Below are 72,089 nucleotides of genomic sequence, written 5' to 3' on the forward strand. Positions count from 1 at the left end.
GTGCTCGTGGTTTGTTCAGTATTCATTAATTCTTGAGATATTTTGAGCACCTGTAAAGAGGGACCATGGGGACAAAAACCCCACAGCAAATTTGGCAGAAGAGGAAGACAGGAAGAGACTTGTTCCATGAGGAGCTGTGCCCGACCTGGACTGCCTAACCCAGAACTGTAACTCTATTGTTTAAAACATTAGGCCGGGCACCGTGGCTCACGCCTGTAACCACAGCACTTTAGGAGGCTGAGATAGGTGGATCACTTGAAGTCAGGAGTTTGAAACCAGCCTCGCCAAAATGGCGAAACCCGGTCTCTAATAAAAATACAAAAAAAAAAAAAAAAAATTGGCTGGGCTTGGTGGTGGGCACCTGTAATCAGCTACTCGGGAGAGTGACGGAGGAGAATCGCTTGAACTCAGGAGGCAGAGGTTTCAGTGAGCCAAGATCGCACCATTGCCCTCCAGCCTGGGCGACAGAGCGAGACTCCATCTCAATAAATAAATAAATAAATAAATAAATAAATAAATAAATAGGCCAGCTTTTCTTTTTCCTTTTCCTTTTCCTTTTTCTTTTCTTTTTTTTTTTTTTTTTTTTTTTTTTTTTGAGACGGAGTCTCGCTCTGTCGCCCAGGCCAGAGCGCAGTGACGCGATCTCGGCTCACCGCAAGCTCCGCCTCCTGCGTTCAGGCCATTCTCCTGCCTCAGGCTCCCAAGTAGCTGGGATTACAGGAGCCTGCCACCACTCCTGGCTATTTTTTTCTATTTTTTGAAGTAGTGGGCAGAAGGGGAGGCTGAGGCAGGAGAATGGCGTGAACCCGGGAGGCGGAGGTTGCAGTGAGCCGAGATCGCACCACTGCACTCCAACCTGGCGACAGAGCGAGACTGCGTCTCAACAACAACAACAAAAATTACCCCTACTTCCTGACAGTATCCAAAGCACGGCAAAGCCCTACTTTCTTAAAGCCTGTCTCAAATCACCCCGCCAAAGTCTAAATTTTATAATTTTTTTTCTAACACCCTATTAGTGAGACACCCGTGGTTTCCACTGTGTGTGTTCTCCCTCACTGCAACATGTAATAAACCCAACTCCAGGTGTGTCCCTGGCGGCCTTTGGTGAGAGTGCGTTGGCACCCATCAGTTTTATGTATTTGTCTGTCTCCCTGCACTGCTCCACTTCTGTATCTTTGGTACCAATTACAGAATCAGAACTTGGCTGTGCATTCAACAAATATTTGTGAAATGAATGAATGAATGAACAAATCAATAAAGTCAGCTTTGCCCACAAGAAAGCAAAAGGCTACATTCCTGAGCAGGGCAGGCCAAGAAAGCAACAAATCTTGCCATATGCCTGGCTTCCAGAAAGGTTGGATTAGCATAGCTGGAATAAAGCAGGCTATTTTCTTTCAGGGCAACATGCTGCCTTTCTTGGCAGGCTCATAAGCCGATCCACTTGGTGTATACTCTCTTCTTCCACCCTCTCCTTATATTACCAAGCAAAACCTGGCATGAGTGGGAGTTTTAAAATTAGGTCAGCCACATTTCATCTGGGAAGCACTCTTAATCTGTTAGGATTCATGCTGGATTCTTCTACCACCTTCATCAACAATAAGAGTTTCCTGATTTATACTCAGGGCAACAGTGAATAATGAATCAGTAAATTCTTTCATGTCTTCTTTTTTGGTCAAGTCACATTTTCTTCTACCGTGTGACCATATCTCTCAGTATTTCCCACTTTGAAAGCCAAAAAAATAGTAAAATATGTTTGGTCTACTTAACTGAGAAAATCCCATTGGTGTTCAACATTGAAGCTTTTGCTCACACCCTCTCACAGGTCACTTCATTGGCTGCATTTGAGATCTAATCCAATCACTTCTGATCTTCATGTGAGTGTCATCAAGTCGTTATAGATTAGAGGCATTCTCACTTAAAGAAAAAAATAGGTCACTTTTCTAAATGGAACAATTTCCTTTAGATGAAGATTCTATAAATAATAAACTTTCTTTTTTTTTGAGACAGAGTCTCGCTCTGTCGCCCAGGCTGGAGTGTAGTGGCGCGACCTCAGTTCACTGCAAGCTCCACCTGGGTTCATGCCATTCTCCTGCTTCAGCCTCCAGAGTAGCTGGGACTACAGGCGCCCGCCACCAAGCCCGACTAACTTTTTGTAGTTTGTTTAGTAGAGACGGGGTTTCACCGTGTTAGCTAGGACGGTCTTGATCTCCTGATCTTGTGATCCACCCGCCTTGGCCTCCCAAAGTGCTGGGATTACAAGCATGAGCCACCGCGCCCAGCCAATAATAAACTTTTTGATAGTCCTGCTCAAAACTATTCTGGATGTTTCACTACCTTCCATCATTTAGATATTATAGATCTGCCAAAGCCTGCCTCCAGTTGTGTTGGTTCCGGAAAAAAAAAAAAAAAAAAAAAAGCCCTTCTTTAAGCATTTAAAACGTTCTTTCACTGGTGAGAATTTCTACTTTGATTTAGTTCTCTAGTCTGTTAATTTTGGCTTGTGATATTGTGAGCACGGGCTGACAAATTGTGATGATGGCCTTGTAGGGGGTAGAACCTAGTCTATTGATTGTTAAATAGGCTTCTTGCCCATGGTTCACATCCTTTTACTCTTCCCTATGGATAAAGCCATTGGCTCTTATTCCTCATGTGGTGCATCTGACGCCCACCATCATCTAGTCCAAACCATCATCACCTTTTTCTGGACCACTGCAAGGTTCTCATAAGGGTGGAGCCTGAATTCAATCCCACTGATATCTGACTCAAGGTTTTCATTCTTTCCACATCTCTAAATGTTGTTAAAATATTTTACATGCTACAGCTAGATCAAGAAATTATTAATACAAGTCCTAGCTACTTGGAAGGCTGAGGCAGGAGGATTGCTTGAGACCAGCAGTTCCAGGCTGCGGTACACTATGATCACACCTGTAAATAGCCACTGCATTCCAGGCTGGGTAACCAAAGAGTACCCTGTTTTTGTTGTTGCTGTTGTTGTTTTAAAATGACAGACAAGTAAACAACAACAAGACCAACTTCTCTTTGGCCATTGTCCATTCACAAAATAGCCTGCAACTCTCTGATAACTGATTTACAATGTGTCTGTAATGCTGGAAGCCCTTCGCTACAAAATAAAAGCAGGGATAGCTGTGAGCCTCTCACCTTCATCACTGAAATGAGGGAGAAGGGAAGGCAGATACAGTTTATTGCTTGGTAATAGCCATTAACCCTTTTTACTCGTACCTCTATTAGCACATATCGAACCATATATCACATCCCTTCACTTTCGTATCCCCTTTACCCAGGCTATCAGGAAAAAAATGAATGAGAGGAAAAAATGAGAGAGATAAAAGCCAGTGGGTGAAGAAAGTGCTGGAACAAGTGTGGGATTTGGGGAGAAACACAGGAAGAGTGTGCAATATGCCACCACCTAAACTTAGAAGGACGATTTGGATGCTGGAAGACAGGTTTAAAGGGGGGTGTTCAAGCCTTTCTCACTGGCTCCCTCCTTACCTATGTTACTTTTCAATTTAATTGTGAGAAGAGAGTGTAAGCATCAAAACAAGCTAGCAGAAAAGGTCTCCACAGCCATCACTAACAAGATCTACAGATATGTGAAATTCCCGCACCGTGGGGACTGACTTGGATTGTGGGGCTGGTGGGTGAGTGGGAGGAGGGAATCTTGGTGGGCAACGAATTAAGGGGAGGTGTGGGCGGGAGCGGGGTCTCAATACACCCGGCTCCTTGGCTCTGGGGCTGCCTTAACTGTGTGCCATAGTGATAGTCTCTACTTCCATCAAAACTCAGCTTTACTCCTCTTCTGTTTTGCAATTAGTTTAGTTTTCACTGTACAACTGAACACAGTCTCTGGAACAGATTGACTATTGATTACAGTAAGTAGATGATTGAACCACCCACTCCATGCAGGTGTCAGGATGGCCGAGTGGTCTAAGGCACCAGACTCAAGCTTAGGCTTCCCCCTCTGGGGGTTCGGATCTCCAAATGGAGGCATGGGTTTGAATTCCACTTCTGACATACCTATTTTGCATACACCACAGATTCAAGATCTGCAACTTCTCATGTTAACTGTTTTACTACCCTACTCTTTTTAAAAAATTCTTTGGCAGGCGCACCAAATGTTGCTCTTCCTCACTTTCTTCATTAGAACATTGCCCTTCTTTCAGCTCTTTTTGGACTAGTGTGGTTTAGAAATCCTTTCCCTCTTTCTTCTTTCCTCTGTCCTTTCAATAAAAATTACATATTTACAAATTTCTACATGGAATAATAGTAATAGCTCAGTCCTAAAATCCAGGCCTTAAAATATAGATAAGGAGAGGGCTATTTGTTCCTATTTTCAGACCTTTAACTTCTCTGTGAGAGTAAGTGGCAGGCATTTTGAGCATTCTTCCATATTTCTGCATGTCGTTCCTTCTCCATTGTTCTCACCAGAGCTGCTTCTTTTTCTTCACCTGCTGGCCTTCTTCTTTCATTCCTCATATACCTTCTCCCCATCACTTTACTCACTGGCTTTTATCTCTCTCATTTTTTCCTCTCATTCATTTCTTCTTGATAGCCTAATTGTATAGTGGGTGAAGTAAAGAGATGGGATGTGATACATTCTATGGCTTAAGATAAGAGAGATGTGAGAGTCAGAAGAACAAGAACAGTGGTTCTCAACTAGGAGTGATTTTGCCAAAGTCTAGAGATATTTCTGGTTGTCACACTGGGGAAGGGTGCTACTTGCATCTAGTGATTAGTTATCAGTGATGCTGCTAAACATTCTACAGTGCATGGGACAGCATCTGCAACCAACTAAGAATTCTCTAGCCTAAAATATCAATAGTGCTGAGATTGAGAAACCCTGGATTAGGAAGAACCTCTCCCTTTGTTTTGTAATCACTATTGAGTAATAAGTCATGTGTTAGTTTCCTTTTGCTATTGCAACAAATTACCACAAACTTGGTGACTTAACACAAATTTATTCTCATACAGTCAGAAGTCTAAGATCAAGCAGGACTTTGTTCCTCCTGAGGCTTCAAAAGAGAATCTGTTTCCTTGCCTTTTCCAGCTCTTAGCAGCCACCTGTATCCCTTGATTCAAGGGATACAGTCCTCCATTTTCTTTTTCCTTTCTTTTCTTTCTTTTCTTTTCTTTTCTTTTCTTTTCTTTTCTTTTTTTTTTTGAGACAGAGTCTCGCACTGCTGCCCACGCTGGATTGCAATGGTATGATCTTGGCTCACTGCAACCTCTGTCTCCAAGGTTCAAGTGATTCTCCTTGCCTCAGCCTCCCAAGTAGCTGGGATTACAGGTGTCTGCCACCACGCCCAGCTAAATTTTTTGTATTTTTAGTAGAGATGGGATTTCTCCATGTTGGCCAGGCTGGTCTCAAACTCCTGACCTCGTAATCTGCCCACCATGGCTTCCTAAAGTGCTGGGATTACAGATGTGAGCCACTGCACCTGGCTAGTCCTCCATTTTCAAAGCACATACATCACTCTATCCTCTGGTTGCATCATCACATATTCTTTTTCTGTCTCTTTCACTCTTGACTTCCCTTTTATAATATTGGGCCCAACTGGATCATCTGGGATACTTTTCTCATCTCAAAACTTAATTACTTTGCAAAATCTCTTTTGCCATGTAAGGTAACGTATTCATAGGTTTCTGGGATTAGCATGTGGACATCTGTGAGGGGCCACTATTCAGTCTATCACAAGTGGTTTCCTGACTTGATTAAGGTGAAAGATGTTCATGCACTGGTCAGTTTTCATACTTGTATTTATTAGCCCTCTAATTAGTAGCTTTCAGAGGCTTTCATTTCCCATGAAAGATAATACAAACATTACAAGCAACAATTGGCAATCGGGTATCTAATTTTCCCCATTTTGTGTGTGGTTGGGGATCTGGTGGTGTTTTGTTTGCTTGGTTTTGCCTACTTAATTATATTTGTTTGTTTCTCAGATAGAATACCCAGAATATTACTTTGAAACTTTGCCTACTTAATTAAATTTGTTTGTTTCTCAGATAGAATACCCAGAATATTACTTTGAAACAATGTAAAGAAGTAATACCATGAGAACTTTGAGTCAAATATTAGGAGTTTGAATTCAAGTCCCCCAAATGAACTCCTCTAAAAGGTAAAATTTTCTTGTTCCTAGAAATGTCATCAAATTCCAGTAGCTGACAATTTCAAGTATTCCTGCCCTACTTCATATTACCCTAGTCCAACATGATCTATGTTGTTATGAGTCAGCCAATGTTTTCTGTAAAAAGACCAGATGGGTCAAGAGGAAAACTCAAGGATATTCTGTAAGTTTTAAATTGTAGGAGAAAAAACAACATTTGTTTGTTTGTTTGTTTGTTTTGAGATGGAGTCTCACTCTGTAGGCCAGGCTGGAGTGCAATAGTGCAATCTCAGCTCACTGCAACCTCTGCCTCCCAGGTTCAAGTGATTCTCCTACCTCAGCCTCCTGAGTAGCTGAGGTTACAGGCACCCGCCATCAAGCCGGGTTAATTTTTTTATTTTTTAAAGACAGGGTTTCACCATGTTGGCCAGGTTGGTCTTGAACTCATGACCTCAGGTGATCCACCTGCCTTGCCCTCCGGAATTGCTAGGATTACAGGCGTGAGCCACCACACTCAGCTGAGAAAAACAACATTTTTAACAAAATTCAAAATATAACTATAGAATTGAGCAAATTTTTTTCTAGTATAGGCCCACTAATGAAAAGAATGAAATTTTTTGGAGGGAATAATGTTTCAGTTACTTGAAATTCTAAGTCAGCATTCCCTATTATCAAGTAAACTAAGCAGTATTGGTAATATCTATCCACACATCAAGAGCCAGGGGAAGTCATTCAAAGGCATTTGCCTTTGTTGTAATTGACTACTAACATTACTCACAATGTTTTCAGCTCTTAGCAGAGTTCTGTTCTGAAGGTTGGCTGTTCAGACTTCTTTTGGAACTAACTCACAGAATAGAGTTGCTTTCTCTTCTCTCCTTTCCATCTTATTTCCAACCAAATTTTAGTTTCTCACTGTTTGCTTTGGTTCAGTTAAATAATCATAGGCACAGAATGTTTGTCATTCTTAAATAAGACTTTTTATCTTAGTTATTAGAGATTGTACAGTGAACCTAAATTCTCCAGTATTGCTCCGTACTCCTTCAAATTTTTAGTTATATCATCTCAATATTGTCAGAGCATATACCATTTCCATTTTCTTCAGTTACTCTTATCTTTCTCACTGTTTTGGTGATCTGCAGTTTAATACATTCAGTGCCCCATGTTAATTGTTTTGCTCCAATTTCCCCAGTCATTTTAATTGTTTGTTTGTTTGCCTAGAATAATACTTTGTGTAGGTGTTTATTGAAGGAAAGTCTATGTGATCAATATATCCTGACTTCTTGCATTTTTAAGTGGTTTATCCAGAATATTTGACTTAAAAATGCAGCTTTCTGAATATATACAACCCCTTATTCACCCTATATTTCCTTGAGTGTATGGTAGGTGTTACTCTACTGTCTTCAGGCATTTGATGCTGTTGTAGAGAAATCAGATGCCAACATGATTTTCTTTCCCCTAGCGTTGACTTGACCTTTGTAGCTGCTACCCAAATATTTTTTTTATTTTCAAAGTCAAATAACAGTACTAGAAATTATCCTATTTGAGATCAATTTTCTCTGGTATGCTTTGTGATCTTTCAGTAGATATATTCAAATTTTCTTTTAGATTATAAATATTTTCTCATGTAATGCAAATTCTGCACTGTTTCAATAATTCTTATTTTGGAGGGGGAAATTCCACTTATGTGGGTTTGTTGTTGTTGTTGTTTCGAGACAGAGTCTCACTCTGTCGCCCAGGCTGGAGTGCAGTGGCAAGATCTTGGCTCATGCAACCTCCACCTCCCGGGTTCAAGCAATGCTCCTGCCTCAGCCTCCCAAGCAGCTGGGATTACAGGCGTACACCATCATGCTCAGCCAATTTTTGTATTTCTAGTAGAGACGGAGTTTCACCATTATGGCCAGGCTGGTCTCAAACTCCCGGCCTCATGTGATTTGCCGGCCTTGGCCTCTCAAAGTGCTAGGATTACAGATGTGAGCCACCATGTCCCTCCACACATCTGTGTATTTTTAAAATCTCCCTTGCCTATATTCTGCATTAGCAGTTGGCAAAATTTTTCTGTAAAAGATCAGATAGTAAATATTTTAGGCTTTGCAGGCCATATGGTCTGCAGCTACTCAACTCTGGCACTGAGAAGGGTAGTATGAAAGCAGCAACATATAATATAATGGTACATGAATGAGTATGACTGTGCTCCAAAAACCTTTATTCAAATAAAGCCTAATTTGAATTTTAAACTGAAAATAAATTTCATATCATTGTTTATATGTTATAAAGTTGTTTTCATTTTTTGAGCCATTTAAAAATAGAAAAAACATTCTTAGTTCAAGGCCACACAAGAATAGGTGGTAGGCTTGATTTGGTCCATAGCTGTAGAGCATCAACACCTGCTCTATATCTATAATTATTTTTATAATTAGTTTGATTATATTTTTGTTGTTCTTCTATTTTTCATGTCTATTCTCACTATCCACTTATATGCTATCAGTGGTACCCGCTTTGTGCTTTTTGTAATTTTAGTCTTCAATCTTGAATATTTTTTTCTTTTGTCTCTATGAGTTCTGTATTTTTCTGTTTCACAGTCTTTATTTTTCTTGTCATGAAATATTTATTTCTGGCAATGTATTTCCTGAATTCTTGTGTTTCTGCTTTGTGTTTTTTTCTTTATAGCCATTATTGTTTCTGTTTAACCCAAAAGTATCTGAGACAGGTCTCAATCAATTTACAAAGTTTATTTTGCCAAGATTAAGGACACACCCGTGACACAGCCTCAGGAGGTCCTGAGGACATGTGCCCAAAGTAGTCGGAGTACAGCTTGCTTATTTATTGATTGATGGATTGATTGAGAAGGAGTTTTTGCTCTTGTTGCCCAGGCTGGAGTGCAATGGCGCGATCTCGGCTCACCACAACCTCTGCCTCCCTGATTCAAGAGATTATCCTGCCTCAGCCTCCCAAGTAGCTGAGATGACAGGCATATGCCACCATGCCTGGCTAATTGTTTTTTTTTTTTTTTTTTTTTTGTATTTTTTAATAGAGACAGAATTTCTCCATATTCATCAGGCTGGTCTCGAACTCCTGATCTCAGGTGATCTGCCCACCTCAGCCTCCCAAAGTGCTGGGATTATAGGCGTGAGCCATTGCGCCCGGCCGTACAGCTTGCTTTTATACGTTTTAGGGAGACATAATGTTACCGGAAAGGAGTTCCAATCCAGACCCAAGAGAGGATTCTTGGATCTCGTGTAGTAAGGAATTCTGGGAGAGTCCGTAGAGTAAAAAGCAAGTTTTTTAAGAAAGTAAAGGAATAAAGAATGGCTACTCTATAGGCAGAGCAGCAGCATAGGCTGCTCTGCAGCTTATTCTTATAGTAATTTCTTGATCATATGCTAAACAAGGGGTGGATTATTCCATGAATTTTCCTGGAAATGGGTGGGCAATTACCGGAACTGAGGGTTCCTCAGATCATACAGACCGTATAGGATAACTTCCAGAGGTTGCCATGGCATTTGTAAACTCATGGTGCTGGTGGGAGTATCTTTTTGCATGCTAATAAGTTATAATTAGCCTATAATGAGCAGTGAGAACGACCAGAGGTCACTCTGGTCACCATCTTGGTTTTGGCAGGTGTTGGCCAGCTTCTTTATCACATCCTTTTATCAGTGAGGTCTTTGTGACCTGTACCGTGTCATGACCTCCTCTCTCATCCTGTGACTAAGAATGCCTGAACCTCCTGGAAATGCAGCCCAGTAGGTCTCAGCCTTATTTCACCCAGCCCTTTCAAGGTGGAGTCGCCGTTGTTCCAGTGCCTCTGACAATGAGCCATCAATCAGTATGTGTAAGATGTACATTGGTTCGGTGTGATAAGGCAGGACAACTCAAAGTAGGGGCTTCAAGGTTAGAAGTCCATAAGAGACAAAGGTTGCATTCTTTTGAGACCTTGATAAGCCTTCCACTGAAAACACAATTTAGTCTGGCTCCTTGAATCTGCATTTTTACGTAAACAATAGGGCAGAGGAAGCAATCTGATACACATGTGTCTCAGGTGAGCCTCAGAGGGATGACTTTGAGTTCTCTCTGTTCTTTGTCCACAAGGAATTTCCTTGTGGGCAAATTGTGAGGGAGGTATGTAACTTCTTATTTTCATACCTATCTTATTCAGGAATAAAATGGGAGGCAGGTTTGCTTGACATAGTTCCCAGCTTGACTTTTCCCTCGGTTTTGTGATTTTTGGGATCCTGGTATTTATTTTCCTTTCATACCTCCTTATAATATTTTTAATAAATTAATCATGAATTATGTTATTTTATATTCTTCTTTGTAGCCATATTTTTGGGCAAACTTGTATGTAGAAAGATTAGATTGCAAGTTTTATATTTATTTTTATTGCAGCTATCTGTGGATACCAGCATACTTATTTTGTGTGTGTGTGATGCAGTCTCACTCTGTCACCCATGCTGGAGTGCAATGGTGCCATCTTGGCTCACGGCCACCCCCACCTCCTGGGTTCAAGTGATTCTCTTGCCTCAGCCTCCCAGTAGCTGGGATTACAGATGTGCACCACCACACCTGGCTAATTTTTGTGTTTTTAGTAGAAATCAGGTTTCACCATGTTGGCCAGGCTGGTCTTGAACTCCTGACCTCAGGTGATCCTCTGGCCTCAACCTCCCAGAGTTGAGATTACAGGTGTGAGCCACCGTGCCTGGCCCAGCATACTTCATTTTCTCTTCAGATATAAGTGAGACAGATTTTCCTGAACTAGTAGCATAGGCCCCTGTGAGAGCAGAGAAGGCAGGGTAACTTTGTAGACTTCAGATGTCAAAGATTCTCTATTTTTTTTTTTCAATAAAAGCCTGAGGTTGGCACCTCTGCAATCATGCTTCTCTTGGCTTTCAAAACCTAGCCCAGGTCTGGAGGGTTTTTGCCCATAGCTCTGAAATACTTAGACTTCTTTTCATGGACAAAAGTAATGAATGGTATTGCCTTGATGTTTCAAGACGAAGCACCAATTCAAACACAAGCCTTTTTTTTTTTTTTTTTTTTTTTTTAGATAGAGTGGAGTCTGGCTCTGTTGACCAGGCTGGAGTGCAGTGGCATGATCTTGGTTCACTGCAACCTCCGCCTCCTGGGTTCAAGCAATTCCCCTGCCTCGGGCTCCCAAATAGCTGGGATTACAGGTGCGTACCACCACGCCCAGCTAATTTTTGTGTTTTTAGTAGAAACGGGGTTTCACCATGTTAGCTAGGGTGGTCTCGAACTCCTGACCTCAGGTGATCCACCCGCCTCGGCCTCCCAAAGTGCTGGGATTACAGGTGTGAGCCACTGCGCCCGGTTACACAAGCACTTTCTAAACTTTCCTACCCTCCTTCAGCCGTGACATTGTCTGGTATCATCTCAGTTCTATTTGCAGAAATTTCAGCTCAGGATTGGTTCTCTCCTTATAGCAGAGAGAGGCAGCTCAATACTTCTGAAGCCTGCTCCCTATCAGATTCCTCTGCGTTTCCTCTTCTCTGGGAAATAACTCGATTTGACTGCTATTTGGTTTCCTAGGCATGCATGGTGAAATTATCAGGCGTTTAAGGTGTTGTAAATTCTCTATTTTGTTCCTATGTAAAAGTTGTTTGTGCTCTTTATGATATTCCGCTGGGGTATCTGAAAGATTTCAAACTAAGCGGCTGCCACGCCCCTCCCAGCTACTGTCCTTGGACCGGGGCTAGCCGGGCTTCTGCTCTTGCCACTCGCCGCAGCGAGCGCAGCGTTTTGGAACACTTTCCTCGAAATTCCAAGTCTGAGACTCTAGTCTTTAGCACAGCCCTGGCATGGGGGTGGCGACCCGATCCGAGAAAGAGGCCCAGCGCGTGGGTCGCTCCTGTTGACGGGTGTGGCATTTCTTACATGGGATCGTGAGAAATTCGGCCGTCAAAACGGAACTGACGCACTGATCTGGGGTGATCTTCACTCAAATCAGACACGATTTGGGTCTCTGGCTACCGATGGGCCACCGCCAATTCTCAACCTTCATCCACAGTGTGGATTCATGCGGCGGCTCTCACCACCGGTGTCACCTCGAGGCTACCTCGGGTCTGCACCAGACAGCAAAGGGGGAGCAGTAGCAGGAGTCCTTTACCGTGTGCTCTATCCCTACTTCCGCTGCTGGCCCCACAGCCGTCGCCCATCCTCGCGGCTGGCTCCACACCTAGTGTCCGGTTGTCCTCAGGGAGGGGCAACACCTCTCTCTCGAGGACTCTTGAGACCGTTGCCTCACAACGCCAACAGGCCCATATGACTGATGTCCCCTCTTGACTCTAATCAATGTGATGACATCATTCTAGACAAGGGCAGACTTTCCTTGCTTGAATAGAACCACTCTACTAACTCCACCTATAAGACCTTTGCCCTCTAATGGCCGTGTATGGAATGCAGCGTGTAATGCAATCAACAACGGAAAGAAATCACATTTTAAGAATGTAAAACTTTGTTCTTCTTTTTCGCATTAAAATTCTGACAAGAGATAAATGTAACCCGACCAGAAAAATCAATTGTTGTTCACATTATCCTGCATATTCTGGGTAAGACTTGCCTTAGTGGTCGTTAACAAAGCACAGTAACAACCTTTCCGAGAGTCACTGTAAACTGGTATTTATTGGTAACCGATGGGCACACTCCTGCACTGGAGGTCACATTTCCTTTTAAGGCAGCCCTCGAGACTCTATACTTCTAGGTTCAAGTAATTAAACTATCCTCATGCCTTTTCTTATACAGGGGCGATATCCCTACTATTACTTGTCTTGGAGAACTATTCCTGAGGGTTTTTTCCTACCTTATAACATCTTTGTAAGTATTCCCAACATTAAAAATAAAAACTAATGCATTCTGTATGTCCCACTAGAAGTTCCTCTAGTATCCTTGTAGTAGTTCAAAATGTACAGTATTACTAGAAGGTTTGCTGGGAAATATATAAGCCGCACTGTCCCCTGATTTCTCAAGTCACCCTAGGTAGATGCCAACAAAATTAACATTTGTTTTTCTTACTGGATTTACAGACTTGTAATTTCATAAATAATATGCATAACTGATATTATTGATTAATTGATTTAGACAATTAATTAATTTAGATAATTTAGGCCAAACTGGCAGAGATCTGAGAGAGGATGAGGGAAAAGTGCTAATCTCATCCAGGAATGGCCTCACAGACATACCCAGAAATAATGCTTAATCTGGGTACCCTGTGGTTCATGCAAGGTGTCTCATAAAATTAACAATCACAGATACATACTATGAGGTACTGATTTTGGCATTTAAATGTTATATAAATAAAGTAATCATTGTGGAAAAAGTCAGAAATTGAATGATATGTACATAAAATATAATTTATAGAATATAAAAAGACATGTACCAAATATCATTACATACTCTTCTAGAAAACATTGTCATAAATTGTAAACATTTAATTCATTAGACTAGTTTCCTATGAAAAAGAATGACATAGGGAATCGGCTATGTAGATAAAAAGAAATTAATCAATTGATTAAGATGGTCTTAGATTAAGTAATCAAAAAATTAACAAAATACTATGAGATATTCAAAATAATTGATGATCTCTGTGGTGCTTCTTTTTTTCTTTTAAACAATCTTGCTTTGTTGCCTAGTCTTGAGTGGTGCAGTGGCACAATCTCGGCTCACTGCAACCTCTGCCTCCCAGATTCAAGCAATTCTTATGCCTCCCAAGTACCTGGGATTATAAGCATGTGCCATCACGACCAACTAATTTTTGTATTTTTAGTGGAGACATTGTTTCACCATGGTGCCCAAGCAGGTCTCCTGAGCTCAAGCAATCCAATAGCCTCAGCCTCCCAAAGTGCTGGGATTACAAGCGTGAGCCACCTCACCCGGCCCGTGGTGCATTTTTTGAAAATGAAAATTCTGCTTCCACTCATGAAAAATGAATTGCTTGGCCGGGCGCGGTGGCTCAAGCCTGTAATCCCAGCACTTTGGGAGGCCGAGACGGGCGAATCACGAGGTCAGAAGATCGAGACCATCCTGGCTGACACGGTGAAACCCCGTCTCTACTAAAACATACAAAAAACTAGCCGGGCGAGGTGGCGGCGCCTGTAGTCCCAGCTACTCGGGAGGCTGAGGCAGGAGAATGGCGAGAACCCGGGAGGCGGAGCTTGCAGTGAGCTGAGATCCGGCCACTGCACTTCAGCCTGGGCGGCAGAGCGAGACTCCGTCTCAAAAAAAAAAAAAAAAAAAAAAAAAAGGAAAATGAATTGCTAGGAGAATTGTCCTCTGGCTATAAAAAACTAGAAAAATAGAAAAAATATCTAATACAGTCTTAGATAACAGTGTTTTGGAAACAGGCAATGCCAGCTTGTAACACTTGAGAGACGAGAAACAGAAAATGTGAACCTGGTGATTACATCAGTCAAGAGAATTTTGAAGAAGGAAAAGATAGTGGCATTTACCACACTAAGTATCATGTCTTACTAGAAGTCTTAATACATTCAGAGCATGCATTGTTGGTGCAAGGATAAACAAAATGTCATATAATAGAGAGCTCAGAAATCATCTGCACATATGTGTAAATTTAATACATGATAAAGGTGGCATTGCAGCTAGAGTAAGGGAGTATCATTTACTGAGAAATGTATACAGGAATAAATAGGGGTAAGAAGCTGTGAATCTATCACACCCTGTTTCATTGCCTGACCTGACTAGAGGTAATTTATGTCATAAGAAAAGGAGTATGTACTGGATAATAAATATTCTACATATGGTCAATCATGACATTAACTGATCCTAGTGAAAGGGTACGTCATTGCCAAATTGTTGTGCAAAGTAAGGGGAAAATTCACCATGTCAAATGGCATGTTTATTTTTATTTATTTATTTATTTATTTATTTATTTATTTATTTAGAGACGGAGTCTCGCTCTGTCGTCCAGGCTGAAGTGTAGTGGCGCGATCTCGGCTCAATGCAAGCTCCACCTCCCAGATTCATGCCATTCTCCTGCCTCAGCCTCTCCAGTAGCTGGGACTACAGGCGCCCGCCACTTTTTGTATTTTTAGTAGAGACAGGGTTTCACCGTGTTAGCCAGGATGGGCTCGATCTCCTGACCTCGTCATCCACCCGCCTTGGCCTCTCAAAATGCTGGGATTACAGGCGTGAGCCACCGCGCCCGGCTAGGCATGGTTTTTAAAAAGGGCTTTATTGAGGGATTTATTTTGCTAAGCAAGCAAAGGCAGAGGTTGATCAATTCTCTCTTTATTTCACATGGAAGCATGCCAGGCACAGGCATTACTGGAAATACAGCAGGTCTGTAGTCGACAAGAAGGTATCTTCCCTCTATTTCTCACCCTCCACAAACAGAAGAGCCTTTTCCCAGACCTTCAGTGAGAGTGGGCCAGACCGCCTGATGGCAGGCAATCTGGATTTAAGGTGTGATATGTTTGTAATATAATGGTACAATCCATGCTGTGGAATATTATGTAATTTATATAAAGAATTATATAACACTACGTATATTAAATGATATCACTACAAAGATGAGTGGAGATATACATCTATATGTATATATATAATGTGTGTATACATATATGCATATATATGCATCTTCCCAGAAATATATTACGTATTATTAATGTTAACATACATATAGAATTTCTGGGAAGACACACAGGATACTTGAGACTAGGCACCAATGGAGGGAATTAAGAAAGTAGTGTTCTAGGATGAAAAGGAGACATTTTCCAGCTCTATTTGTACAATTGAGTGGGGGGAGGACTTTTACCGATCTTTGTTTTGGATCAAAATCAGTGCTAGACATCCTCATCCATAATATTTCATTTAAAAGCGAATTTAATTTTAATTAATTTCTTAGAGCTGAAATATTTGCACTACCAACGATCACTTATTGAGGTTGACGATGAGATGAAGAGCAGACTTGAGGCTTGAGTTTTCACCAGCTAGAAAACTGGCGTGTTTCCAAATGGACAGAATTCTTACAGGCACAGTTTAGAACATCTGCCAGTAATTCTCAAGCAGAGGCTGGGAAAACAATAAGTTTATCTGCCCCAGAAAGTTGTTTTTCATAAGGAAGAAACAGTTACTAGTATTCATTTTAATATCCAACTTGTTTTATTTTCCCTTTGATTTGGTCATCTAGCGACTGTAGACGTCTATACATGGCAATGTTTCTGAAGAAGCTCCTCAGATGTTAACACTAAAAGCAGAAAATGAATTACAGGAAAATGGGATTCGCTGATTGGAGAAAACGTCCAATTAATTAATATGAGGAGAAATTACTTGCGCAAGTATCCACTCAAATCACAAAACGCAAGATCCGACTCTGGCGGGACTCGAACCCGCAACCTTTGAATCTCTCGAGTCAGGCTAGAAGTCCAATGCGCTATCCATTGCGCCACAGAGCCTGATTGCGCACTACCTTTCGCCCTAAGGTTACTAACTAATTTGACTACTCAAGTAATACGTTTCCTGAAAACATTCTGCTCCAGTTACCGTGAGAGTTCAATAAACACAAAAATGAGACAACACAAGGGGTACACACAATCCCTGACACGGAGGAGTTACTAAGCCTTTCAACAACTATTTTCACTTGTGCCATGAGATAACGAATAATTTAGCGAGACTACGTCTCAAAAAAAAAAAAAAAAAAAAAAAAGCGAGACTCCGTCTCAAGAATAATTGGAGAGCTTTCGGACAGCTGAACACGTGGAGGTTTCTGGAGGGTGGCAGACCCAGAGAGTGCTTGGAAGCTCGGCGCCCCTTCTCCCATACCTTGCCCTGCGTGCCTCTTCATTTGAATCCTTTGCGATATCCTTTATAATAAACCAGTAAACCCTATAGCCTGAAGCCCGCAACATGGGAGGTGCAGGTGGCTTGCTCTGAGGATGTGGACCTGCCCTGCACGGTCCCCTGGGAACCGCAGATGCCCTACATGGTCTCCTGGATCAAGCTATTGGAAGGCGGTGAAGAGAGGGTGGAGGCACCCCAGAAAGATCTGCGCCTCAGAGGACAGAAGGGCCAAAATGGCTCTTCCGGGGTCCAGTGAAAGATCCTATTCCCTGAAGATCAGAAGCACTACTAGCTGCAACCCGTGAACATACAAGTGCACTCTGCAGGCACCGGAAGGGCAGAGAAACCTAAGTGGAGAGGCGATCCTGAGAGTGACAGGATGTCCTAAACGCCGAAGATAATTTTAAGAAATACAAAGCTGAAGCCGGGCACGGTGGCTCACGCCTGTAATCCCAGCACTTTGGGAGGCCGAGGCGGGAGGATCACGAGGTCAGGAGTTTGAGACCAGCCTGGCCAACATGGTGAAACCCCATCTTTACTGCAAATACAAAAGTTAGCCAGGCATGGTGGTGCGCCCCTGTAGATCCAGCTACTCGGGAGGCTGAGACAGGAGATTCGCTTGAACCAGGGAGGCAGAGGTTGCAGTGAGCCAAGACTGCACCACTGCACTCCAGCCTAGGTGACAGAGCAAGACTATGTCTCAAAAAAAAAAAAAAAAAAAAAAAAAAAAAGAAAAAAGAAAAGAAAAAAGAAATGCAGAGTTGGGATTTTGCTGTTATTGTCTCTGGTCGTTTTCTACTCATTCTCACTTGTAAGTTTACATGACTACAGAGTATTTACCCAGAGTTTTCTAAACCCATCATGGAATAAGCTTTTCTCCCAGTTACCTCCCTAAATAAGCATTTGGGGCCAGTAACTCTTTGCAAGACAGAACTGGTATGAGCAGGATTTCTACAAATTGTTTCTCCTAAAGCTGAGGACTCAGTGGTGTGTCTGTCACACTGGAGGAGAGAATGAGTCCTACACTGAAGAAGTGTGAAGTCCTTCATCTGAGTGAAAACACCGGAAGTGGATCATCCCACCCCATTTTCTATGAGCAGGCCTATGAAAACCATCACATGACCACATAGCATGGAGTCACCACGACTTCTCCATGGCTATCTTTTTAGCGATTTATGCAGCTATCTGGTCATATAAAAGCTATGGTGAGATGCAGCTGGAAAAGGGTCTTGGGAAATACGAATGCCCCCAGCTGACCCCGTGACAGACTCCTGAGGACAGCTGTCATCTTCTACATCTGGGGAACATCTTTTTTAGTTTACTGTGTTTTATTGTACCAGCCCAGATACTTTATGTCTGGGAAAAATTGACAGATCAAGCTGGAAGACAGTGGGAAATATTTAGCAAATAATTTTCTGGTGTGAGGGTCATGCTATTACTAAGGAATATTCTGTTTCTGTGCACAAAGAAATAACAGTTCAATGGATTATTCCCCAGCAGGACTGGGGAATTATTCCAGCAAGATTATTCTCCAGCAGTGTGTTTTCATCTGGGAAAGATATCCATAAACAAGCAATAAATAAGAGTGCCACAATTATTTTTGTATCTTTATGTACTTGTCAAAAAAGGGTTTGTATTTTTCTCCTTTTGAAAACTATATCTATAGTTAGTTTGCATTGTGAACTGACAAGTAGCCTGGATATGGAGAGTGAGAAGTCCGAGAAGGTGACAATAGGATTAAATACCTGATTAAAATACCATACACAAGGCCGGGCGCTGTGGCTCATGCCTGTAATCCCAGCAATTTGGGAGGCCGAGGTGAGCAGATCACTCGAGGTCGGGAGTTCGAGACCAGCCTGGCCAACATGGTGAAACCCCATCTCTACTTAAAAATACAAAAATTAGCTGGGCATGGTGGTGCACGCCTATAGCTCCAGCTACTTGGGAGGCTGAGGCAGGAGGATCGCTTGAACCTGGGAGGCAGAGGTTGCAGTGAGCAGAGATGGCACCACTGCACTCCAGCCTGGGCGACAGAGCCAGACACCATCTCAAACAAATAAAATAAAATAAAATAGCATGAAAATGCTTTGAAAAAGTATAAAGCGCTATGCAAATTTGAAACTTCCATTTTAGGGTTTTTAGAAAAAAAATGTATATGTTAAGGTTATTAGAAAAACATAAAAATATAATTAAAAAAAGAAACTCCATTGAGTCATTATCCTCACTATGATGGTGGTGTTCTGGGGATGAGAGGATGCCTTTCATTTCTCATGTTTTCCATCATTCCAAACAAAGAAGATCACAAAGAAGCCTTTCCCATAGTCTTCTGCAGGAATTCCTTTGGGGAAGTTAGGAGGCCAGGTCCATGGTCTGTTCTTGAAGCACCAGCCAAAAGAATTCCAAGATATGGACATACGGGAGCCACTGGCAGAAGGGACTTCACTAAATGCTGCACTGATATTTTAGCGATTGTTGGGTTTCTCTGATCAAGCTTGGGCCCTTCCCTTCTTGTTTTCCAATGACATTTTATTGCTTTAGTTGTGTGTTCATTGCCTCCACTAATATTAGGGTGTAAAAGGGATACTAAGTTCATTTTGTGTTTTTGCATGTTTCATAGCTTTCATGTTATTAAAAATGTACAAGTGGGGGAAAAAAGAATAGTTTGACCAAGGATCAAAATCCATATCTCATTTAATCTGGCCTCTCCAATTCCATGCTTGGGACAGTTGATTTCACAGAATGGAATTTGAGGAACTTCCAACATTTGACGTTGGATGGTATTTTTAATACATATCCGAGTCCCGTAAGTCCCTTTCCTCTAGCTCCAGTCTAGAGTTTTCTCTCGAAAGATAAGCCCTTCTTGTTCGTTCTTTTTAATGTCTGTCTTTCTCGTTTGTGTTTAAGAACGAGTTTCGTGTGTTTTGTCAACAAGCTTACAGAGCAAACGATGACCTTGTGGCACAAATTTACTGCGTCCAGGTGGCTTTAGAACGCTCCCAGGTTTTCTAACTTGGGAATTTTCTTTTAGCAGCTGTTTGGGCTGAGATGCAAAAACACCATTTTCTTTGCTTTTCCGCCTTTCGTTGAGACAGTGTGGCCCAGCGGTACTTGCTCCGTTAGGGGAGGTCAATTAAGTTTCTTCTTGTCGTCCTGGACAGAAAGGAATGAAGTCGTTGAAGGTGACGCTCAAGCGCGGGAGAATCCAAGTTTGGCATTGTGGAACGGGCGAGCGTTTGTGGTCTGAGAAACGGGAGGAGAAATGTGGAGGGAAGAGAAGAAGTCTCAGGTGATCCGCGACCCAAAGATGGCTTGGTGCAACGTGACAGAAACAAATACGACCGTCACTGGAGGGTTAGATTCCATGCCTCCAGGGCGAGATCGAATCCTAGGGTTAAGACCTTAAGGTCATTCATTCGTCCCCATACGCTACTTAACAATAGACAGTGAGGAACTTCTCTGGCCCGATGACCTCCCAACTTTATGTCGCATCCAGAAAAGAAAATACTGTAATTAATTCTGAAACCTGCAGAACGCAAAACAAAGCAAAATACGAACTCTGAACTGTTTGCAAAAACGCAAGGCAGACTTCCTCTCAAGCTTGGCGTTTGTTTGGTGGGGTCCCACGCGGGTTCAACATGCATATCGAGAAGTGTTATTTCTGTTCAGGGCCCATCTAGCCTGGATACGGCATGATGTTCGTCCGCAACGATTGCAAGGTGTTCAGATTTTGCAAATCTAAATGTCATAAAAACTTTAAAAAGAAGCACAATCCTCGTGGACCAAAGCATTCCGGAAAGCAGCTGGTAAATAACTTACAGTGGATAATTCATTTGAATTTGAAAAACGTAGAAATGAACCTATCAAATGCCAGCGAGAGCTATGGAATAAAACTATTGATGCAATGAAGAGAGTTGAAGAGATCAAACAGAAACGCCAAGCTAAATTTAAAATGAACAGATTGAAGAAAAATAAAGAGCTACAGAAAGTTCAGGAAATCAAAGAAGTCAAGCAAAACATCCATGTTATCCCAGCCCCTCTTGCAGGCAAAGGGAAGCAGTTGGAAGAGAAAATGGTACAGCAGTTACAAGAGGATATGGACATGGAAGATGCTCCTTAAAAATTTCTGTAACCATTTCTTTTGTGTACATTTGAAAATGCCCTTTGGATACTTGGAACTGCTAAATTATTTTATTTTTTACATAAGGTCACTTAAATGAAAAGCGATTAAAATATATCTTTCCTACATTGCCATCTACATAACATCAGATATTACAGATGTTAGATTGCATCTCAGTGTTAAATCTTCACTGATAGATGTACTTAAGTAAATCATGAAAATTCTACTTGTAACTATAGAAGTGAATTGTGGATGTAAAATGGTTGTGGCATTTGGATAATGGCACTAGGCAGCATTTGTATAGTAACTAATGGCAAAAATTTATGGCTAGTGATGTATAAAATAAAATATTATTTGCAGTAAAGTATTCCCTTTGTTAATGTTATAGAAGGGGGAGATACAAAAAGGAACTAACAATTTGTATGGCAGTGTCAGATATTATTTTTATTTTAGTATTTCTTGTTTTGGTTTGTTTGCATCTTAGAAGAGCATAATGACATTGTTTGATGAAGCCTGAATTATGCTGGACTGTTTTGACCTGGTTTAACCCTTCTGATAGGTAGTTGTGGATGTTGGGGATGAGAACTGAATAATATTTGCCTGGAGTGACACTACACTCTAGAGTTTCCACTTTGGAGAATATTCAGTTCTCACTTGTGATTCCTGGTAGAACAAACTTTATTTTTCTAGCCCAGCAACGATCTAGAAGCAGAGGAATCCCAGTGCCTTTTAAAAGTTATTATGTGGTTTTCTTTTAAAAAGCTCCTGTTTTTGGAAAGTAGAATTTATGGATACAATGTATGTTCATTATTTGTACATAAAATAAAACCATTTAAAAAGTAAAAAAAAAAAAAAAAAAAAAAAAACGCAATGCAGAAAGGAGTTTTAAACCGGAAATGAAGATTGAGCTGAGGGGAAAAGTTCTTGCATCCCTAGAGCCTCGAAGCCCAGGTTACTTATCGCAGGGTTCGGGGCACACTCGCTTCCCATTCCCCTCTCTCCTCCCGGCCGGCATCGCTTTCTCAGAACTCGGTTTTTTCCACGGACCACACTGCCCATGGAGCCCTCAATTCCTTGGAGAGACTTCAGGGAACCTAAGGAATGAGAAGATGGGAGGTAAATCTACCAGCAGCACCAGGCTGCTGAAATGTTTTCCAGCCAATTTACCGCGGTGCTGACTTGTTTCTCTTACAAATTAATTTTCAAATGAAGATAAATGAAGAGGGTGTCCTTGAGAAATGCTTAAGGTCCCTTGTACAGTCCTCTCTCAGTATTTTAACTGCCCCCCATGACAGGTATACTGAGCATTAATCCACACTCCTTTTGAATGCTGCTGCCTCCTCGCGTCCCCAGAAGACGTCTTCCTTCAGTTTTCTTCACAATCTAGACTTCCTCTTCCCTCCCTCTCATAATTTATTCCCTTTATTTTTTTCTTCTGGACGAAGGAAAAGCATTGGAAGTAAATGTAAAGTGATATATATTATATGACATAGAATATGAGGTATATATAAGACTAAGAATTAGGAGAAATCTCTTTGCCTTGGTAACCACTTGGTAAACACTTCTGAGTTATAAGTGATTTCTTTTTTACTTTTTACAAGGTACTAAACCTTGGCGACGGTAAACAATTTTCATTCACTGTTCATTCTCCATTCTGTAACACAGTAGTTCTCTCTACTTAATAGCTTCAAGATGTTTGTTTTTTTTACGGGAGAGAATCCAAACACTCCAAATACTAATTGTAAATCTTTTAGTACAGACGATTTTCTGTGTGGGCAAACTCTCAAAAGGTGGAGATTTTTTCTTGTTTTATTTGTCTATAATATTTGATTTGGCAGTAAACTACTATAGCTAGTATAAAATATGCATAAAATACTATTAAAGGCAGAGTAGAATCATGGTGATTGGGGTGGGGGCATTGGCTGCCGGATATAGATAGGTACAATTCAGACTCGTTCCCTACCAGTTGCTTGATGTTCAAGTTTATTTCGTTTCCTTAGGCCTCATTATCCTCATCCCTTCCTCATACTGTTGTTTAGTCAAATTGTTTCTTGTCCCCACGATCCTCTCCGACAACGGCTTACTTTCTGAGCCCCCCAACCCCCACACCAAAAGACTGTATCTACATCATTCTGGAGAGTGTTTTATCAGACCCTTCTCTTTCCCTCCAAGGGCACTGGTTTTCCTGAAAAGAATAGACTTGGAAGCACTACTTTGCCAAGATACGTAAAACACCAATAAAAAAGAACTTAATTCATTATCTTAGATCACCAATTTCTTTTAACTGAACATATGAGGTATGGTTCTTGCTCCTGCCACTTTAGTTATAATCAGCAATAATACAAATGTTAATATATCATGGCCAGTCTGAAAGGCTAGTTTGGTTATGTAATATTCCATCTACTTCCCAAAATTAATAAACACAATTTTGTAGAATCATCTAGATTGGGTGATCATCTCACGGAAGGATATCCTAATATATTCTCATAAACTAACATCTCATAAACTTCTAATGAAGATGCTCTTGACTGACAATAGGAAAGAGGGAGAGGGAGAGGAAAAGAGAGAGAGGGGCGCGCACACACACACACACACAGAGAGAGAGAGAGAGAGAGCAAGAGAGAGAGAGAGAGAGAGAGAGAGAGAGAGATTGATTTTCAAGGGACTCTGGCTGAGCCAGAGCAGTTGGCTGGCACTGGGAGCTTCTGTGACTAGGCATGTTCCATCTCTTTCCTCTCACCAGGAACGTTTCTCCCACCCTTCCTTCTTCAGAATTGAAAACCAGACAATAAGCCTCCAAATCTACTTTTGCTTTTTACTGAGTATTTTATGAAGCCCACAGAAAGGCTCTCATTCTCTAAAGTGATGGACGAGGTAGGGAGGGTACAGATTACATCAAAGAATTTCCCTCTGTGGTCTCTAGGCTGCAGAAGGGAGGCATTTGACATAATTCTTACTAACATGAAATTTGAGGCTGGGCGTGGTGGCTCACACCTGTAATCCCAGCACTTTGGGAGGCCCAGGTGGGTGGATCACAAGGTCAGGAGATAGAGACCGTCCTGGCCAACATAGTGAAACCCCGTCTCTACTAAAACTACAAAAATTAGCTGGGCGTGGTGGCGGGCGCTACTCGGGAGGCTGAGGCACAAGAATCGCTTGAACCCAGGAGATGGAGGTTCAGTGAGCCGAGATCGCCACTGCACTCCAGTCTGGCAACAGAGCAAGACTCCGCCTCAAAAAAAGAAAAGAAAAGAAATTTGAGCTATCTAATTTTTAGTGGATTCAGTTTTGCTTGTAGATTTTTAAAAATCCAATTTCTTTCCAATTAAGTGTGGTTTGACTCTCATTTTCTCATCATCTGGGACTGTGACTCTGATGGCATTAACTTGGGCTGCTTCTTCCCTAGCTCAAAGGATTACTATGTATTCAAAAGTGCAGTTGAGGCTGGGCCTGGTGGCTCATGCCTGTAATCAAAGCACTTTGAGAGGCCGAGGGGGGGCGCATCACTTGAGGTCAGGGGTTTGAGACCAGCCTGGCCAACATGGTGAAACCCCATCTGTACTAAAAATACAAAAACATTAGGGCCCAGCTGAAAATAAAGATTTGAAATACATTAAACAATATTTTAAAGCAAATGACTGGACATTTTCCAAAGATGGCCAGTAGAAAAACACATAAGTAATGCTCTGGTTCTGTATAAAGATCTATATATAGAAAGTAAGTGTGATGCATTCTTACTTTCCATGACCACATTTATTCTGTTTATCAGTCATGACATAGTTAAACTTCTCTGGGTACATATAAAAGGAAATTATTTGATCTCGAAAAAGATTTAGTTTTCTGGAAAAAAAACCTTTCTCAGTGATACATGAATTAAATAGAATGCTATGTAAAAGGCACTTTGTTACTTCTGGTTAAATATAATATATTAAAACCAAACAATTAGCTTTCTCAAGATGCATCAAATTCATTTTGCCCATTAACATTTTTCTGACCATGAAATGAGACCTGCACATCTACGCATCTTGGATCTGGCATCCACATTTATCGTTTTTTGTTTGTTTTTGTTTTTTTCATTTCATTTCATTTCATTTCTATAGAGCATCTGGACATTCTGCTAAAGGAACTGGTGAGTTGCAAATGTAAAAAGGAGAACTGGAAATGTGCTTTATTGGTTAAATTTGGTTTGATCAACCATTGCATTGTTCACAAAATTAAACCAAGAAGTCAATTTTTTAGAAAGTAAACTAGGATCTATTAGGATCTAGGATTTCACAGGAAAAGAACTCATGGGCCAGCTTTACTTGCAAATTTCTTCTTAACCCGTCTGGAAAGTGAAAGCGCATTGTCATTTGCAAAACAATTTCCCAAACATAATGAAATAAATATTTTAGGTTTACATTTTGGGGCTTAGGGACACCAAGTGATAAGATCCAGAGGTTTTCTGTATCGTTTTTTTCTCCCTCAGCTTAGCTGAGGGTGAAGGGGTGGCCAGCCCCTCCACACCTGTGGGCGTTTCTCGTCAGGTGGGACGAGCGACTTGAGAAAAAAAAGAGACACAGAGACAAAGTATGGAGAAAGAAAAGTGGGCCCAGGGGACCGGCGCTCAGCATACGGAGGACCCGCGCCGGCACTGGTCTCTGAGTTCCCTCAGTATTTATTGATCTTAGCATCTCGGAGAGGGGGATGTGGCAGGACAATAGGGTAATAGTGGGGAAAGGGTCAGCAGGAAAACGTGTGAACAAAGGTCTCTGCGTCATAAATAAGTTTAAGGAAAGGTGCTGTGCCTTGATAAGTACGTATACAAACAACTCGGTGCAATAAAGAGCAGTATTGCCGCTAGCACGTCTTACCTCTAGTTCTAGGGCGGTGTTCTCCTATCTCAGTAAATAGAACATAGAATCGGGTTTTACACTGAGACATTCCATTCCCAGGGATGAGCAGGAGACAGATGCCTTCCTCTTACCTCAACTGCAAAGAGGCCTTCCTCTTTTACTAATCCTCCTCAGCACAGACTTTACGGATGTCGGGCTGGGGAACGGTCAGGTCTTTCCCTTCCCAAGAGGCCATATCTCAGGCTATCACAAGGGGAAAAATCTTGGACAATACCTGGCTTTCCTAGGCAGAGGTCCCTGCGGCCTTCCGCAGTGTATTGTGTCCCTAGGTACTTGAGATTAGAGAATGGTGATGACTTTTTAACATGTATACTGCCTTCAAGCACTTTTTTTAACGAAACACATCCTGCATAGCCCTAAATCCATTAAACCTGGAGTCAACACAGCGCATGTCTCTGCTAGCACAGGATTGGGGCTAGGGTTACAGATTAGCAGCATCTCAAGGCAGAAAAATTTTTCTTAATACGGAACAAAATGGAGTCTCTTATATCTACTTTCTGCATAGACACAGTAACAGTCTGATCTCTGCTTCTTTTCCCCACACGAGGGAGCATTTCCTTCTCTGAAATCCATTAAGCAACAGTGTCATTCAGCCAGGAGGCTGGTCTCCTGGGGGTTCTAGCAGAAGGTCCCATAGTCTAGCAGAAGGTCCCAGGTTTAAAAGTAGGATTAAGGCCTGGCTCCACCTCCTTGGTGAGTAAATTTGTTTTCAGTTTCGAGGACTCCAGCAAGGAGGCAAATTTGTCCCCAGGGGAGCTGGTTGTTGAATTGATCCGGTTTGTTCGAAATAAAGATGCTTGTGTGGTGGATATGGTCATCTTAGTTCTTCCAAAGTTCTGTCATGTCTGTAGTCTGGTTGCCATCTCTGTAGTCGTGGCCGAGTGGTTAAGGCGATGGACTAGAAATCCATTGGGGTCTCCCCGCGCAGGTTCGAATCCTGCCGACTACGTTTGAAATTTTACCCTAAAATGGGGTCAGGTTAATGTAATACGAAAAGTACAGGAGCACTTGTATCATCTTTCTCCCCTCTGGTTAATGTAAGACGGAACGTACAGGAGTACTTATATCATCGTTCGCCCCTCTCTAATTCTACCCTGGCGGTGTATGTGTTTGCTGTCAAAATGTCGCTAGTTCGTTTACTTAATGAACTAGTAACCTCAGTAATCCTCCTTCACTGGCAATGTGCAGTGCTCCAGGGTCTCACCGGGTTTTCTTTCCTCCAAACCCTGCTCAAAGTAAGCTCTTTCAAGAGCTTGGTGAAAGTGTTTCTCAGAGAAACCATGGAGTGTATATAGTCTATGCCACAAATGGGAGCTATCTGTATTTTAAAAAATTATTAAGTAAAATTGACTTTTAAAAAGCACTTATATGTATATACACATAGTCATTACCATATCAGGATACACATCAGTTCTATCAATCCATAAGCCTCCCTAGCACTGTTCCTTTATAGTCTCATCCAAATCCCAGACATAGCAGCTGACAATCGTAAATACGTTTTCCATTTGTACATTTTGGCCTTTTGGAAAATGTCGTAGAAATGGAATCATACAGTATGCAACTTTTTGAGATTAGCTTCCTTTACTTAGCATAATGCCTTGAGATTTACCCAAGTCGGCCGGAAGCAGTGGCTCACGCCTGTAATCCCAGCCCTTTGGGAGGCCGAGGCGGGCGGATCACGAGGTCAGGAGATCAAGACCATCCTGGCTAACACGGTGAAACCCCGTATCTACTAAAGATACAAAAAATTAGCCGGGCGTGGTGGCTGGCGCCTGTAGTCCCAGCTACTCGGGAGGCTGAGGCAGGAGAATGGCGGGAACCCGGGAGGCGGAGCTTGCAGTGAGCCGAGATCGCGCCACTGCACTCCAGCCTGGGCGACAGAGCGAGACTCCGTCACACACACAAAAAATAATAGTAATAGTAATAATAATAAAAGATTTTTCCTAGTTGTTACAAATATCAAAATTTCATTCCTTTTTCCTCTTGAATAGAATTCCATTGCACGAATGTACCACAGTTTATGCACTCATGGAAGGACATTTGTGTTGTGTGACATTTGTTTCCAGTTTGGGGCAATTGTGAAAAAAAAAACAAGTTGTATTTCATAATGGCTAATGATGTCAAATATCTTTTTGTGTGCTTATTTGCCATCCTTATACTCTCTTTGGTAAAGTATTTATGCCTTTACCCAATTTTTATTGCGTTGTTTTCTTATTGTTGAGTTTTAAGGATTGTTTTTATATTCTATATACAATTCCTCTATCAGATACACGACTTACAAATATTTTCTGCCAGTCTTTATTTTTTTCAGTGTCTTAACGGTTTCTTTTGCAGAGCAAATGTGTTAAAAATTGATTAAGTCCAATGTATTTCTTTTTTCTCTTTTGGAAAGTGCCATATCTAAGAACTCATCACCCAACTCAAGGTCATGTGGATATTGTTATGTTTTCTTTTAACAATTTTATAGTTTTATGTTTACATTTGCATGTATGATCAATTTTTAGTTAATTTTTGTATAAATTGTGAGATTTATGTTAGGATTGCTTTTCTTTCTTCCTTCCACTTTTCCTTCCACTTCTTCCTTCCAGGCCTTCCTTACGTTTTTTTTCCTTCATTTCTTTCTCTCCTTTTCTCAGCTTTCCTTCTTTCCTTTGCATATGGATAGCCTATTGTCCCAATATTATTTGTTGAACAATTTTAATTTCTTCATTTATTTTATTTGCACCTTTGTCAAAAACCAATTAGCCATATTTGTGTAAGTTTATTTCTGGAATCTCTGTCCTGATCAGTAGATATACATGTTTATATTTCTGCCAATACCTTACTATCTTGATTACTGAAGTTTGTATGAAATCTTAAAACCAGGTAATGTGATTTTTCACTGCATTTTTTCAAAATTGATTTAGCTATTCTAATTCTTTTGTCTATCCATAGAAATTTTAGAATCAGCTTTTCTCTGTCTCCAAGAAATTCTACTGGAATTTTGATAGCAATTGCATTACATCTATAATCAATTTGGGGAGAATACACAGGGTAATTCTGGTTATTTTTCCATCCTTACACTCTTTTATTTACTCTTTTATTGTCAGAGTCTTCAAATAGTTATCTCATGCATTCTGCCCATAACTTATAGCATTATTTGATAGGAGAAAAATGGTAAAACACACTTCATCTCACCTGGAAATAGGAACTTGAGATACTTTTTTTATGATAATAAAACAAGATCTCCTAGAAATAAAGTAGCGAGGAAAGGAAAAACATTTAATGAAAAATTTGGAAGTTAGTTTAGAATTACTTCAAAAACAGTAGGAAAACATCAAAGATGGAAAACAGTAGTGGAAAGAAAATTGAACAACCCATTCCAGAGATTCAGTATCATCTGATTACTGGGAGTTCCAGCAAGACAAAGGAAAAATGGAGGATAATTTTATCAAGAAATATAAGAAAAATTCTCAAAACTGAAGGACTTGAAGATCTACATGGGAAGGATTGCCCTTTATGACTAACACTTTTAGCATCAAGTCTAGAAAATATTTCCTTGGGTCAAAGTCTAAAGATGTTTCCCGATGTTGTATTCTACAAGCTTTGTTTGCTTACTTTCATATTCAGATCTACAGTCAATCTGGAATTGGCTTAGTGGATAATGCGAAAAAGGTAAATTTAATTTTTTTGCTTGTAGATAATCGTCTGATCACTTTTTTTTCTTCTACATATTTATCATCTATTCAAAGACTGTATTCTGTGTAGTGATTGTCTATCTTTGGGCAATGTCATGTTTTTAAAAATTACGTTACCTTTCAATCTTTCTGTTTGGTAAAGTAAGTCTTCTGATTTTGCTTTCCTTTTTCAAGATGAGTTAGGCTACTTTGGTCCTTTTCACTTTCATATTATTTTTTACTGAATTTATCAATCTCTTTCCAAAAACCTGATATTATTGTTACTAAAAATGCAGGAGAAATGGGGACTTACTGGTTAACAGGTATAGGGAAGATATAAAAAGTTCTGGAGATAGATGGTGGGGATAGTTGCACAATAATGCAACATACTTAATGCCACTTAACTGTACAAATGGTTGAAGTTGTAACTTTTATGTTTTGTATATTTTATCACAATAAAAATAAAAAAATAAAAAGATGGCCACTTTATTGACTTTGCTGATCATCTCTATTTCGTATTAATGTCTGCTCTTTGCATTAATAATGCATTAATATCTGCTCTTTGCCTCATTATTTCTTTCTCTATAATTCTCTTGGGAGTAAATTACTGATTGGTCACTAATTTCATGTAATACATGCTTAGATCACTAATCTTATTTTATTTATATACTATAGTATTTAAGGATTTCTTAATGCATTTCTAGCTACATACTACGTATTTTGATATGTACTATTTTTATTATCATTTATTTCAAAATAGGTCCTAATTTTGATGGATATTTTTTAAGTCATGAATTATTTAGAAGTGTTTTATCATTTTGCAAATAAATATGATTTTTAATTTTCCTGTTTTGATTTCTGGCACAATTTTATTGCTGTGAAATAATAGCATGTATCTAACCCTGTTATGTTTCTGGAGCATTGCTTCGTGGTCTGGTAAAATGTCAAATTTGAGAAAATTTGATGTGTGTCTGAAAAAAGTTTGAATCCTGAAGTCGATATGTGCACTGTTCTCTATATGGGTATGTTATATGAACTGCATTACTTTTCTTTGCAGTTATTTTTCCATTTACGTTTTTATTAGTTTTTCAGAGAGATATATTACACTGAAGTATTACACTATAATTGTGGTTTTTGTCTGCTCCTTTTACTTCCACGAACTCCGGGATTTTTTTTTTTTTTTCTCCATGTCTTTTTTTTTTTTTTTTTTTTTTGAGGTGGAGTCTCGCTCTGTTGCCCAGGCTGGAGTGCAGTGGCACTATCTCACCCAGGTTGGAGTGCAGTGGAATGATCTCGGCTCACTGCAACCTCCGCCTCCCGGGTCCAAGCAATTCTGCCTCAGCCTCCTGAGTAGCTGGGATTACAGGCGTGCGCCACCACGCCCAGCTAATTTTTGTGTTTTTAGTAGAGACGGGGTTTCATCATGTTGGTCAGGCTGGTCTCGAACTCCTGACCTCTGGAACCGCCTGCCTTGGCCTCCCAAAGTGTTGGGATTACAGGCATGAGCCACCGTGCGTGGCCTCTTTATCTCTTTATGTCCTAGAAGCCAGAAATTCTGGATAGAGCATGACTTATGTAACAGCTATAATTTGGAAATACCAGACACTACCTCTAAGCGAACAACTGCAATAAGAAAAGCCTAGGAGAAAAAAATCTGAGTTCAATTTATACAGGCTTTAGAATATCCATTGGGACTTCAAATAAATACTTTCATTTAGACATACTTTTACATGTTTCCTTCCTCAAAATAAATGATGAAAATATAATTCAAGTACAATTTATCTTATGAGAAACTCCGGATGATGCTGAGTAGAAGCTGCAGTAAAGGTTCCAATCAATCTCTGCTTTAAAATGAGCCTAGTTCCTAACCTAGCTGACTCCACCTGTCCTACAAATGGCTGTGTCTATAGTCTCCCAAAACTGTATCATCATAACCTCTCCGAGACCCGAGAGACACAGGGAACTGGTTTGACTAGAATTATAGCTTCATGCGTAGGTGCAGATTTGCCTCCAATTTACAATATTGAGGTTAGTGAATCACGTAGCCTCAATTTGAAGAGATGTTTGTTTAGCAGCTTTATGCTTAATTTCACTTGAGTAATTTTTTTTTCTTAATTGTTACAACTAGTTTACATGATAGAGAGAAGGCCAAATTTAAATAATTCTCAGTCGATCGCACGGAACCTTCAATAATTTTGTGAATTTCCTGGAATCAAGATATTAAAAGTTGTTTTCCTAGAGGCAGTAAACCTGATAACTCACCTATGTGGAGAAAAATATCCCGTGTCTGAAACTGAGCAGAGTTGCAGACAAGACACGAGTTCTCCAAGACTTAATTTCCCAAGACATGAGTTCTCCAAGACTTAATTTCCCCGTTTTTATGGGGGACTATAAGAGCCCACTTAACCTAGCTTTTAAGCATTAAATTGCAGAAACAATAGAAGAAGTTCAGTCCAGTTCCGATACGTATAAAAGTCGCTCAATTTTTCTTAATGAAGAAAGCAAGGCTCAGGACCACCAAGTTTCTGAGTTAATTGGGGGTTGGGGGAAGGGAGACTTCGTGGATCAATTTAATAGGCAAAAATAAATAAATAGATCCCCCAGGGTTTTCTTTGAAAGGGTGTTGTGAGTGGGCATAAACTAAAGATTTTTGCTTTGATACATTAAATGCGTGCAGTAGAAAGCCTGTAACCCAGCATGAGCAATTGTTGGGTAAACAGTACCAAGAGGGGTTCCATGGTGTAATGGTTAGCACTCTGGACTCTGAATCCAACTATCCGAGATCAAGTCTCGGTGGAACCTACTCAAGGATATATGTATAAATTTTCTCTACCTTTCGTTTCCCCAGGGAAAACGTTCTCTATGTAAATTACCAAAATCAATTTTCGGCCTGATATATTCCATGAATTCCTGCAACTCCCGATATTACACTCGATCTTGGTCAAAAGGCCAAGAAGCCAGGCAAGTCCCAATATACCTGCCTCTGGGTGAGGAGGTGGAATAGAATCCACTTTCCGGGATCACAGCTCACTACAGCCTCGACCTCCCCAGGCTCAGGTGATCCCAGGTAGCTGGGACTTCAGGTGCGCACCACCACAGCCGGCTAAATTTTTGTTTGTTTGTTTTTGTTTGTTTTTTGGAGGGAGACAGAGTTTTCGCTATTTTGCCCAGGGTGGTCTCGAAGACCTCCTGGGCTCAGGCTATCCTTCCGCCTCCATCTCCCAAAGTACTGGGATTACAGGCGTGAGCCATCGCACCTGTCCTGAACGGATTGTTTCTTTCAATAATTTGTGAAGTCCACGGAAACATTTTTGTCCTCTGAAGTGGGAAGTGCTGATAAAAATAATCTGCTCTTGGGTCTTTATGCAGGAGAGCTGAGATTTTAATTACTACGAATGCAAAATTTGGGCAACTTTGTATTTCTTTGCTTTGTAGTGTTGCTTTTCTTTTCTTTCTTTTTTTTTTTTTTTGTCGTTGTTTTTACCTCACTTACTTCTAATATATGTAGCATAACTACAATTTCTTTCCATCTCTCCGGCCAAGATAGTCTTTAACTTTCTCTCAAACCAGCCTTGTACTGTGCATTCAAATCCTGTTGGTTGAAAAAGTATTCTTTGCTATCAAGCTCCAGTGTTCAGTAGCTTAAATGGTCTAATGTGTTGGCAAGCTCTTTATAAACTGTTAAGAAACACCCTGCTCAAAAACAGACAAACTCCCGTGGACTGATGAGCGGTATGCCCTACATCAAAGATAACTCAAGCGTCAAACACCCCATGGGCAGCAATATCCCACCCCAGGCTAAACCCAACGGCTAAAATCATACCACTTTGTGGCCTCATTACCAACAGAAATAGAATGATGTCAGAACAGTGAACTAACTCTGAATGTTAGAGATAGGTGGTGGTGGTGGTGGTGGTGGTGGTGGTGGTGGTGGTAATTGCTGGTACAGGTAGAAGACTGAGACCCCTGTTGGGTGCCGTGGTCTTGGAGTCAAAATCAAGCGATACTCAAGTTCTAACTTACCGCCGTCTCACTGTGAGACCTTGGCCACATATATATGCCTGTGGACCTTCCAGTCTGTATAATGACTATGTTGTGAGGGTTTACAAATTACAAACCATGTAAAGACCTTGATGGTGATGTGTAGTAAGTACTTGAAAAATAGGACTTACTATTTATCCCTTTTGGGTACTAATAAATCTAACTTTGAATCTGCTAACAACCTGATAATTTGGGGGATGCCCCCAGTGGAATTTATAGAACTTGAATTCACAACCCCATCTGGAAGTCCTCAGTTAAAATACCATTTCATTGTGTAACTTTGGGTGGTTTCTTCATCTGTAAAATGCAGATGAAAATATGCTGTTGGTGCTTAACTCATGTCTTGGAACGTACTAAGTATTTAATGAAAATTACCTGTTAGTGGTAAAGCTTTTTGTGAATCCTGACTTCTTTTGAGTTGACAGTAGTTATAAGGATACAAAGATGCTATTTAGTACAGGACAAGCTGAAGTCTTGCTGGCTGTGATCAGAGGGATTTATACCAGTTTTGAAGTAACTGCAACATAAGGTAGTCTCCATTCACTGAGTAAAGAGGATATCATTTGAATATGCAGTGGGAGGATTGCCTAGGAGAGCAGCAAATGGAGCACAGGAATTTGGATAAGTTTTGATTAATTTAGCTGAGGAAACCTAAGGAAAGGTGGTAACTGTACCTGGTAAAACCGTAGTCGGCAGGATTCGAACCTGCGCGGGGAAACCCCAATGGATTTCAAGTCCATCGCCTTAACCACTCGGCCACGACTACCAGCCTATGTCTTAGTTGACGGCTATGATGAACTTATAATGGATGCGTGGAGCGCTCGGAAGCAGTTGGTCTTCAGTCTCGTCAAGGCCTCTGCTCACGAATGAAAGGGCTCATTTAGAGCACATCAATAACCAGAACTTAGTGCCTAGGATTGCAATTCAATACAGGACTCCTAGACAAAAGACTCAAAGTGCCTGGGCGCTGGAACTTGCCCACTAGCCGCTGAAATCCGCGGACACCACGTTCACACCTAATTCTCACGAACCAGCAAAAAGGAGTATTGAATTGAGAGTCCAAGCAACCTCAAGCCTCTCAATGTCAATGGGAGAAGCAACGAGAAATGAGGGAAGGCACGAGAGTGGGGGGTCATCTGCGTTTATGTACAGTTAAAATCGAAATCAGGAGCCTCTTCGATAACATTCAACTGACTTACTCTTCCGAAAGAACGGCTAAAACCGGACTGGCGCGGGCGTGCGAGCTGAGGAGGGGGCTCGTTTCTGTCCTAACTGGAAAAGATGACTCTAGAGAGGTCTCTGACTCTTCAGGTAAATGTAATTCCCGTCAGTCTGGTGAAGGATGCGAGACCATTCCCAAGAGCCAAAGCCTTCAGCCACCCGAGCCCAGGGAAAAGGAAGAACTCAGAACACAGGTTTCCAAAAATCTTAAGGAGAGTCCAGCACAGAAAAACGCAAAAAGATGAAAACACGTAAATGTCAGGATAAATCTAGCTAAATTAATAAGGTTGATTCTTGCTTCAGATACTACAGTATTGTCAGAGTGGGATAATAAGGGTAAACTTAAATCAGATTTCTTTTTAGACAAAAGTCAGGGGGAAAGTCTACGAATTCCAGGGAAAGTGATCTCTATGACCGAGGCCGACAATGTCTCTGACAGTGAAAGCGCGCCCACATTTGTTTTTCCCTCTAAAATAGTAAGAAATGTGTTCCCTTCGTTGTAGTCTTGCAAATATTATTTGGTCTTATTTCTGCGGCACTTGCTAAAAACGGTTTGTAACCTTTGACACAGCAAATTTATTTTCAAATTCTTTGTCCCTGTGCAGTCTTCGCAAAGTGTTGTCCTCGCCCAGCAGCCTGTGCACCACCTGGGAACTTAGGAGAAATGCATATTCTTGGGCTTGAACTCAGATCTCAGAATCAGAAACTAGAGTGGTGTGGTGCGTGTGTGTGTGGGCGGGGGGGAGGTTGGGGGGGTGAGGGGGGCGGGGCGCAGGGGAGGAGGAGGGTGTCTAGCAATCTGTTTTAACAAGCCATCCTGCCGGGCGCGGAGGCTCATGCCTGTAATCCCAGCACTTTGGGAGGCTGAGGCAGGTGGATCATGAGGTCAGCAGATTGAGACCACCCTGGCTAACACGATGAAACCCTGTCTCTACCAAAAATACAAAAAATTAGCCGGGCTTGATGGCACGCTCCTGTAGTCCCAGCTACGAGGGAGGCTGAGGTAGGAGAATCTCTTGAACCTAGAAGGCGGAGGTTGCAGTGAGCCAAGATCGCACCACTGCACTCTAGCTTGGGAGACAGAGCAAGACTGTCTCAAAAATAAAAATAAAAAAATAAAAATAAAAAAACCCCAAGCCATCCTGGTGGTTCTGATGCCCACTGAAGTTTTCAGAAGCACTCTCCTAGAGAAATAACCTTTTTATTTGTTTGTTTGTTTGTTTTATATTTTATAAATAGAAATGGGGCGCCTCGCTATGTTGATCAGCCTGGTCTTAAACTCCTGGTTCAAACCCCTGGTCTCAAGCCATACTTCCATCTCCGCCTCCCAAAGTTCTGGAATTACAGGCGTGAACCACTGTACCCAGCTAGGAAATAAGCTTAACCAAAGGAAAACATATACTACACAGGAACCTTTATTTTTATTTCTAATTGTGATAGTGAAAAATAGATATTAAAATGGGAGTTCTTTATTATTATTGTTGCTCCATCTGCGTAATAGATCATTACCAAGCCACTAGAAACGACATGCTGGAAGACTGTAATAGTTCTGGGAAAATGTTTGTGACGTAATGTTCACTGACAAAAGTAAGAGGCAGTAAGCATGACTTAATCTAGGCAAAATTTTTGCAGGTAAAATCCTGCGGTGAACTCATAATGGATGCGTGGAGCGCTGGGAAGCAGTTAGTCTTCACAGTCTTGTCCAGGTCTCTCCTCACGAGTGAAAGAGCTCGTTCAGAGCACATCAAGAACCAGAATATTGTACTTAGTGTTTCAATTTAATACAGGACTCCTAGACAAGCAACTCAAAGTTCCTGGGCGCTGGAGCTTGCCCACTGTCGCTGATATCCGCGGACACCACGTTCACATCTAATTCTCACGAACCCGCAGAAAGGGAGTATTGAATTGAGAGTCCGAGCAACCTCAAGCCTGTTAATGCCAGTGGGAGAAGCAACGGGAAATAAGGGAAGGCATGAGAGTGGGGAGTCATCTGCGTTTACGTACAGTTAAAATCTAAATCAGGAGTCTCTTCGATGTCGTTCAACTGACTTGCTCTTCCAAAGGAACGGCTAAAATCAGACTGGCGCGGGCTTGCGAGGTGAGGAGGGGCTTCGTTTCTATCCTAACTGGAAAAGATGACTCTGGAGAGGTCTCCTACTCTTCAGCCAAATATGATTCCCGTAAGTTCTGGTGAAGGACGCGAGACCATTTCTAAGAGCCAAAGCCTCCAGCCACTCGAGCCCAGGGAAAGGGAAGAATTCAGAACCCAGGTTTCCAAAAATCTTAGGGAGAGTCCAGCATGGAAAAACGCAAAAAGACGGAAACACATAAATGTCAGGATAAATCTAGCTAAATTAATAAGGTTGATTCTTGCTTCAGATAGTACAAAATGGTTAACACCAGGATCAGCTAATTTTTCCCCCGTTGCATATTTCATATTTGTGGAGTACTCTTCCTTAAAAGGTAACATCCTGGTACATAGAGAAATTACAGTTTGGCTTACTGACAAATATTGGATGATGGCAATTGCCTCGCCCTTTTAAGGCTTACTGTTGGCATACACTGCTTACCGGTTTAGTTTCACAAATGGATACCTGAGAAACATGTTTAAAATCTTGTTGATATTGCTTCTGTAGAGCACTTAGAAATAATGCTGAAGGCACAAATAGAGTCCATGAGCAAAGAGCAGTGAACATCATCTAAGATGCCTAGGTTACTGATCTAAATCTAATTCTCAGGTGCTGTGTAGGTTTGCATACTTACTTTAGCCCCTCATTTCCTTATTTGTGATGTAAAGACTAAATGAGGCCAGATATAAAATGAGAGTATTTTGCAAAATGTGAGGTCTTATATACATGTTAGTGACTAACGTGATTTTGCTAAAAGAATATCCTGGGGTACATATCATATCAGCATTATAGAAGCGCATCTCATTCCTTTTATCACTTGCAGAAGCTTCCATTCTATGGATTTTCCAAAATTTATTTTAAACATCAAACATCGATGGCCATTTGAGGTTGTTCAAATCGTCACTATAAGTCAAAGATTTGCAGCGAATGTTAGAGTGTGTCCCTGTTGTTGCGGGTGTCTCCTGCATCCCCATCTCCTGAAGGAGCAGGAAGCTTGATCTCTGGAAATGCATCCTGCTTCGTCTCCTTCCATCAGAACGTCAGAAGAAGGGGTCCTCCCAGGTCCAAGGATAAAGTGTTACTTGTCAGTTTGAAACAACAGCATGATAATCATCTAACTAATGCCAAAGAATAAGAAACATTGACAGCAAATACAATTTCTGGCAGAGAATTTGACCTTTCCAAGAGAGCTATAGTTCAGTACAGTGATTTATGCTAATGAGCAAAGGGTTCTTTATGTAGTCGTGGCCGAGTGGTTAAGGCGATGGACTAGAAATCCATTGGGGTTTCCCCGCGCAGGTTCGAATCCTGCCGACTACGATAACGTTTCCCTTTGCAAAGGGGATGTAACACCTTATCAGATGGGATATCCTGACTTTATCTTCCAGGAAGAAGCCTGATCAGACTTTTTCTCTTTATATGCCCACTAAAAATATTCTGCCACCTTCCTGAAACAATGAGGAAAATGTGTACTTATTTGAAAAAAAAAAAAAAGTTAATTCGACCAGAGTCTTACTGGTGTTTTACCCCCAAGAAGAGCCAAGGTGATGCTATCGTGTTTCCTGCAATCGATGCCCTGTTTTGAAGGCAGCTTTCCTTTAAAAATGTTGCTAGGAGTGTTTGTGTCTCACAGAATTGTTCCCTTGTTAGGGATCTACTTCAGTCAAGTAAATATTCTCATTCATACCGAAAAGGAAATTCCAGGAAATCCAGGATCAAATACAAGTGAAAGCAAAGACTCAGATATGGTCGCCAAGATGGGAATAACTTGGGCATTATTAAGCAAACAACTAAACAATTAAATATATTAAGTAAAGCAATTTTCCTTGAAATCATGTAAAAACGAATTGACGACTTCAAGCCAGACTGGCTTGTCCAGGTGTCCAGGACGATAATGAGGCAAGTGGAACTGAAAAGAAAGTGATGTGTGACTATATTTAGAGCACGGAAGGATAATCACCTCAGGTGCAGAATCACATTGTGTGATTAACAACTATGGGTTAAATAATGCATTGGTCAAAGGAATGCTAGCCACAGTTGAGTAATTTTTAAGGAATTCCTAGGGGAATTCTATCACTCCCTTGGAAGCTTGGTGGAGCTCATCCTCACTTCTTGCCTTGCTGCATCTTCTTTTTTATTTGTTAGACCTGCCATTCTCCTTTTTCTATATCTGAGATCAGTTATTTGTGCCTTATTGGATAAACTCAATCAGTTTATCCAAGGATCTTGCAATTTTATTAGTTTTTTTTTTTAAACAAAATTTTGACTTTTTTTTTTTTTTTGCTTATTTCCATCTTATGTTTCTATTTCGTTGCATTAAATCAGCTATTTTCTTCTTCATTTCCTTCCCTAAGATTTCTTTGGGTAAAATTTGCTAATTTCTAATTTCTTCCAATGGATCTCAGATTATTGATGTTCAGCTTTTATTTTATTCTTAATTATGTATTTAAGAGTTTAAGCATCCAAGTGCATTTTGGACTGCATGAAACATATTTCATAAGTATTATTTTCAATGTCATTCTTCTGAATATGTTTTAATTACCATTTACATATCTTCTTGGAACCATATGCACATTTTTTTTTCTTTCTCTTCTTTTCTTTTTCTTTTTCTTTTTTCTTTTTCTTTTTTTTTTTTTTTTTTTGAGACGGAGTTTCGCTCTTCTTGCCCAGACTGGAGCGCAATGGTGCGATCTCGGCTCCCCGCAACCTTTGCCCCCGAGTTCAAGCGATTCTCCTGCCTCAGCCTACGAAGTAGCTGGGATTACAGGCTTGCGCCAACACATCCTGCGAATTTTGTATTTTTAGTAGAAACGGGGTTTCTCCATGTTGGTCAGGCTGGTCTTGAACTCCCAACCTCAGGTGATCCTCCTGCCTCGGCCTCCCAAAGAGCTGGAATTACAGGCGTGGGCCACCGCACCCGGCCATACGCACACTTTTTAACTTCTAAACATAACACAATTTTCGATTTCTAATTAATGTCTAGCAAACTGTACTGTGGCTAGACCCTAGTTTTATCTCTTAGACTGTTCGAATTTTGGAAACTTACTTTAAAACCGGCAAGGCAAAAGGGTTTTTTTTGTTGTTGTTTTTGTTTTTGTTTGTTTGTTTGTTTGTTTAGTTCCATGTATACTTCAAAAAGAAATTTGTCTTCAGAAGTTGAGATGCCACTAAGAGCGGTGGCTCATCCCTATAATTCCAACACTTTGGGAGGCTGGGGCGGGCGGGTGACTTGAGCCCAGGAGTTCCAGAGCAGCCTGGGCAACGTAGTGAAAACCAGTCTTTACAAAAAATTTAGCCGGGTATGGTGGCAGGCGCCTGTGTTCCCAGCTACTCCGGAGGCTGAGGTGGGAGGATCACTGAGCCCGGGGAGGTCGAGGCTGCAGTGAGCAATGATCCCACCACTACACTCCAGCCTGGGCAACAGAGTTAAAAAAAAGAAAAAAGTTGAAGTGTGTAGTGTTCTTCATATGTAAGTTAGGTAAAATTCAGGAATAGTTGTGTTTAAATTTTTTACGTCTTTACTGTTTTCCTTCCCTCTTCTGCTTTTTAATTAGTTTCTGAGGGATATATATTGTGTTAAAATTTCTAAGTATGATTGCGACTTTTCTTTCTTTCGACAGAGTCTGGCTCTGTCGCCCAGGCTGGAGGGCAGTGGAGCGATCTCCGCTGGCTGCAAGCTCCACCTCCCGGGTTCTGGCCATTCTCCTGCCTCAACCTCCCGAGTAGCTGGGACTACAGGCGCCTGCCAGCACGCCTGGCTAATATTTTGTGTTTTTAGTAGAGACGGGGTGTCACCGTCTTAGCCCACCTTGTTAGGATGGTCTCGATCTCCTGACCTTGTGATCCACCCGCCTCGGACTCCCGAAGTGCTGAGATTACAGGTGTGAGCCACCGCGCCTGGCTTTTTTTTTTTGTTTTGTTTTTAATTTTTACCTTATATATTTTAGGAGTTCCTAAATTTTACCTCGTACAGTTTAGAAGCTTATTTTTTCCCTGTATCTTTTTGTTTTCCAAAGCAACAAGAAATTCTAAATAAAATGCTGCTTATGAAATATTTATAAATTGGCAATGGCAAGTATCACCTTCCAGTGGCACAATAAACAAGATAACATTCAGTGAAAAAATCTGGGCTTAAATTTACACAGAATTCAGAATACTCATAAAGTGTTAAGAAAAAGAGCATTACTTTGCTTCTGTCTCCCTTTTGCTTCTTTTCTCAACAAGAAAGGAAAAATATCCTAAATTGAGGGCTTCTTCTGAGTGGAGGTCTCACAGTAAGGGTTGAAAAGGAATTTAAGTAGAGGTTTTAATCATCCCTTAACCAGCCAGGTTTTATTCCCTTCTGCTGGACCTATATATGTGTCATTCTAATGTCCCAAAGGGTAATGTGAGGAACCAACATCCATAAGCTCTCTCAGAAAAGAGAGAGAAACTCAAAGAACTGGTTTGACTAGGATCTCAGCTTTGGGTGTGTGTGTACTTTTGGCCTCCTAATTTAAAAGGCCGAGATTAATGAATCATATGGCCACAATTCAAAGGTGATTTTTTTTAATCCAATTTTTTTTTTTTTTTTTTTTGAGATGATGTCTTGCTCTTTTGCCCAGGCTGGAGTGTAGTAGCACCATCTCTGCTCACTGCAACCTCTAGCCTCCAGCCTCCTGGGTTCAAGTGATTCTCCTGCCTCAGCCTCCCAAGTAGCTGGGATTACAGATGCTCCATGCCACCATGCCTGGCTAATTTTTGTAGTTTTAGTAGAGACGGACTTTCACCATGTTGGCCAGGCTGGTCTTGAACTCCTGACCTCATGTGATCCACCTGCCTCGGCCTAACCAAAGTGCTGGGATTACAAGCATGAGCCACTGCACCCAGCCTCAAAGGTAATATTTTTAAAGCAGCTTCATGCTTAAGATCATGTTTGGTGATTTTGAACCTTTTAGTTAAATTCGATTGCTTGACATGGAAGGAAATTCAAAAGGCAGGTGACTCCCTGCTCAGCATCCATGGTCATCCACAGTTTCTGTGAACTTCTTGATAACGATTTCTCCAATTGTTTTGTATTGGGGGCATGTAAAGTGAGAGAGTTCACACCTTTTTTTCTATTTGGCTTGGACTTTTTATTTTTCTTTTTAAAAAGACAGGAGTCTCTCTATTTTGCCCAGGCTGGCCTCCAACTCCTGAGCTCAAGTGATCTTCTTGCCTCAGCCTCCCAAGAAGCTGGAACTATAGAGAAATATAGTACCTTATCTGGCTGTGCCTTGGAATTTTTAAGAATTTAAAAATCTCTTTCCTAATAACTTCATGACCATGAAGTGGAAAAGAGAATTGCCAACTGCTTGCTGTTGTTTTGGGAAATGCCTAAAATACATATATGAGAGACAGGTGTCTCTAATTGTTACAGAATTCTCTGAGACAGTCCAAACATCTGTTTCCCCAGTGAAAAAGTTATATCCACTACTCTACCAAGGTGAAAAGCATTATTGGAAATTGCTGTGCTCAGTGCCATGGTCCAAGTATATTTTTGATATTCACAGACCAATGCAGGCACATGCATACCTAAAGCACGTGACTTTCCATCCTTTATCTGAGCCATGCTGCTAATCTCATTGCCAAACTTAATCTTTCCCTTTTCTTTCATGTTGTTGCCCTCCAGAATTAATCATTCTCCTTTAATGATCAAGGCCCACAAGCATAAATCTTGTACCCGAGAAATGGTAGACTCACACTTTTCCCCAATCAAACTTTCCAGTGCTCATCCACCTGGAAATTGTAGTATTCATTTTTATTTGAGTATTCCACCCTCTTTGTGCCATTATGCTGCTGGCCACAAGTAGTTTTCTTAAACTCTCCCTGTATGGGCTTGTTTATATTTGTAGAATATTCCTCCTAATAGACATCAATCACCATGAGGTCAGCAACTGTGCTTGTGTTTTGTTTACCTTTGTGTCTATAGCACTGAGCACAACACCTGGCCCACCATAAAAATTTAATATTTTCTACTTTTTTTTTTTTTTTTTTTTGATACAGAGTTTCGCCTTGTCACCAGACTGGAGTGCAACGGCACGATCTGGGCTCACTGCAACCTCCATCTCCTGGGTTCAAGCGATTCTTCTGCCTCAGCTTCCCGAGTAGCTGGGATTACAGGTGCCCACCACCACGTCTGGCTAATGTTTTGTATTTTTAGTAGAGATGGAGTTTCACCATGTAGGCCAGGCTGCTCTCGAACTCCTGACCTCAGGTCATCCACCCACCTCAGCCTCCCAAACTACTGGGATTATATGCATGAGCCACGGAGTTCAGCCTATTTTCTACTATTTATAGAAAGAATGACCTTCTCAGAGCTCCTAACTGAATGTTTAGCTCACAGTAAGAACCTAGTTTAGTATATTGCCTTACTTCAATCTGCTGATTGTTTCAGTTCAAATTCTTACTCATCTCATTCTCCATCCTCCTTCTAAGTTATATTCTCTGTTAGAACAGCTCTAAGCCAGTCAAGTGGCTGCCCACAGGGCCACTGGCTATTACTGGGTGTGAGAAGGCAGTTCAATTACTGAAGGAGATAAAATTGTACTCCTCATGCTGCAAGCTCTGGTTTTTAAATTTCTATTGGAGAAATTCTTTTCCTTCTCTACATTCTTGGTCCGTATTTATGTAGAATAATGTTTTCTTGATTTGCTAGATCAAACCTATTTATATATCGATTGCAGACAGTCCAGAGCCTATCCTGTATAGAAGGTGATCATTGTAAGTACGTCAGATAGAATTAAATTTAAAATTCACTGTAACCTAAAACTAATGTTAAAATTGATCTTTATATGTTTTTATCTTTCAGACTGTGGGTAAGAATGATTAAACTCCTTTCTTTAATATCAGCTTAAAAAAAAATCCCACTTACCAGAACATCCTCTTTCTACTGTCTGCCTCCAAGTAGGCAAGTGGGCCAAGGTGCTCTGAAGGAATGTATGGGCTTTCCCTGGGGTGTGAGGGTGAAGGTCAAGAAGTGGGGTAGGGGAGGGAAGACAGTGACATTTTCTTCTGTTAAACCAGTGACCACTATCCATCGAATCACATAGTATGAAGTTCTTTATGCAGCATAGGTTTTTTCCAAGCAGTCACAGACAGTTGAACACTTGGAAATGCCTTCTTTAACAGTTGAAAATTTACAATGCAATAAAACCGTCTTTGCATCATGGCTATGGCATGCACTGGAGTCCAGCTGGGTAGGGTCAAATTCTGAGACCTGTGATTCTTTACTCTAGTAAAGGTCATTTGCTTCTCCCCACAGCCCTTTAGGCTAATAATCTGGGATTGCTACTCTCTCCTGCCTTTTCTTTGCCATTGATGGTACAATAATGATCAGTTCTTGGTGTATCTCCTATTCTTCTTGGTAGCAAGGAAAGCATTTTTTGCAGCAGAGCTTGGAAGGACCCTGTAGGAGCTGCCCAGCAGTTCAGATCACAGAACAGTATTCCCAAGTAAGTTTCAAACTCTTTTAGAAAAAAACTCTCCATAAAGCCTGAAATATGAGAATAGTATTTTAAACTCTTGTGTTTTCCATGACTCTTTCTCTAATGCTTTCCCTTTAAGGGTGATGTCCTTCTATCTTGACATCATCACACTCAAAAGCAGGAACACGGTAATCCCAGCACTTTGAGAGGCCGAGGCGGGAGGATCACAAGGTCAAGAAATCAAGACCATCCTGGCCAACATGGTGAATCCCCGTCTCTACTAAAAATACAAAAATTAGATGGGTGTGGTGGTGCGCACCTGTAGTCCCAGGTACTCAGGAGGCTGAGACAAGGAGAATCACTTGAACCTGGGAGGCAGAGGTTGCAGTGAGCCGAGATTGCACCACTGCACTCCAGCCTGGCAACAGAGCAACACTCTGTCTCAAAAAATAAAAAATAAAAAAAAGAAAAAGAAAAGAAAAGAAAAGGCAGGAACAACCTGACAGTTGAGGAAATGACATGTGAAGCCATGATCTGATTCATGAGCCCCTCTAGTGAAAATTAAGCAAGCAGTGAGGGAGTCCACAGTTGAGGTGGAAGACAAATAAAACCGCAGAGTGTCTTCCATTATTCTGTGAGCTCTGAAGATGGAGCAGTGAAAAGGCAGCTTAAAGAACTAGATCCCTAAAGTGGTACTGTTTGTTCTCAAAATATAGTAAAATAGGAAAGAAAAAAATAAAAATCAGTTTGACAATACCCTTAGCAGCATGGGTCAGGCAAGGACTTGAACGTTATTTACTTTAGGTAGACATGTACCTGTTTCATTTATTTACGTATTAATTTTACATGTTCATGATTTATTGACAATTTTTTAGTAGCCAAGTATTCACAGAAGGGAACAGTTGTTTCATTGTATTTTTTATTTTTTAATCTTGTTTTTAATTGACACATAATAATTATACATATCTACAGAGTACAGCATGATGATTTGTTACATTTATACATTGTATAATGATCAAATCGTGGTATTTAGCATATCCATCTTCTCAAACATTTATCATTTCTTTGTGGTGAGAACATTCTCTTCTGTTTATTTTGTAATATACACTATGTGGCTGGACAAGGTGCCTCATGCCCGTAATCACAGCACTTGGGGAGGCCAAGGTGAAAGGATCCCTTGAGGCCAGAAGTTTGAGACCAGCCTGGGCAACACAGGGAGACCTCATCTCTATTTCAATTAAGAAATTTTTTTTTAAAGAGATATACACTACAGTATTATATACTATAGGCACCATACTGTGTTTTCTTATTTTTCTGTGCTGATCATGACACTGTCCATTAGTGTGTCTCGTTTTCCATGTTACTTTCTTGTCTATAAGACACCTTTCCTCTTCCTTAGTGGTGGGAAGAGAAAAAAACAAAACAAAACAAAACAAAAACCCTTCTAGAACTCGATGGCATTATTCAGAAACTAGATCACATGCTGTTCTTCTACAAGGCAAAATTCTGTGAGATCAATCCTTGCTCAAGACCCTGCTGCAGCCCCAGAACCTGAACTTGAGTCTGCATGGGCTTGTCCAGAAAAAAAGCATCCAGAAGGAGAGAAGCTCCTATTTATGCTACCAACACTTCTCTCTAAGATATGTTTTTGTTGTTGTTGTCATTGTTAAGACGGGCGTCTCGCTTTGTTGCCCAGGCTGGAGTGCAGTGGTGCGATCTCGGCTCACTGTAACCTCCATCTCTGGGGTTCAAGCGATTCTCCTGCCTCACCCTCCTGTCTTGCTGAGATTACAGGCCCACGTCATCGCGCCCAGCTAATTTTTGTGTTTTTAGCAGAGACGAGGTTTCACCATGTTGGTCAAGCTGGTTTCGAACTCCTGACTGCAGGTGATCCGCCTGCCTCGGCCTCCGAAAGTGCTGAGATTACAGGCATGAGCCACTGTGCCCGCCCATCTAAGATATCTTTTTGAACAAATTTACATTTTTAATTTCTGTACCTACATGTCAGATGGAATACTTAACTGTACTATTAGGAATTGTTTCCACAAAAGGGCTGTAGCATTTCATTAGCTTTCACATTCTAGAATTCTATTAGATTGTTTTTCCGAATCAAAGCAACCTGCATGCTGGATGTGGGAGAGGGTAGGAGAACCGATCAGTCTCCATCTCTGGAAATCTGAATCTCCGTACACTAAGACAAGTCTTGTTCTTCCTGCCTGCACTGCTCAGCAGAGCATTTGCAGCAGTTTACTGTCACTGCCTCACTAATTTTGAAATGCAATGCTCTAAAGAGACACATAAAAGAAGAAAGGATCTGGCATTTTATCAACAGGGCCGGCACTCTGTTTATGAAAATATATTAGAATCATTCTTGGATGAGGTAAAATAAATCACGACAACTCTTTGAAGATTAGAAGAAGAGAGGTGAGGACAAGCTGCTCCACTTAAGCTGCCAAGGCAGTGATGCATGGATTCCCCTAGGAATTCCTAGGAAGGTACTCAACTGTGGTCAACATTCTTTTGGTCAATACATTAACGCATAGTTGTTCATCACAATGAGATTCTGCATCTGAGCTGGGGCTCTTTCTGTGCTCAGGATATAATCACAACTTCATCTCGGTTTTAGTCGCTCTTGCTTCACCACTGTCCTGGACCCCAGGACAGGCCACTCCACTTGACATCGTTGATTTTTTAAAAATTGGGTTATGAAAAAAAATTGCTTTACTCAATTATCTTTTATTATGTAGTGGTTTGCTTATAAATGCCCAATATAGATTCTCATCTTGGTGACCATGCCTGTGGGTTGCTTTCACCTGTATTTGATCATGGATTTCCTGGAATTTCCTTTTCTACGTTAAACCAGGGCGTTTGCTTGACTGGAGAAGATCCCTAATAAGGGGACAATTCTGTGAGACACAAACACTCCTAGCAATTTTTTTCTCTAAGGAAAGCTATCTTCAAAATGGGGCATCTGTTGCAGGAAACAGAAAAACATCACCCTGAGCTCTTCTTAGGGCAAAGGAAAACATCAATAAGGCTGTGATAGAAGTATTTTTTTGTATGACTTTTCCTCATTGTTTCAAAGACATGGAGTATTTTTAGTGGGTCCCTATAAAGAGGAAAAGCCTATAGGTTGGAACAAGCAAGCTTCTTCTTGAGAGCCAATGACAGACTTTCAACCTGGCAAGGTGTCAGTAGACTCCTTTTCCAACAAGGAACGGACCGTAGTCGGCAGGATTCGAACCTGCGCGGGGAAACCCCAATGGATTTCTAGTCCATCGCCTTAACCACTCGGCCACGACTACGTGAAGGATCCTTTGCTCATTAGCATAAGTCACCTTACTGAACTTTAGCTCCCTTGGAAAGGTCAAATTTTCTGCTAAAAAGTGAATTCGCTCTCAATGTTTCTTATTTTTTGACATCAGTTAGATGACTATCATGCTGTTGTGGCAAACTGACAAGTAACACTTTATCCTCGGACCTGGGAGGACCCCTTATTCTGATGTTTTGATGGAAGGAGACTACGCAGAAGGCATTCCCAGAGACCAAGCTTCCTGCTCCGTCCGCTTCTGATGGTGTTCCAGGAGATACCCGCAACAATTGCGACACGCTCTAACATCTGCTGCAGAATTTTGGGTTACAGTGATGATTTGAACAACCTCAAATGGCCATTGATGTTTGACTTTTAAAATAAATTTTGGAAGATTCACGTAATGGAAGCTTCTGCAATTGATAAAAGGAATGAGATGCACTTCTATTTACTGAGAGGAAATACACTAGTATTTCAGTCGTAGCCCAGTGCATTAAGAGGATACACTAGAAATCCACTTATTGCCAGTTTGAGAGCCTGGTATTGCCTCTAAGAAACTTCATCTTTTCCCCTTGACAACTCCCCCTTTGACCTCCAGTAAACAACTCCCCCTGCATCTCAAATCAAAGGTACATTTTTACTACCATTTTTTTTTTCTTTTTTAAGTTCCCACTTATTTAAACGCCCCTTGAATGCTTACCTGAGCTTCACAAACGATTCTGGGAAACAAATAGTAGAATTTACTCAGTGTGGTTTCCAGTTAGAAGGAAGAGAGCTGAGGAGTAAACTCAACGTCTTAATTTCTTATTCTGTCAGTTTTGGTAAATCATCTCTTCAAGGGAATCTGTCCTAAATTGTCAAATCTATTTACAAAACATTGTTCATACTGTATTCTTAGTATATTCTTGATGTCCATATACTAAAATGTAATGTTATCCTATATTTATTCCCGGTATTAGTATTCTCTGTTTTCTCTTCCTTTTATTGAACAATCCTTGATTTAGAACAATAATTTTGTCAATCCTCCCTAAATGCCTATTTTTTGATTTGTTGATGTTCTCTGTTTATTTTTTTTCTGTGTGTGTTCTTTTTATAATCTTGCTTCTAATATTTTAATTTGCTGTTTTCCTCTAAATTACTGAGAAAAAAGCTTTAACATCAAATATTAAAACGTCTTTATTCTAATATATGCAAGTAGAACTATAAATTAGACTATGGGCACAGTTCAGCTGCATTATACAAATTTTTATATATCTTATTTTGATTATCATTCATTTTAACTAAATGTGATTTCTTTAAGCTATGGCTTTGGATGAGTGTTTTTTCATTTAGTAACATTTGGGGGTTTTCCATTTTATTTCTGAAATTAATTTTATTTTTATTATGCTGGACTCACAGAATATATTCTGTGTCATTTCAATCCTTGTATATTTTAAAAGACTTGCATTAGGGTCCACCAACGGTATTTAAAAATAATATGTAAATCAACATATAAAAATAGTAGCATTTCTATACGAAAATAATGACCTAACTGCAAAACAAATCAAGAAAACAATCTCATTTATGATAGCATCAAAAATAAAATACTTAGGAATAAATTTGACCAAGGAGGTGAAAGATTTTTACACTGAAAACTATAAAATGTTGAAAGAAATTAAAGACAACATAAATCAATGGAAAGATATCCAATGTTCATGAATTGGAATAATTAATACTGTTAAAATGTCCATGCCATCCAAAGCAATATACAAATTCAGTACAGTCCTTATCAAAACTCCAAAGGGACATTCTTCACAGAAGTAGAAAAAAAATCCTAAAATTCATATGGAATCACACACACACCACCCCCCCCCCAATAGCCATAGCAATACCGTGAAAGAAAAACAAAGTTGGAGGCAACACATTCCCTGCTTTAAAATTATATTATAAAGTTAAATAATAATCAAGACATATTGTTCTGATAGCAGCACAAACATTCCTGCATAGAAACAGAAACAGACCAATGCAACAGAAGAGACATCCCAGAAATAAACTCAAACATATACTGCCAACTAATTTTTGACAAGGGCATCAAGAGGACACAATGGGGGAAAGAATAATCTCCAATAAATGATGCTTGGAAAACTGGATTTCCACATGCAAACGAATGAAATTAGACTCTTATTACTATACACAAAAATCAACTCAAAATGGACAAAACACCTAAACATAAGACCTGAACACAAAACTTCCATAAGAAAACAGTGGGAAAGCTCTTTGTCATTGGCCTTGGCAATAATTTTTTGGATATCATGCCAAATGTCCAGGATACAAAAGCAAAAATAAATAAATGGGACCACACCAAACTACAAAACTTCTGCACAGCAAAGAAAACAATCAACAACAAAAAAAGGCAACTTACGGACTGGGAAAAAGGAGTTGATATTCAAAATTTATAAAGAACTGTTATAACTCCATAGCAGAAAAACAGATAACCTGATTAAAAAATGGTCAAGGAGACTTACCTTCTGAGCACAGCTGGTAGCACTACAGTCTCATGAAAAATGGGCAAAGGATCTGAACAATTTCTTCAAAGAAGACATAAAAGGGCCAATATGCATATGCAAAGGTCCTCAACAACATTAATCATCAGAAAAATGCAATTTAAAACCACTATGAGATATTACTTCACACCTGTTAGGATGGCTATTATCAAAAAGACAAGAGACAACGAATGTTGGCAAGGATGTGGAGAAAAGGAAACCCTAGAATACTGTTGGTGAGAATGTAGATTTGTGCAGTCATTATGGAAAACACCATGGATGTTTCTAAAGAAATTAAACATAGAACTACCATATGGCCCTGCAATTCCTCTCCTGGATATAAACCCAAAGGAGATACAATTACTACCTCATAAAGACATCTGCACTCCCACATTCACTGAAGCACTATTCACAACAGCCAAGATATGGAAGCAATCTATGTCTGTCAATAGATTAATGGATAAAGAATCTGTGTGTGTGTGTGTGTGTGTGTGTGTGTGTGTATAATATTACTCAGCCTTAAAAAAGGAGATCCTGCCATTTGCCACAACATGGATGACCCTGGAGGATATTATGCTCAGTGAAATAAACCAGACATAGAAAGAAAAATATTGTGAGATCTTACTTACAGGTGGAGATATATATATATATATATACACACACACACACACACAACACATATACATATATGAAGGTCAAACATACAGACAGAATTAAAAAGTGGTTGCCAGGGGTGGATGAGGAGAAAAGAAATATGGAAATGTAGGGTACAACATGAGGACTCTAGTGAATTGAATTGTATTAAATTAGGGATTTTTGTTAAATTAGTAGAGTTTAGGTGCTCTTGTCCAAAAAAGATGTAACTGTTTGAGATGATAGATGTTAATTTGCCTCATTGGAACAATCATTTTACTATCTACATATATTTCATAGCATCATGTTGTAAACATCAAATATACACAATACAATATCTTTTAATAAATAAATAATATATATATTTTTAGTTGAGTATAGTGTTCTATATTTGTCATTTAGGTAAATTGATTTGTTTAATCTTTATCTATACTGAAATTTCATTAAATGTGTATTGTAAAATTTCTGTGGCCATGGAGGTGCACTGCTCAGATCTTCCTTCAAGGAAGAACTTGTTTTCAGTTGCAAGAAATGCTATCAGCTGACAGCCTCCAAGGCACTTTTACCATCTTCAGCTACAGCACTTTTACCATCTTCCACAGTGTTCAAACTGAGGTTGTTTTCTTCTTGGTGAGCATAGTGGGTGTACGCTAAAGTCTGGTCATTTCCACTTGACTGGGGTCTCATCCATGGGCAATCTTTATACCAAAGCTGGACAAGACTTTCTCAGAGTTGTGCGAAAACCTCAGGCTTTTTCTACTGAATCCTACTTTCTTCCTTCTCTAATTTTGCCCATGCCTGACCCACATCATGGTCTGAAAGCTCTTCCTGCATTCGTCTTTCCTTCTCCTCTTTGTTTATTGTTATGGGCATTATTGTCAATAACCTCTTGCACTTCTAACACATCTTAGTGTCTGCTTTCCAGATATCCCAAACTTTCACAGCTGGTATCAGAAGAGGTCTGTGAAAGCAGATGGTAAAATGTGATTTGACAACTATATTACTCATTGCCAAGTTGGCAAGGAGGACCCCGGCTTGAGTGGTATGAGTGTTCAAGGAGTCTCTGAAACAAAGTGACATATAATTGCTAAAAATTTCTGGTTTTTATATGAGTTCTTGAGATATATGTTTTAAAAATCTCTATGGTGCAGATGACGTTGTAAAATGGTTGCGTGATGATTCATGTGTTTTTAAGTTGAAAACATGGGTGACAACCATACAATAATGATTATCTGGCTATTGAAGCAGAAGGGGTTTAACCTACAGAGCTGTGAAGATAGTTAATACAGCATAGTGTCCCTAAGGGTAGAAAAGTTAGGCTAGCGGGGTGGCTCACACCTGTAACCCCAGCACTATTGGAGGCCGAGGCGGGTGGATCACGAGGTCGGGAGTTCAAGAGTAGCCTGACCAACATGGTGAAACCCTGTCTCTACTAAAAATACTAAAATTAGCCAGGCGTGGTGGTGGGCGCCTGTAATCCCAGCTACTCAGGAGGCTGAGGCAGGAGAATCGCTTGAACCTGGGAGGCGGAGGTTGCAGTGAGCCGAGATCGCACCACTGCACTCCAGCCTGGGTTACAGAGCGAGAGTCTGTCTCAAAAAAAAAAAAAAAAAAAAAAAGAAAAGGCAGTGAATGTTTGTGCTGCATGATACATAGAATCAAAATAAGCAAGGGCATATGAACAGAAGGCTGAGGACACTTCCCTAATATAAAATAATCTTTTAATGAGTTATTGGACCAAAGCCTGACTCTACTTTTTTTTTTTTTTTTAGACGGAGTCTCGCTGCGTTGCCCAGGCTGGAGTGCAGTGGCACCATCTTGGCTCACTGCAAGCTCCGCCTCCCGGGTTCACACCATTCTGGCTCAGCCTCCGAAGTAGCTGGTACTACAGGCGCCCGCCACCAGACCCGGCTAATTTTTTGTATTTTTAGTGGAGACGGGGTTCACCGAGTTAGCCAGGATGGTCTCGATCTCCTGACCTCGTGATCCGCCCTCAGTCTCCCAAAGTGCTGGGATTACAGGCATGAGCCATCGCACCCGGCCGAAGCCTGACTCTACTTCTAAAAGTTTTATATTTAAAAAATTTTTGTTTTGTTTTATGACTTATGATTTTTTAAACTAATTTTATGTATTCAGTGGAGTTACAAACTCCATTTCTAGGGACTTCTGCTCTTGGGAAGCTGGAAGAGGAAAAAAAACCTGTGGTCGAAACCTTCACACACGACAGCAAAGGCAAAGTGGGGAATCCAGACTTTCATCAGGCTGTAACAAGGTGCTTTCCCTCTACCTCCAACACACACACACTCGCACACACACACGCGCGCGCGCTCGCACGTTTTGAAGAAAGCAAAATAGGGAGCTGAGACTTTCATTGCCCCAGGCTGTAAAGAACCCCCTATCCCCAGGCCAGAATGAAAGTCAAATAGCCAGATACCTACTTCCATGTTATTTCTGGGATCCTTGAGCCTATTTTGTTCTGTTTTTTTTTTTTTTTTTGAGGTGGAGTCTCACTTTGTCACCCAGGCTGGAGTGTAATGACACCATCTCGCCTCACTGTAACCTCTGCCTTCTGGGTTCAAGCGATTCTCCTGCCTCAGCCTTCTAAAGTGCTGGGATTATAAATGAAAGCCACCGCGCCTGGCCAGGTGAACTCTTTTAATGGTGAACTTCAAGTCACAACAGTAACTATCAGTTCAACTACACCAAGGTTACTGAAGACAATGGCTTCTCCACTGAAGCAGGTTGTATACAATTTCAAATAGAATATGGCATCACCCTGAAGGAATTCCCTTCACACTGTTGGGGAAATCTACCAAGATAGCTTCAGACTAGACTAACTTTACACAGCACATTTTTTAAAGAGACACATTTATTCAGTGTCGTGATTAGACTATTACATTTGGCATCCAACAGCATGGTTGCCAAAAAAAAAAAGAAAAAAAGGAAAAAAATCCACTACATTAAAACCCTTTGTTGGAATGATATATACTTTCCTCAGAACAGAAACTAAAATAACCTGTTATACAATTAGTCACAAATACAGTCCTCAAGTTTTTTGCCCATACACATGAGTATTTGTCTAATACATGTCTTCTTTGTAGCAGTTAGGCCCTTCCACCACTGGGCTTAGCTGAGTTCACAAATCAGTTGTAGTCTGCAGCTTCCCTGTCACTTCTTTGACTCTCCTCTCCTGGTGAGTTTTGTTTCCTGGCAGTAATTAAAATCTTCTGCCACTGCCATAGCTCCTGCTGCTACTGGAACTGCCATAGCCACCTTGGTTTCATGGTTTGGCAAAGTATTGGCATCCACCACCATAGGGACCAGAGCTTCTGCCTCCAAAGTTTCCTCCCTTTATGGGTCCAAAATTTGAAGACCGATCGTTATAATTGCCAAAATCATTGTAGCTTCCACCACCTCCAAAATTGCTTCCATCATTATCACATCCTCTATAACCATTGCCACTGCCACCATATCTACCACCACCACGTCTGCCACCAAAGCCACCACAACCACTGAAGTTTCCTCCATGACCAAAGTTGTCATTCTCACCAAAACCACCTCCAATGCCACCACCAAAGTTTGCAGAACCACTTCGACCTCTTTAGCTGGATGAAGCACTAACCATTTTTTGCTTTGACAGGGCTTTCCTAAAGTCACAGTTGTGGCCATTCACAGTATGGTATTTCTGAATGACAATCCTATCCATGGAGTCATGGTCATCAAAAGTTACAAAGGCAAAGCCCCTGTTCTTGCCACTACCTCGTCAGTCATGATTTCAATCACTTCAATTTTTCCATACTGTTCAATATAATCTCTTAGTTTATGTTCTTCAGTGTCTTCTTTAACATCTTTATCACAGTTAAGTGGGCACCTGTTCTTTGAGAATCTTCTCTTGAGACAGCTCTCTTTGGTTCCACAACTCTTCCATCCACCTTGGGTGGCCTTGCATTGATGGCTGCATCCACCTTTTCCATAGTGGCATATGTGACAAACCCAAAGTCCCTGGAGTGCTTGGTGTTTGGATCTTTCTTACTGCACAGTCCGTGAGCGTTCCCTATTGCTCAAAATGGCTCCTCAGGCTCTCATCAGTTGTTTCAAAGCTCAATCCTCCTGGCCAGGTGCAGTGGCTCATGCTTGTAATCCTAGTACTCTGGGAGGCCAGCCTGGCCAACATAGTAAAACCCTGTCTGTACTAAAAACACACACACTCACACAATTAGCTGGGCGTGGTGGTGCACACCTGTAGTCCCAGCTACTCGGGAGGTTGAGGCAGGAGAATCACTTGAACCTAGGAGGCAGAGGTTGCAGCGAGCCCAGATTGTGCCACTGCACTCCTCCAGCCTGAGTGACAGAAGAAGACTCGTCTCAAAAAAAAAAAAAAAAAAAAAAAAAAAAGCTCAACCCTCCAATGACAACGAAAAGCTTCAGCAGTTGTTCAGGCTCTTTAGGAGACTGTGACTTAGATATGATGGCAGTGGGAAGAGAGACATTTAACAGTGTTTTCTCATCAGCGTCCATGGTCAGAAAAGGCCAGGTTTACTTTTATTATCTGAATAGTATGGTTGTCTTATTTTATTTATTTATTTATTTTTTAGTACTCATTGTTTAGTACAAGAATAAGAATTTTAGCTATTAAACATAGAGTGAAAATCTCCTTGTGAGCTTTATTTGTTAAGATACTGTCAATCATTGAAATATGAATGGATTTTTACTGTTTTGGGATAAAATGCTTCAATAATTAATAATTTGTGAAAAACTTTACATTTTATGTAATATTAAGATTAAAATTGAATTTAATATAAGGAAGTTAATATAAACATAAGAGTTCTTTAGATTGCTGTATAGGAAGAACATATACTTTTATTCTCAACAAATATAAATATTTACATTAGAATAAAATGAAGAATAATAAAGTTGTAATTACATCTTAATACTTCATTTCTAGAATATTTAAAAATACCTTCAAAAACTATTTTCTATCTTAGCCTTGAGTCTTTAAACAAAATTTCTATATGATAACTTTTTTCATTTTGTCAAAATAATTTAAAAGCAAAATGTCTATTTTGTCACATTAAACTTTCACAAGGGGGAAACGTTCCAAAATTTTGTATTATATCATGATAAATCTTTGTGTATGCAAGTATAATAAAATCTTTGAAGAAAAGGAAATGTTTAGAAGCAATGAAGTCCATCTAAGTTAAAAGTGGGCATCCAGTTTTTGGCCCAACTCTGCAGTAGAGTGACTGAAGAAAAATCTAGTAAATGATATTGATACACAATAATATCAACCTTTGAAATTTTGACTAGTAAAGTTTTGATTACAACACAATTCTTATAGTAATATATTGATATAAAATATAACACATTAAATACAATGCTAATAATAATTAGTTTTTCAATAAAATTCTTAAACTTTTACATCCTGACATTTTATTCACAGCAAAGGGGTGCTACAGTGTAGCTTTGGCCATGACCTCAGACAAGTACTAATTTCATAGTCATTCATTCAGCATTTGCATGAATTATAACTTCAGTAAACAGTTTAAAAATTATCTTTTATTATGATAAATGACTCGAGTATAATTTGATCCTTATTACAACATCTCATTTTGTGAATTATTGTTATTCATCATTTTAGTTCCATTTTGTTTCTACATCTCAAAATTTAGTAATTATTAACTAATATTTTAACAGATTCTTTAACAAATATATTATTAGTTTTGTAGAGACAGGGTCTTACCATGTTGCTCAGGCTGGTCACCAACTCCTGGCCTTAAGTGATCCACCCACCTCACCCTCTGAAACTGTGGGAATTAAAGGCATGAACCACTGTGCCCGGCCTATATAGATTCTGTGGCTGAATCATAATGAAAGAGAAAATTGATGGAAAAAGAAAAGTTTAGGAAGAAAAGAAATTATAGATAATCATATTGATGAACATAGTGGTCTAATACGCCTAAGACTTCATATGACTAGGGAGAATTCTCTACCAATGAACTATGCATCCTCAATGGTACTGTCATAACTAAATTTCTGCTATGGACTGAATGTTTGTGTCCCCCTCAAATTCATATGTGGAAGCCTCTCTCTCTCTTTCTCTCTCTCTCTTTCTCTCCCCTTCTCTCTCCCTTTGTCTCTGTCTCTTTCTCTCTCTCTCTCTCCCCACAGTATGTGAGGATAGAGCAAGAGGACAGTAGGCTGCAAATCAAGAAGGGAGGCCTCACCAGACACTGAATCAGGTGGAACCTTGATTTTGGGTTTCCCAGCCTTCAGAATTGTGAGAAATAAATGTTTGTTGTTTAAGTCAACAAACATTATATAGTTATAGTAGTCCAAACTGTCTAAAACAATTTCCTAGGCTTCTATGTAGCTAGGATGGCAGGCACGTGCCCTAAGCTTTGCCAATCAGATGTATTTCTTCTTTCAGAAGAAACATGTATATAAACAAGGGGAGAAAACTCCAAAATTATGTATTATATCATGATACATCTTTATGCAAGTATAATAAAGTCTATAAAGAAATGTTTAGAAGCAAATTAGGGATTTGCTTCTAAATTAAAGGTAGCATCTATTTTCTTGCAACATTTGCCTTGGTAAGGGTAATGAATAGATATCTGCTAAAAGCAGGTAGATATTTAAGCTTTTAGAGGCAGTGGTGGCATAAGGCCTAGCAAAGGCATTCCATGCTGGGGAACATAATGCTGCTAGCAGTTAACACCAGAAAATGCATGAGGAATCAGAAGGAATGAGTAGTACAATATAAAAGGGTGAATAATCATTATGTGCGGAAGCATTTGGAAAATGAAAATGACAGCTCAAATTCTCCACCAAATGTATGGTTGCAGAATCAGGAATTTCCTCTGCAGTAACATAATTTTTAATTTTTGTGACTCAAGAATTGCCATAATTCAAAATCAAATTTATATTATAAATAACTCTAGGTTTCCCATTAATGGAAAGATGAATGAATGAGCTGTGGCATGTTCATATTACACAGCAGCTAACATGAAATCAGTGAATGAATGGTAGCTACATACAACAAAAGAGATGATTAATTTTAGTAATATGATTAAATGAAAAAAGATTATAATATATAGCCTGATACCCTGTATCCATAATTAAAATACACAATTTTATAAATACTAATAGATAAGATCAAACTAAGGAAAGCACTTTGGCCTTATTTCTTCAGAGACCCAGTAACTTCTTTGTCTTACCTTAAGTTGTGACAAATCCAAACATTTACCAGAAAATTAACTTGCAACAGGAGACATTTAGTTTTATGAAGACAAAATAATCACAGAGACATCTAGGATACAATTTTAAAGCTGTATCATTCTATGGGACATATTCAGTATTGACAGCAATTCTGTGTGGTAGGTTAATGTCATAGAAATGACCAACAGAGCACCATGGAAGCACTTAGAAGATGTATCTGGGTATTTACTTACCGTGTTGACAGTGATTGAAGTTACCATGTGAAGATCCAATAGTGTTCAAATACCTAAGAGAGTTTAAGCAATTTTTATTTAAAATACAGATTTATTTTCACGAATCCTTGTTTCTCAGTGGCAAATGAAACACCTGTAAATTCTAGTGATTGCACCTGAAAGGCATTATAAAGCCTCATTCTCTTCGGAAAAAGATACATACAAGAATCTTTCTTCTCCCTCAAATCTGTTGAGTCCTTTTTGTCCTCTGAAGTGAATTAACCGCATTTCATAAGGCAATAAATCAAATAAAAAGTTTAATTCAACTCAAATTATTTTGGGCATTAGAATATCTGTTAGGTGGTGGTGAGGAGGGTACTAAAAGGAAGGAGGTATGAGGAATGGGGTCTCCTGCTCTGAACATAGAGCATAGAGTCAGTGGGCCCCATACAGAGTCTGCGGGCCCCATACAGAGTCTGCGTCATACTTTGGGTTCATATGAACTGGAGATTCCCTGCCAATCACATCTAAGAGGGAAATTTATTTTAGAAAGAAAAAAATAGTGAGGAAGCAAGAAGAAAAAAAAAAAAAAAAAACCAAAAACCTCAGGTTCCACCGAGATTTGAACTCGGATCGCTGGATTCAGAGTCCAGAGTGCTAACCATTACACCATGGAACCTCACTACAGCTGTTGTTATTAGCACTCCTTCCTGATGGAATATATCTTCATTTCTGAATTCAAGCCGTCTTCCCTTTAAGAACCTAAGTGTCTACCCTAATGTTCGTTATCTGCCGCCACCACACAAGTTCCCTTTTCGTTTCGCACAGGGCTCTTCGTGCAAAATCCAAGAGCAAATCGGTTTCCAGGGACAGATAAGGTAAGTCCGTGTCCCCCTTAGACTCTTAGCGTCCCTCTGCCTTCTGCAACCTTCGGGGTTCCCTAGCCTCGGTTCGGCCGCCCTCAACCGGGCTGCCCCGACGCAGGGGCAGAGGGCACCAACCTAGAGGCGCTGACAGATTGCGTTGTTGGAAGAACCGCGAGGCTTGCCGCCTCCCGAGCGTTTGTCCGGCGTTCTTTGCTCCTAATGCTAGGCACACTTTTGAAAGTTCGATTTCATAACATATAAATTATGGATGACTTCAGTTGAGGTGGCATGTCAACTAGTCCTAGCTGTGGCGTTGACGAGGGTAAAAAACAAAAAACAGGACACCGAAAGATGCTTTCAGCTTCACGGGAAGGCTCCACCTCGTGGATACCAAAGGGTAAAGCACTGTTAAAAGCTCGAATATTTGCAAAGCAGGATTTTGTAATTAGTTTCTCACTGATGAAGCTTTGACTTGGTCTTTTTCAATGGTATTAACTATGAGCCTCTCCCAAAATATTCAGCAGTAAAAATTTACGGATGCCAAGACCCGGACGTGACTTGTCTAGGACTGTTCATTGCAGGAGACAAAAGCGATCTTATATTGTCAAATAAAAAGGCTGAGGAAGGAGGCAGAGGGTCCTTAAGAGTAAATAATCGCAGTTGATAGGATCTGAACCTTCCCAACAAGATCACATGAGAGGTATCGGCATCTGCCAAAATGACTTCATTACTTAGAGACGTCTGGTATCATGGACAAAAATCCTTCCAGCTTAAATGAGGCGGCACTGTCGCTACCAGGTTAAAATTAACCCCGCCCGTAGGGCCGTGTGTTCTGCGGCATGAGCTACAACGGCCGCTGTACAGTGGCAACGAGAGTATCCGTACATATCTCATCCAATACATCTTCTCCCAGCCCTATGACTTTCCGATCCGCTCACTACCAGAAAGCAAGACAGAATGAAACCCTCTTGCTAAACGGCATAACTAAAGGTGGTTTGCAGGAGCCTTGGGAACAAGAAGCATGAGGATCCTAAGTATTTTCAACAAAAATCTAGCCCACTGCAGGCTTTTGAAAAACTGAAGGTCCCGGTAACAACTTTAAGATGAGCATTTCTAAGGGCTAGGGCTTGTACCAAGTTCTGTGCTCTCTGGAAAAAAAAAAAAAAAATTAAAAATATATGCCTGTAATGGTCAAAGCTGAAACAATTTGAGCAACAATAAATAGAAGATTTAAACCAATCCCTACAGCTTCCCTGACGTGCAACAAATCTCAGTTTTTCAGGGAATCTCCTGAGCAGAATTCCAAATAACTCCACCCCTTCATTGTGGGCTCTGCATAGTGATTGCTCTACAGAATACAGTATGAAAAAGGGTGGGAAAGTAAGCAGTGAATGAATCCCAAAACCACTACACCAGCAGTGATAAGCCATGTTGATAGTATATAGTCTTGATATAATGTGATAAAAATGGCACTTTAGGCCAAGCATGGTGGTTTATGCCTGTAATCCCAGCACTTTGGGAGGCCGAGGCAGGTGGATCACTTGAGGCCAGGAATTCGAGACCAAGCTGGCCAACATGGCGAAACCCTGTCTCTAAGAAAAATGCAAAAATTAGGCCGGGTGTGGTGGATCACACCTGTAATCCCAGCACTTTGGGAGGCCGAGGCGGGCGGATCACCTGAGGTCAGGAATTCGAGACCAGCCTCAACATGGAGTAACTTCGTCTCTACTAAACATACAAAATTAGCTGGGTGTGGTGGTGCATGCCTGTAATCCCAGCTACTCGGGAGGCTGAGGCAGGAGAATTGCTTGAACCTGGGAGGCAGAGGTTGCGGCGAGCTGAGATCACGCCATTGCACTCGGCAACAAGAGCAAAACTCCGTCTCAAAAAAAAAAAAAAAAAAAAAAAAAAAAATTAGCCAGGCATGGTGGCAGATGCCTGTGGTCCCAGCTACTCAGGAGGCCCAGGCAGGAGAATCGCTTGAACCCAGGAGGCGGAGGTTGCAGAGAGCCGAGATGGTGCCACTGTATTCCAGCCTGCATGACAGAGGGAAACCCTGTCTCAAAACAAACAAACAAAAAACTCCCACTTTACTTCTGAGGTCTTGCTCCTTTGAACCCCTAACTCCAATCTAATAATGAGAAAAATATCAGACAAATCCTAGTTGAAGGACATTCTACAAAATACCTGATCAATACTCTTCAAAAACTGTCAAGATCATCAAAATCAAGGAAAGTCTAAGAACTGCCACAGCCAATAGAGCTTAGGGAGTCATGATGACTAAAAATAACATGGAATTCTGAATAGGATCCTGGAACAGAGAAAGGAAATTAGGTAAAAATGAAGGAAATCTAGCATATTCATTTTAGTTAATAATAATGTATACATATTTGTTAATTATTTGTAACAAATGTACCATACCAATGTAAGATTTTAATAATAAGGGAAACTGAGTGTGAGGATATATGGGAACTCCTTTCTATCTTCCCAATTAAATGGAAACTATTGATCATGGGAATAAGAACAAAAATGTGAACAAATGAAGTTATTTCTTCAAAACGAATTCAGAACTCTGGCTTGCAATGTGCATCGGTACAATTATCTCCTCTTTTTGCTTAATGAGCCACATTATCAGACCTAGTGACACAGCTTGCACAGCATGCAACTGACCTGAGAGTATACAGACTTGGAAATAGGAAGGACAAATTTTTGTGCCATGCCCACTGCTGCCCTTAGTGCTGTGGACACAGAATTGAGCAGTACACTAAGCACTGGCCCTGCCTGTGGAGATTTCAGTTTGTAGTGATGGGATATTGGCTAAAAACTGTGAATAAACTAACACTCACACAGAGAAAGTTAGGGAAAACTGCAGGTGACTGGAAGCTAACAGCCTAGATAAACTGAGAAGCTCAAATAAGCTGGATATTTGAGTTTAGGCAGGGATTGAAGATGGTATTTAGAAGACAGTGTTGGCCCAAACCTTTTCACCTACTATGAGATACAAGATAGGGGCGTAGTCTGTGGACTGGTTGTCTGGGCGGCAATACCGTAGTGGAAGTAAAAGAAGGGCTGAGAAAAAGTTGAAGGATAGACTGAGACCATGGATTGGGCCAGGGCTTCAAGGTTGTTTGTTTTGGGATCACAAGTATCTGCTTTGAACCGTAAACATCAGGGAGTGGCAGAAGTGACTTTGGGGAACTTAGGAGATTCCCATTGTCCTTTTGCCCTCAGTATAACTGAACATTATTTTGTTCCCTGCCATGCTGAAGTTGGTTCCACACCAGGAGCTACTGGTACCAGTCTTTGGGAATTGGTCTTCATGTTTGCTCATAGTCATTTTATTTATTTCCCAAAAAACAAAATGCTGATGGAAAGTTCCTCTCCCTCAAATTCCCAATGTCAAAGTCAGTAGAGCCAAGATTTGTACAATATTTTTTTGCTCTGGACTCCAGATCATATTGAATAAAATCTAGGAAACCCCTTTCCCAGAAAGATGCCCCTAGATACACACATACACCATTTTGAAAACGATCTCAAGGTGTTCATGAAACACTTGAGGTCCATGAATCTCAGGCTAAGAATCCTCTGCATTTGATATTCCTCTGTATGTCATCTAGCATAATTTTTAACTAATAAAAAATGAATTCTATAAGCAGAAATTAAGCATCATACTACTGAAGTAAAATTGTCTTTTAATTGTACATGAACATTTCATTAATATTGGTCTTGTAACTTAGGTCACAGGTGCACCCATAACAAGCCAAAATACTAGTTAAACCAGTTCTCAGAGGGCTTTTGGGGTGTATATTCCTGACAGAGCAGTTTGGGGATACTTGATGCAGACATAAGTAGGTCAGACAGTGGAGAGGAACAGGTGCATATTTATCACCGGGTAATTGGACCTCTACTGAGATAATTTGTTACAGAGAATTGTATTGGTTTCTGTTTAGTGCGGATTCTATCCTGTTCACAAAAGGAAAGTATACACTTCAAAATTGCACTATATACATTTATTTATTAAGGACTAATTCTCAAACTTTGAACATCAGAGAGGCAGTCTCTTCCAGGTGCAACCCTCATGACTATAGCTGATTTTGGACACCATTCTCTCAAATTATTTCTTATATAATTATTATCATTATAGTAAATGTGCACAATACATTGTTTTATAACCCAAATGGATTGGCAAGTTTTTTGTTTTGTTTTGTTTTGTTTTTTCTATAAAAACACAAAGAAGCAGGGGACTGGGCATGTCAGGGCTGACTCACGGGCTGTGTAGGGCTCAGGGGGCCAGGAGACCTGGGTCTGGTGGGTGGGAGGGCGCCGTCCTGGGGCCGCAGCGGCCGAGAGCGGGAGATGGCGGCGCGATGGAGCAGCGAGAACGTGGTGGTAGTTTCGTGACTTCCAGGCAACTGCGATGTCTGTGGACTGTCTTGGGCAACATGCTGCGCTTTCCGGCCGCAGATTCTTATACATCGTCAATCTCGAAGCCGCCTTCGAAGGTCACCGAAAGATCTGTCGCCAGAGCAAATGGAACATTGGAACTGTGCAGTGGAAACCTCATGACAGCTTTGCACACTATTTTGCAGCTTCGGGGCGGGACCACTCTACAGACTATCTGAGTCTGTTCTTGTCAGGAAAGGCAGTCTGCAGAAGGAAAGCGTCTGAGCAAAGAAAGAAGAGCAACTTTGTGGGCTTGAGAAGGAACAGAAAGCCGCCCTTCCAAGCCATTTCCAAAACAGGGTCTGACTTTAACCGTGGATGTCCGAGGTTGCACTGATTTTCAGGACTATTCTGAAAGAGAAAGGGAGGGACAGTCTCCTGCCTTTCCACTCTCAACCTCTTTCCTGGGTGATAGAAGGAACTCTTTTAGTCGGTTTATACCTCAGGGCCCTTATTCCCCTCCTACCCTCAGTCCTTGATCGTCTAGTCCAGGGTTTTCTAACCTTGGCACTACTGGCATGTTAGACCAGGTCATTCTTTGTGGTGGGGGCTGTCCTGTGCATTGTACGAAGTTCAGTAGCATCCCTGGCCCCTACGTACTAGATCTCAGTGGTATACTCCCCATCTCTTGTTATGACAATCAAAAATGTCTCTAGACACTGTCAGATGTCCTCTGGGAAGCAAAATCACCTCTGATTGGGAACCACTGATTTAGGCTGATGCCTCAGTACTTGTACTCAGTGGATTAACACTGCATTTGTTCAGGCGTGCTAAGGAACACAGTCTTTTTTTGTTTATTTGTTTTTTCACCATTAATCATTTTAAAGTGAACAATTCAATATCCTTCGCGACATTCACAGTGTTGTGTAACCAGCACCTTCATCTAGTTCCAAAACATTTCTATCCTTCCAGGGTAAAACCCCTTACTCATTAAGCAGTTTCTCCCCTTTCCTCCCTCCCTCACAACCCCTGGCAACCACCCCAGTCTGCGTGCTGTCTCAATGGATTGACCTATTCTGGATCTTTCATATAAATAAAATCATAAGAAAAACAAAGAAGCACAGCATTTTCCTGTTCCAAACTCTCTCTAAACTGAATTTAGGTTTCCTAGTGGCAACTGTCCAGTTGGTTTTCACTCCTAGTTCTATGACCTTGGGAAGGGAGCTTAATGTCTCTGTGTTTTAGTTTCCTCAACTGTAAAACTGGAATAAGAAGAACACTTACGGGTTATTCAGAGAATTCAGTGAGAACTTTGAACAGTGCCTGACACTTCATAAGCACAACTGATTGCGGTTGTTATTGTTGCCCTTCCTTCCTTCCATCCTTCCATCCTTCCTTCCTTCCTTTCTCTCTTTCTCTTTCTTTCTTTCCTTTCCTTTTCTTTCTTTCCTCTATTTCTTTCCTTTCTTCCTTTCCTTTCCTTTCTTTCTCTCATTCTCTCTTTTTTGAGACAGAGTGTCACTCTGTTACCCAGGCTGGTACGATCTCGGCTCACTGCAACCTCTGCCTCCTGGATTCTAGGCCTTTCTCCTGCCTCAGCCTATGGAGTAGCTGGGATTACAGGCGCGCACCACCACTCCCGGATAATTTTGTATTTTTGGTAGAGATGGGGTTTCACCATGTTGGCCAGGCTGGTCTCAAACTCCTGACCTTAGGTGATTCACCCACCTCAGCCTCCTAAAGTGCTGGGATTACAGGCATGAGCCACTGCACCTGGCTGCCCTGCAATTTCTTGGTTCCTCAATTTTAGACCTCGTGCTGCATATCATCCAGGTCCCCTGGCCCCATTCTGCATCTTGTTGTCTGCCCTGGCGCTGATCAGTATGGATATTTTCAATGGGCTTCTTTATCCTCTGACTCCTGCTTGAGTTTGGCCAAGAGAATACCTACAAGAGATCCAGGGGGAGAGTGAAGAGTGAAGCTGCTATATTTATTCTCTGGTTCTGTTGGCTGCAGTCTGAATCCCCCAGGAAATGTCCCAACATCTGCCTGGAAACCTCTCTACACAGCCCTCTCCAAAGAGCTGCAGGTCCCAGGCTCCATCTTATGCCCATCAAGCTCAAGGGTAGTGCGGATTAGTAGCTCCAGTAATCTATGCTGCCCATTTATTTGTAAATAATAATTTAAATAAATTATCCTCAACTTTTCTAGTTCAAGTAAACATTCTACTTCCTGCTCATGTCCTGATTGATACAGATATCTAAAGACTTCCCACACTGAAAGAAAAGATATAGCCTAAAACACAAATACACTTATCTACCCTCATCTTTCAATGTATTTGTATCATAGTATTGTGGCTAAATAATGTTAAGTGTTTTCCTTATTATGTCCATGGAAATATTGTTCACCGCAGGATCACTTGTATACTATAACTACATTCTCTTGTTTTTCCTGATTTGAATACTGCCTCTTTTGTTTGCCTCCTTTCTGTGTTTCTAATACTAATTTGTCCCCCAACTCTCTTCCAGTGCTGCAAAATACTTCTGAATTTGGTCATTTTTCAGTTCCTTTTTTTTTTAAACTTGTCCAATCTGAACTGGTTAATCTGTAGGTCTGCTTTATAGCGATCATGCTGATGCTTCTCCATCTGCGGAAGAGCCAGCCCCTTTACCGCTCACTTGTATTGAATGGTTTTTTTGTTAAGTCACAAATCTCTTGGTTTACTCCCTATTTTTGGAGAAGATCCTCCAACAGCTTTCTGAGAAAAGAGAAATTTTTTGAGATTTTGCATTTGGCAATCTTAAGCCTGTTTGAGCTCAGATGCATTTCTAGCCACTCCCTTGGTCATCTCTGTAGTGCCAGTGGCTGGCCCCTGCCACTGCATTTCCACTGATGGCCGCTGACTTCTGCCTGAATTCAGCCAATAGAAGACAATGAAGGAATATTGAGAGGTAGAGAGAAGAAGAAAGTCAGGATATTTCTTGCTTTCCTTCCCTGTTACTTGCAGCATTTCTGGCAGCAGTTGTGTCTCCTCCATGGCTCCAGATCCTGCCAGACCTGCCTGCTCCAGAGGGAGATCCCACCTCTTGGGTTCAGATTTCTACCTCTCATCCCAGTTGGCTTCTTTGATCTTCCACCACCTCTGTAACCAGTTCCCTGCATGAAAGACACTGGAGTTTGAGTCCTCATGAGGTCTCTGTTTCCTGCTTATGACCTAAAAAATATGATGCATTTCTGAAAATATATTTATTCAAACTTCATAAATGATTTTAGTTTGGTCAGGTAGGGATTTCTAGTGTGAAAACAATTTTATCTTAGAATTCTGTGAGCATTACTCTGTTGTCTTCTTGTTATCAGTGTGGTGATGAATTTAAATGCCATTCTAAAATAGACACTCTGGATAATTCTTGTTTTTTGTCATGTTTTTGTTTTTGTTTGTTTGTTTTGGTTCATTGTGCTGGGCAGTAGGTGGATCCTTTGGATCCTTTTTAGGTTTAGAAAATTTAAACGGCCGGGGGTGCTGGCTTATGCCTGTAATCCCAGCATTTTGGGAGGCCGAGGTGGGCAGATCACCTGAGGTCAGGAGTTCGAGACCAGGCTGACCAACATGGAGAAACTCCGTCTCTACTACAAATACAAAATTAGCTGGGCGTGGTGGTGCATGCCTGTAATCCCAGCTACTTGGGAGGATGAGGCACAAGAATCGCTTGAAACTGGGAGGTGGAGGTTGCAGTGAGCCATGATCGCACTATTGCACTTCAGCCTGGGCAACAAGAGCAAAACTCCATCTCAAAAAAAAAAAAAAAGAGAGAGAGAAAAGAATATTTTATTGCATTCATTAATAGTTTTCCCTCTCTATTTTCTTTGTTGTCTTCCACGAAACTTTCAATCACATGTTGTCGAAACTTCTAGATTTGTCTTCTAATTTTCTTATCTTTTATTCTATTTTTCCATTTTTCTTTTTTGTCCCTTTTTATGGGAAATGTTCTCAACTTTGTCTTCTAACCCTTCTGTTAAAATTTTTTCTGTCATATTTGTTATTTTCTTTTATCTTTTGAGATAGGGTCTCACTTTGTCACCCAGGCTGGAGTGATCTCAGCTTACTGCAGCCTAAGCCTCCCAGTCTCAAGTAAGCCTCCTGCTTCAGCCCCTCAAGTAGCTGGGACTACAGGTGTGCGCCACCACACCTGGCTAATATTTTTTTGTATTTTTCGTGAATATGGGGTTTTGCCATGTTGCCCAGGCTTATTTTCCTTTTTTTTTTTTTTAAATATTATTCCTTGGAGATATTTATTGAGGATTAAAAGGAAATATTTTTTAAAAATTAGAATGGTGGCCAAAGGGAAAAGCACATTTCTTCTGCTCCTTTAGATGTTGCCCTTTGATGTAACTGTAGTACATTCAAGTGGACCTGTCCACTAGGAAGACTCAGGAGAGAAGTCGGGCCTGGAGATAAAGATTCAGTTGTCATCTTCGTGGAGATTGCCAAGGAGGGGAATGATGGAAACATGAGAAAAAGGTTACTGACAGTCTTGAAAATAACTTAGCGGTCTCAGCTTCTGCCTGCAGCAACTTGGGGGTTCCTTTCTGGTCAGACACCTTCTGGAAATTTTTGTTTTTAATGAATTGAGATTTTACACCTTCACCTTCAATTTGCATTTTAATACCTTCAGCATGGGCAGGGTGATCAGTATACCCTGTGGATTCAAACCATAGTGGCGCACTTCCACAACCATACTCTCAGAGCTTCCCTAACACATACATAATTTTCTTGGCTGAGATACTCCCGCCCCATGCCCATATTTGTTATTTTCAAGGGTTCTTGTTCCCCTTAATGCTTTTTAAAAAGTAATAGCATCTTAGTGAACTATGATAGCACCACTGCACTCCAGCCTGGGCCACAGAGTGAGACCCTGTCTTGAAACGATAATAATAATAATAGAATATTATCTTATTATTCTCATATATACAGAATGCTTTCTTATTTCCCTGAGAATAATAATGATAGGTTTTTGTTTTGTGAGGTTTGTTTTTGTTTTTGCCTCTGTTACCTATTTATCTCTATTTCTACCAGGCTCTCTTTCGTTCATTTGTTTGCCTTGGTACCTGTGTTTTCTCCAATTTCTGGTGGCACATAGCAGTTCAGTCATATTTAGGAGGTAGACCCCAAAACCTAATTGGTACTATGGGTATGGTAAAACAAATAGGCCTCATTCTAGAACGATTGTGTATGATAGGCCATTTCAATCCAGACCCTTGATATGTCCATATCTATGGGTCAGTTTTCTTAATAATGGTCAATTTTTTTGGGGAGCAGAGTCTTTCAGTCTTCTGCATGTTTAGGGCTAGAGGTAGAGAAAGCTTAGCTGTCCATACTTTCTGAAACAGAAAGGGAGCTTCAAGTGTCCTATAGAGACTTTCATTCCATCTCCCAATTTTCAATATGCGCTTCACTCCCAATTTCAATTATACCTGGTATCCTTAAGTCAAGAGCATCTCTGGAGCTTTTTTTTCCCAAAGTAAACCCTCTGTGAAGGAGGGGCAGTACAGACTAATGAGCCTAAGGTTACATGATTCTAACAACTCTTTTCTTGTTTGTTTGTTTTAGAGATGGAGTTTTGCTCTGTCGCCCAGGCTGGAGTGCAATGGCACGATCTCAGCTCACTGCAACCTCCACCTCCTGGGTTGAAGCAATTCTTGTGCCTCAGCCTCCCAAGTAGCCGGGATCACAGGCACGTGTCACCACGCCAGGCTAATTTTTGTATTTTTAGTAGAGACGGGGTTTCACCATGTTGGTCAGGCTGGTCTCAAACTCCTGACCTCGTGATCCACCTGCCTCGGCCTCCCAAAGGGCTGGGATTACAGGCGTGAGCCATCGTATCCGGCAGGTTCTTCCAACTCTTAAGCCTTTCCAAGAAACTGTGATATCAACTTTATTATTGTTGGCTTCCCACCTTGCAAACAGGTTTCAGCTTTATCCACTCTAATTCAATTACTATTTATCCAACTCCCTTCTGTCTCCCAAATTTTGTTGATAACTGTGGTATCCACCTAAATTCCTGTTTCCTCCTCCATAGTACAGTGTTGTCTGTGGGACTAAGCTACTCAGCCAAAGTCTGTACTTACCAAGACTCCTTACACCTCAGTGAGGCCATATGATTAGTTATAATCAATAAATCATGAATGCAAGTAGCATGTTTTTCTCCAGACCTTTAAGAAGTGTGCACTTTCCCAAGCTTTAGGGGATAATAGATTCATAAGATGGAAGGGGCCTGGAACCTTGAATCACCACAAGGAAAAAAAAACAGGTTCCTCTTTCTTTGCTGACACAAAAATCTGCAATCGACTGTTACATGAGTAAGACATAAATCTCAGGCCGAGGCGGGCGGATCACCTGAGGTCGGGAGTTTGAGACCAGCCAAACCAACATGGAGAAACCCCGTCTCTACTAAAATTACAAAAAATTAGCCGGGCATGGTGGTGCATGCCTGTAATCCCAGCTACTCGGGAGGCTGAGGCGAGAGAATAGCTAGAACTCGGGAGGCAGAGGTTGCGGTGAGCCGAGATCACGCCATTGCACTCCAGCCTGCGCAACAAGAGCGAAACTCCATCTCAAAAAAAAAAAAAAAAAAAAAAACCAAAAAAAAACTCGTAAATTTCCCTTGCATCAAGCTACTTTAATTTGGGAAGCAAACAATGTTTTGTACTATCCGTTATTTGCTCTCATGCTCTCTTCATCACTGTAGCTTTACACATTTTTTGAATTGCTTTTATTGCCAACTTGTGGGCATCTTAAGAAAGCAAAAATAAAGCCCTGGGTTTCACTACCATTTTAACCAGAAGTCCCCTTGAACAATGTGACCACTTGAGCCAAATGTTTGACTACTGAGTAACATCAAAGTTCTTGTATCTAGGGACGACTTTTTCCCTGTTCCAGCAATAAAATGCTATTTCTGCCCTTCGTTTTTAAACCTAAATAATGATGTTTGCTTCACAGCATAGAAAAACAAAGAAAAAAAAAAACCCTATGATCCTACAACCCAGACACAACTAGTAATGTATTGGTGTATTCTGCCACATCTCCCAAATATGTATAATGCAAAAATGTTACGTGAGGTTATACAGTATATGCATTTTTAAAATTCTCCTCTTTTCACTTAACATTATATCACATGCTTCTCGCCTGAACTATCACAATCTTTTCAAAAATACTGTTAGTTTATTTATTTATTTCTGCTATCCACTAGTAAGAGCTGCAAAATATCGTTTTTATTGGTAGTATTTTTCCAGGTAGATATAACCTATATTACATAATCATCTTCCCTCCCATTGTTGGAAATGTTTGTTATTTTAATTATTTCATTATTATAACAAAATATCATAAGTGTCTTTGAACATAAATGATTTCTTTTAGTTTGGATTGTTTCGCTAAGTTGAGTTTTCTTCAAAATGAAGTGAGTTAGCCAGGTGCGGTGGCTAACGCCTGTAATCCCAGCACTTTGGGAGGCCGAGGCGGGCAGATCACGAGGCCAGGAGTTCAAGATCACCTGTCCAACGTGGTGAAACCCCGTCTCTACTAAAAATACAGGAAAAAAAAAAATAGCTGGACATGGTGGCACATACCTGTAATCCCAGCTACTCAAGAGGCTGAGACAGGAGAATCGCTAGAACCAGGGAGTTGGAGGTTGCAGTGAGCCGAGGTCCCGCCACTGCACTCCAAGCCTGGCAACAGAGCTAGACTCCATCTCAAGAGAAAAAAAAAAAAAAGTGAGTCACCATTTGCACGAGCTTCCTGGTGGAACGGAGAAGTGCTAGGGCAGCAACAGAAAGGATCTTGTTCCAAGAACATGGGTAAGGGAGCTGATTAGTTTCCTAAGACTGCCCAAACAACCATAAACTGGGTAACTTAAAAAGACAGATTTATTCTCTCACAGCTCTAGAAGTCAGAAATCTAAAATCAAGATTTTGGCCGGGTTGGTTGTTTTCTAGGTGCTCTGAGGGACAATCTGAGACCTCTTTCCTTGCTCCTAATGATTGAAGAAAATCCTTGGCATTCTTGGTTTGTAATTGCATACTCCACTCTGCCTCCCTCTCAACATGGCTTTTGTCCTGGTGACTGTGTCTCTAAATTTCCCATTTCCTATAAGGACAATAGTCACTGGATTACTGGATTTAGAGCCTACCTGAATCCAGCGTGACCTCCTCTTAACTTGATTAAATCAGCGAAGACTGTTTTCAAATAGGTCACACTCACAAGTACCACAGGTTAGGATATCAACATATCTTTCTGAGCAACATAGTGCAATTCACTTCAGGAGCAACTGTCTTTTTGTCTGCCCTAAATGAAAACGAGTGTGGGAGAACTGTATCTGCAAGAGAATTTGAGGGTCTCAAATGTAAAGGAATTCTCCCATTTGTATCTGAAAGTCTGTCTGAATCTACTTGGTGGTACTTTGGTCAAGCACTTCAATTCCCAGAACTCAAAGCTGTAATCCCTGAGATTCCCCATTAAA

At 40.7% G+C, this 72,089-nt stretch overlaps 7 non-coding genes and 3 pseudogenes across 7 annotated transcripts; 5 read left to right on the top strand and 5 right to left on the bottom strand.

Annotated features, from left to right (window-relative positions):
• Nucleotides 1-14,896: 14,896 nt before the first annotated feature.
• Nucleotides 14,897-17,870, top strand: LOC105491685 (CD83 antigen-like; annotated as a pseudogene).
• TRNAR-UCU (transfer RNA arginine (anticodon UCU)) lies at nt 16,457-16,543 on the bottom strand. Its single transcript is given in 2 exon segments — nt 16,457-16,492; nt 16,507-16,543. It is a non-coding gene; the product is annotated as a tRNA-Arg (tRNA).
• A 2,693-nt stretch (nt 17,871-20,563) lies between the features above and the next one.
• Nucleotides 20,564-21,165, top strand: LOC105491651 (probable ribosome biogenesis protein RLP24 pseudogene; annotated as a pseudogene).
• Nucleotides 21,166-26,807: 5,642 nt separating this feature from the next.
• Nucleotides 26,808-26,889, top strand: TRNAS-AGA (transfer RNA serine (anticodon AGA)). Its single transcript has one exon. It is a non-coding gene; the product is annotated as a tRNA-Ser (tRNA).
• Nucleotides 26,890-32,326: 5,437 nt separating this feature from the next.
• TRNAQ-CUG (transfer RNA glutamine (anticodon CUG)) lies at nt 32,327-32,398 on the top strand. Its single transcript has one exon. It is a non-coding gene; the product is annotated as a tRNA-Gln (tRNA).
• Nucleotides 32,399-34,321: 1,923 nt separating this feature from the next.
• On the bottom strand, nt 34,322-34,403 carry TRNAS-UGA (transfer RNA serine (anticodon UGA)). The gene has a single exon. It is a non-coding gene; the product is annotated as a tRNA-Ser (tRNA).
• Nucleotides 34,404-38,225: 3,822 nt separating this feature from the next.
• TRNAS-AGA (transfer RNA serine (anticodon AGA)) lies at nt 38,226-38,307 on the top strand. The gene has a single exon. It is a non-coding gene; the product is annotated as a tRNA-Ser (tRNA).
• A 9,348-nt stretch (nt 38,308-47,655) lies between these two features.
• Nucleotides 47,656-47,737, bottom strand: TRNAS-AGA (transfer RNA serine (anticodon AGA)). Its single transcript has one exon. It is a non-coding gene; the product is annotated as a tRNA-Ser (tRNA).
• Nucleotides 47,738-53,787: 6,050 nt separating this feature from the next.
• On the bottom strand, nt 53,788-55,044 carry LOC139363198 (heterogeneous nuclear ribonucleoprotein A1-like; annotated as a pseudogene).
• A 3,890-nt stretch (nt 55,045-58,934) lies between these two features.
• On the bottom strand, nt 58,935-59,006 carry TRNAQ-CUG (transfer RNA glutamine (anticodon CUG)). Its single transcript has one exon. It is a non-coding gene; the product is annotated as a tRNA-Gln (tRNA).
• Nucleotides 59,007-72,089: the final 13,083 nt, after the last annotated feature.

Source organism: Macaca nemestrina, chromosome 5 (genome assembly GCF_043159975.1).
Source record: "Macaca nemestrina isolate mMacNem1 chromosome 5, mMacNem.hap1, whole genome shotgun sequence".
Taxonomy (NCBI): Eukaryota; Metazoa; Chordata; class Mammalia; order Primates; family Cercopithecidae; genus Macaca; species Macaca nemestrina.